Consider the following 71,591-nt stretch of genomic DNA (forward strand, 5'->3'; position numbering starts at 1 on the left):
TGGTAACCGGTCCGTTGCCATGGGTTACCTGACCGTTGCCATGGGTTAACTGTCCGTTGCCATGCGTTTACATGTGTTGTTATGGGTTAACTGTCCGTTGCCATGCGTTTACATGCGTTGTTATGGGTTAACTGTCCGTTGCCATGGGTTACTGGTCCGTTGCCATGGTAACCGGTCCGTTGCCATGGGTTACCGGTCCGTTGCCATGGTAACCGGTCCGTTGCCATGGGTTACCTGACCGTTACCATGGGTTAACTGTCCGTTGCCATGCGTTAACTGTCCGTTGCCATGCGTTTACATGCGTTGTTATGGGTTAACTGTCCGTTGCCATGCGTTAACTGTCCGTTGCCATGCGTTTACATGCGTTGTTATGGGTTAACTGTCCGTTGCCATGGGTTATCTGTCCGTTGCCATGCGTTTACATGCGTTGTTATGGGTTAACTGTCCGTTGCCATGCGTTTACATGCGTTGTTATGGGTTAACTGTCCGTTGCCATGCGTTTACATGCGTTGTTATGGGTTAACTGTCCGTTGCCATGGGCTATATGACCGTTGCCATGGGTTAACTGTCCGTTGCCATGCGTTAACTGTCCGTTGCCATGCGTTTACATGCGTTGTTATGGGTTAACTGTCCGTTGCCATGCGTTTACATGCGTTGTTATGGGTTAACTGTCCGTTGCCATGCGTTAACTGTCCGTTGCCATGCGTTTACATGTGTTGTTATGGGATAACTGTCCGTTGCCATGCGTTTACATGCGTTGTTATGGGTTAACTGTCCATTGCCATGGGTTAACTGTCCGTTGCCATGCGTTAACTGTCCGTTGCCATGCGTTTACATGCGTTGTTAAGGGTTAACTGTCCGTTGCCATGGGTTACCGGTCCATTGCCATGGTAACCGGTCCGTTGCCATGGTAACCGGTCCGTTGCCATGGGTTAACTGTCCGTTGCCATGCGTTAACTGTCCGTTGCCATGCGTTTACATGCGTTGTTATGGGTTAACTGTCCGTTGCCATGGGTTACCGGTCCGTTGCCATGGTAACCGGTCCGTTGCCATGGGTTACCGGTCCGTTGCCATGGTAACCGGTCCGTTGCCATGGGTTACCTGACCGTTGCCATGGGTTAACTGTCCGTTGCCATGCGTTAACTGTCCGTTGCCATGTGTTTACATGCGTTGTTATTGGTTAACTGTCCGATGCCATGCGTTTACATGCGTTGTTATGGGTTAACTGTCCGTTGCCATGGGCTATATGACCGTTGCCATGGGTTAACTGTCCGTTGCCATGCGTTAACTGTCCGTTGCCATGCGTTTACATGCGTTGTTATGGGTTAACTGTCCGTTGCCATGCGTTTACATGCGTTGTTATTGGTTAACTGTCCGTTGCCATGCGTTTACATGCGTTGTTATGGGTTAACTGTCCGTTGCCATGGGTTACCGGTCCGTTGCCATGGGTTAACTGTCCGTTGCCATGCCTTAACTGTCCGTTGCCATGCGTTTACATGTGTTGTTATGGGTTAACTGTCTGTTGCCATGCGTTTACATGCGTTGTTATGGGTTAACTGTCCATTGCCATGGGTTAACTGTCCGTTGCCATGCGTTAACTGTCCGTTGCCATGCGTTTACATGCGTTGTTATGGGTTAACTGTCCGTTGCCATGGGTTATCTGTCCGTTGCCATGCGTTTACATGCGTTGTTATGGGTTAACTGTCCGTTGCCATGCGTTTACATGCGTTGTTATGGGTTAACTGTCCGTTGCCATGCGTTTACATGCGTTGTTATGGGTTAACTGTCCGTTGCCATGCGTTTACATGCGTTGTTATGGGTTAACTGTCCATTGCCATGGGTTAACTGTCCGTTGCCATGCGTTAACTGTCCGTTGCCATGCGTTTACATGCGTTGTTATGGGTTAACTGTCCGTTGCCATGCGTTTACATGCGTTGTTATGGGTTAACTGTCCGTTGCCATGGGTTACTGGTCCGTTGCCATGGTAACCGGTCCGTTGCCATGGGTTACCGGTCCGTTGCCATGGTAACCGGTCCGTTGCCATGGTAACCGGTCCGTTGCCATGGGTTAACTGTCCGTTGCCATGCGTTAACTGTCCGTTGCCATGCGTTTACATGTGTTGTTATGGGTTAACTGTCCGTTGCCATGCGTTTACATGCGTTGTTATGGGTTAACTGTCCGTTGCCATGGGTTATATGACCGTTGCCATGGGTTAGCTGTCCGTTGCCATGCGTTAACTGTCCGTTGCCATGCGTTTACATGCGTTGTTATGGGTTAACTGTCCGTTGCCATGGGTTATCTGTCCGTTGCCATGCGTTTACATGCGTTGTTATGGGTTATCTGTCCGTTGCCATGCGTTTACATGCGTTGTTATGGGTTAACTGTCCGTTGCCATGCGTTTACATGCGTTGTTATGGGTTAACTGTCCGTTGCCATGCGTTTACATGCGTTGTTATGGGTTACCGGTCCGTTGCCACTCTTCTCTTTCTTTGCTGTCTTAAGGCTTCTGCGAGAATGGTGGAACCTGCTTACAGACCTCCAACGCATTGTCCTCGCTTGCCATCTTCTGTTTGGCTTCCATGGGGTTTCCCACCCAACAACACAGGGGGCCTACTCACTCTGGAATAGCTCTGGTGATGCACGAGTAGTTGAACTTTTGACGTCCTCCCATTGTCCTCCATGCCTTTCCCTGTTTACATTTGTAAATATTAGGCTCAGGCAATGTGCTTGCAGAGTAAAGTGTATAACTGTGCATCTCTGAAAAATGTTTATATGCTTGCAAACAGCCGAATATTTGCAATCTAATCCAGCATTCTCCGCAATGGACATGCTGCAGTATATTCGATAGGTTTGATCAAATGGCCTTTTGACACAAAAGCTCATTTGAAAACCTTTGATATATGTTGTCTTGTTCTTGTCAATTGTACATAGCCAGTGCTGAGTGAATTTATGATATGGGTTTATGATAAGACACCTTTTAGTCACTCTAGCTTTCTTCTGAGGTTAGCACATCAATTCTTTTAAACAAGGGTCTGAATCTGCTTCTAAGATAATTGTTGATCTGTTTCTCTGCAGTGCCAAGGGCTTCCAGCACCACCGAATGACCAACGGGGCCATGAATGTTGAGATTGGAAACCCTGCCTATAAGATCTATGAAGGAGATCCTGATGATGATGCTGGGGAACTTCTGGACTCCGACTTTGCTTTAGACCCAGACAAGGTAACAAAGCTTAAAAAAGCCGTTTCATTACAAAATATCTGAAAATGCCTGGTAGTGGCTAACCATGCAGATATTTCCACATTTATGAGTCCTTTTGTGAGTTTTTTTTTTTTTAATGAATTGGTTTTGGTTGTGGAGTCATTATAGACAGTAAATAGACCCTTCTTTGTGATCTAAAGAACACTGGATGAAAGTAGCTGGGTTTCTCAATATATTCCTGTCCTTTGGACGTCTAGTGAAAAACAGTTTTCTGTCTTGACTGATCTGTAATCACTTTTCTACATTTATATCCAGTTTTTTGCCATCGAGATCACCACAGTCCAAATGCAAAAGCTTTAAAGCAAGACTTAGGAAACCAGTGGGTGTCGTTATGGTATTTACTTCTGGCATCTGTAATGAATTTTGGAATGAATATTGTTAGAATTATGTGAATCATATACTTTAGTTCTGATGAGTGGCTCCATAGTCTCATGGTTTACACGTTGTGGCTCGAGTGGTTTGTATACAGATCAATGCTTGGGCAAGATACTGAACCCTGAGTTACCTCTGTGTGTGTGAATGCATTCAGCAGATAAAAGCACAAGGCACTATATAAATACCATTTCTTTTACATTCACCTAAGAAGTGAAAAAATCTCCAGTTTAATCCCAGCTGGAGACAAAAATCCCTTGGGGGTGTCAGGAACGGAAATCCACTGTGAATAAGGGGAGCAGCTGAATAAAGCTTTTATGCTGGAGCCCTCATGGTCACTATATTCAAACACTTTTCACCACAATCATAAAACATCAAATGAGGAATTGTCCATAAAGTCCTGAGTGCTTAAAAAGAAGTTGCAAGTTCTTCACTGGAAATACACCTACTGGTTTGTTGGGGGCAGATGATTAGTGCCCAGACTTTCAGAAACAAATAACCAAACACAGAAAACATAACAAACCACAAATGTCTGCCAGGGTTTCAGCACTGAGCTGGGAAACATCTTGTTATTTATGCGAGCTGAGCCTATTTGAATAAGAAAAATACTGCTTCTTTCACAATATACCAAATCTTTTCATTTCTTTTGCCTGAGTCACTGAGAAATTTTCTTCACTCCGCAGCCCACCAACTTCACGAACCCAGTGTATGCCACCCTGTACATGGGTGCCCACAACAGCCGCAATTCTCTGGCGAGCACTGATGAAAAGAAGGAGCTCCTCTCCCAGGTTGACGAGGACATGAGCGACCCCCTGGCATAGACCTCGGCATGGACTGAACTCTGCCAACATTGCCCTGCCTTGCCCAACCTAGAGCCAGCGAGCTCTCTCATTTTATGCCTTTACCAACTGAAAAGAAAAGCAACAAAAAAACATAAAAACGAGAACACTGTATAAAATGTATAAAATGAAGAACTACTTTTTTTAAGTGATTGCAGTATTATATTTTGTTCTTTGACAAAAAGGAAAACAAATCCTCTGGTGACGGAAAAGAAACCATTTTATAGACATTTTATCCAGTTCTTTTTCATTTTGCTCACTTCCTCACAACTTCTCTCTCTCTCTCACACACACACACACACACACACACACACACACACACACACACACGACCCTTCTGAAAGCAGCATAAGTAGAGCTTATCCTACTTGGAAAGCCTTGATCTGATCTGATCTGGCACCTACCTCTGATCTCTGTTCACCCTATGGGTCAATCACACACTCACACACACACTTACTCGCTCTTCACCAGGGCACTGTGTGGTTTCTTGGCCAGCATGTGAATCAAATGACAGGTGGAAAAGGTGCTGGGAGAGCAGGAGGTGCAGCCCTCTGATCAGGGTGTGGCTCTGGCAGGACTCATTGGCCCAGCAGTCCTCTAATTTAGAGACACCAACAGGACACCAAGAGCTTCAAAAGAACTGTAGGTACTATATGTGCAGTGATCATAATACTTATTCATTCTGAACCAAGTAGCATTTTTACACTCACACACATTTACTAGAACAAAAGCAGGTCAGAACTGAATTACTTTGATGCAATAGTATTAGAAACATCTAGAAAAGCTAAACGATTATTTGATTTTACTCAATTCACGTTTCTAGGCAGCAAATAAGAGGTTGGCTAGCTCAGTTTATGGGGGTCTCTGTCAAACAAGTTCTTCACAGGCTCAACCGTACTGTATGCCTAATGTGGACTAATCTCATACAATCTTGTCAGTGCTCTTAATGCTCCTTTAGCATAACGCCTGCTGTTGAGACATCAGAAGTCATAATATACAGTCATCTTCTTTATAGTGAAGTAAAACTGAGTGATAAACAGTCAAAACTCTCCACTGTAGTCACACTATATGTATTTGTGCAACTTTTTTTCATTGCACTTAGTCTGCTAGGCAGCTAGTTTCTGTGTTGGATGGATTCTTATTTATCATAGACTGCATATAAAACATGGTCATACTCGCTACATTTAGAAGCCTGAATTTAGGAATATAACCGCTGCTGTAGTTTTTGGTACTTTTTTGGAGTCAGAAGTTAGCCCTACTGTATTTGGATACGAGGTGCAGAGTGTGCTAATGCTTGCAAGCTTGGTTAGCTTGCAACTGTTAGCTTGCAAGCTTAGCTAGCAAACTGTTTAGGTGGCACCAGTGTTGCCAATTCCTCAGTAAGGAAAATCGCTATTGGCTGTCCTAAAAGTCGCTAGAAGTCGCTAAATGATGTCATCGCCTAATTTGCATAATTGGTCATGCCTATGTAATTGTAACAGACGCTGTAGGAGAGAGAAATAACATCACGGAAGAGACATAAAGTGAGTAAAAAACACCATAAAAGCATTTAAAATACATTTAGAACTACAAGTTATTTTGTGTGTGTGAATGTGTGTCTGTGTGTGTCTGTTTTATAGTTTTATACCTTGTGATCCATAAAAAGTAATGGCAAAAGAAGAACATTTTTAACCATTAAAATAAAAATGGACACAGCAAGCCTCACCAGACAGCTTCAGTCATATCGGATGTACAAGACGGACTTAAGGCTCATCAAGGGCATCTGATTTCTAGGTTTGCAATGATGGGAATGATATTTTTTAGTGCATTGATTTATTTTAGTCAAAAAAAAAAGTACATTTACTGCAGCTCCCACCCTGCATTACAGTGTGTGTGTGTGTGTGGGGGGGGGGGGGGGGGGGCTTTGCTCATGTGCTTTCATGTCAAAAAGTCATCATAAATAAGTCTCCAATAACACCAGAAAAAGTCGCCAGATTTGTCGCTAGTCGCTTTTTAGAAAAAAAGTTGCTAAGGGGGTCTGAAAACTCGCTAAATATAGCGACAAAGTCTTTAAGTTGGCAACACTGGGTGGCACCCATGTGGTGGAAAGGTCAGGTTCAGTGATTTTAAAGTATGGGGAGTGAGGGCTCCCCCTCCCCCTAAAGTAACCAGTCACACACATCTAAATGTATTTTCTTGTACCTATAAACATGATCATAATGTTTTTCTTGCTATTTTAACACTGGTGTGTATGTGACCGACTTACTTTTGGTGCCAGCCACTAGAGAAACTCCAGTTTTTGGCACTTGTGCTTCATTTTTCAGCCTCCGTAGTTTCTCCATGGATATGTCTCCAAGTCCCTGGTGGCTGGCTGCAGTATAGATCAAACCCTTGCCCTGCCCCCCAAAATAAAAGTCTGTCTCAAAAAAACCCACATGAAATATGTCTTCAGTTGTACAAAGTACTTTTTTATTTTTACTTCTGAAAATCAGTGTTCCTTTTGTATGTATTGTACTGTATGAAAACCTTCCCCTCACACCCCCCTGTTTGTCTTTGTAATTTATGCTTGTAGTTTCACAGAAAGATTACTACCCTTTGAAAATAGGACGTTTCAAACTGGATTGACACAATAAAAACATACAATGACTCGTGTCACGCACTAATGGCAGATGGGTTTTAAAGAGTATGGTCAACCAAATCCCCCCAAAACACATTTTGTCTCATTCTCGATGCCATTAAGTGAGAAAATATGCTCTTCTCTCTTTTTTGGTAATGTGGGTGCGGCGACCTTGTAAGCACTCCACAAAAACCACTTCAGCACGGCCTGTGGTGCTGAGAGATGTTAATACCAGGTCCTTATGTTTGAAATGGATGGTGAGGTCAGTTTGTTAGTTTGTGACTGTGACTGGCTTGCAGGTATGAGGCTCTCCACTGAGTGAGTTATGGCTGTAATTTAGCCCTGATTACATTTACCATTACTTTACCTCTAATTAGACTGTCAATCAGGGCAGGTGAAGATGAAAGATGCAGTCAGACTGACTGTATAGGAATTATACTAAATTCAGGGTTGGTGACAAATGCATTGATTCAAGACGAGCTCGTGTTGCACAAAACCACCTCTTAACCTTCTGAAATTAATTACACCGTCAAGTCAAAGAAACGTAAAACATCAACAAAAGTACAGAGTGGCTCGCGTTCATATATTTATGTTTTTTAAATAAACACTCCCCATTTTATACATTGGGATACAGAATGTATTAATCACCTTGCTCTGTTCCCATTTCGGATAATGAATCCCTGCCTAGGTTTCAGCCCTGACCTCAGGGTCACACTTTATAGACGACCACTTCATCACAGAACAATCTGCAGGGCGACTGCAGACAAAAGACACACAGCCTCACCTGATGACCTTGCATCTTGATCCATGGAGAAAGGCTGGAGAATAAAATAAACAGGAAATAATAGGATATACAAAGTATAGTTGATCATCTCTATGGAGCCTTAGTGTACGTGTTTTTTATGTGTAGTTAGAAAGAAAGGAACACTTAAGGGTGACTTTGGTATAAGTGTTATTGAGTAATTGGGGCATTTAATGACTCTCTTATTTCAGGGTCAATTGAGCAGTGGATGGAGTTTTTACTGAACTGACACTTAGGGGTTGGGTGGTTTTGGAAATTTATCAGAGTAGGGATATTTTTGATGGTCTCACCAAAAGGTTAAAGTAATTGATATTTTTCAATGTCCTGTTTCTTTTTATACATAAGAAAAGCGCATAAGAGGTGATAAGTAGTATCTCCAAAACCAATGTTGATGCGATTGTATTTGTTGGGCTCATTTGGGGCAGGTCTGGCTTTACTTGTGTCACCCTTGTTTCATTTTTTTTGCCATAGCTGCTGTGGCTGGAGAGGCCCATACAGGAGCCCAAGAATAAAATCAGTGTGAGTAATGTTGTCTGATTGCTGAAAGGGTCAGCCACACTTGATGTTTTCAAAATGAATCTAACATTTGTCCCAGTGATCTTTGGGAACACTCCCAAAAATAAGTGATAATAAGTAACAGTGGCTAGGATGTGCCTAAGGCTTTGACTTTATGTATATCAGGTACTTTCACATTGACAAGTACGAGATATCTGAAAACAACACAATCTAGGGAATGGAAACTACTTCATGTAAGTACTTTGCCCCAATCAAAAGCTGTTCAAACAAGTGATTGCATTCTCACTTGAACAGTTTGCTGCAGATTGCCCATAATTTTTATGGGTAGAGTAAGTCAGAGTAAGCTCTGACTTCTGGCAAAACTGGATCAGATGGAGTAGGGGATGCATGTCCTTGCCTAGACCATTTTGCACCATCCCAAAACAGGTGTGGCGCAAAATACTTGCTATTACTTCTTTTCCCACCAACACAGTGCCAGTTCCTCATCTAGAATCACTTCTATGGATTTACACAAAGACTAATTGGGGTGATCGTGGCGCAAGAGTTGGGAGTTCGCCTTGTAATCGGAAGGTTGCCGGTTTGAGCCCCGGCTCGGACAGTCTCGGTCGTTGTGTCCTTGGGCAAGACACTTCACCCGTTGCCTACTGGTGGTGGTCAGAGGGCCTGGTGGCGCCAGTGTCCGGCAGCCTCGCCTCTGTAAGTGCGCCCCAGGGTGGCTGTGGCTACAATGTAGCTTGCCATCACCAGTGTGTGAATGGGTGGATGACTGGATATGTAAAGCGCTATATAAATACAGGCCATTTACCATTTTGATTTGCATCAGTAGCTCAAGGAAGGGAAATGTAGCAATGATTTGCAGATACAGGCCACAGATTTTGTTTTCCATGGTTTTCTTTAAAACAAAATGATTCCAGAGTCAGTCATGTTTGATTCCCAAACTTCCACAGTGGCACCAAATCAGCGTAAAATTCAAATATGTGTCAAATGAAACAAAGACTGTGGCAATGGAGCCTAAAACACCACAGTTAGGAACGCAGACCTTTCTTCTCCAGTTGGACCTGATGGATGCTTATAAGCTCCACAAGATGATACAGGGCATGTTTGCGGAGACTCCATTGGCATCATGGAGTATTTGTAGTATGTTACAGCTGGTGGCTTTCATCATGACCCTGATTCAGGGCTCAAGACGTGGTTAAGCAATAAAGCTGCTCTGTACACCACAAACTGCAGCTATGACCCCTGCCCACCACCTCTCAGAGCTTTCCCAGATTTACCAGGGAACTGACAGGGACAAGAAGAGTCCATATGCCCTTCATGATGAAGAGAGTAAGGTTGGAAGAGTGGGGTAAGAGTGAGCATTTACAGAGCGAGATGTATAGGATGTATAGGATGTATAGGATAGGATACCATTCTCCACAGGTGTATTTAGGGAATAAATAGTGGTTGACAAAAGGAAGGAATGATTTTATTTTTTGGTTTTTGAACATCCACAGGTGCACTGTGTTTCCCACATTTGAACTCTTTTGACTCACTGGGGCATTGATTTAAGCAGTCTGATGGCAACTTGTCAATAAAGTGTTAGTGAGACAGGAAGGAGCAGAACAATAGAGTAGCTAAGAGTAGATTAAATTTTCTCTTTCATCATCACATGAAAAGCACATATAGTAAAGTATATATGCAGATCTATGAAAAAGCATCCCCCCCTTTCTGATTTAATTAAATATCAGACAAAAATCCAGTAAATACAAAATGCAGTTTTTAAATGACGATTAGACTCATTAAACGAAAAAAGCTATCTGGCCCTTTCTAAGTCTTTGGGACTCCAGTGAACCCCAGTAACAGTGATTATCCACACCTTAACAAAATTTGTAACACTAGAAACCTTCCCACAAGTTTATTCAACTCAATTCAATTCAATTCAATTCAATTCAATTCAATTTTATGTATACAGCACGAAATCACAACAACAGTCGCCTTTATATTGAAAGGTAGACCCTACAATAATACACACAGAGAAAAACCCAACAATCATATGACTCCCTTTGAGCAAGCACTCTGGCGACAGTAGGAAGGAAAAACTCCCTTTTAACAGGAAGAAACCTCCAGCAGAACCAGGCTCAGGGAGGGGCGGGGCCATCTGCTGTGACCAGTTGGGGTGAGAGAAGGAAGACAGGACAAAAGACAAAAAAAAGGCATTGATGATCTCAGTGAAATGTGGTGGTGATAGTGTAAAGGTCTGGAGCTGCTTTGCTTCTTCAGATCACTTGTTGGAATTGGTGGAACCATGATTTCTGCTCGCTAACAGAAAATCCAGATGACCTTCGATCCCCCCCCCCCCCCCCCCCCCAAAAAAAAAAAGACTGGAGTGGTCTAGTCAAAATCCAGACTTAAATCAGATTGAAATACTTTGACTTGACCTTAAACTGGTCATTCGTGCTTTTAAAACCCTCCAGTGTGGGTAAATTAAATCAATTCAACAAAAGCATGGACCAAAGATTCCTCCCCAGTGATGTCAGACACTCACTGCCAGTCACTGCAAATACTTCATTGTTTTTCGTAGCACAGCCAGTTAGGTTGGCATTTACTTTCTCACATAGGGCCAGGTGGGTTTGGACATTTTTTCCCCTAAATAAATGAAATGATCACTTAAAAAAAAACCCCAACATTTTATATTTGCTTGGGTTATCTTTGTCTAATATTAAAATTTGTTTTATGATCTGATACATTTAAATGAGGCAAATATGCAAAAACCACAAAAAAATCCTAAAAAATCACGAATGGGGCAATACTTTTTCATGGCACTTCAGCTTTTCACAATACTTTCTTATGAATAAATGTATCACTATAATAAATAGAAGTATGATTATGGCTAAATAACATAAAGTTTATCTTGCTGTAAATAGATGGTGGCTTTTATTAATCTATGCAGGACAATGCAGTGGTTTTATGGCATGGGTCACATCTGCTATGGGATAATGACAGGGGTAAGCCAAATGGAACATGAAGTATGTGCTTATTTGTGTGGGTAAGTGAACGTGTGCATGTATGTGTGTGTGTGCATGTGTGCACACGCGCTGTGCAAGTGTGGTTGGGAGGGGGAATAATGAGTCTCCTATGAGCTATTACCCCTACCTTAGCTCCGCACTCTGCAATAATAAAAGCCAACATTGCAGAGCTCCCTAACAGGAGACTGCAACTCAACACACTCCTGATGCCAGTGATAAAGCGTTCACTTTTGACATGCAAACCTTTTTCCTGGATCAAAAATAAGTACGCTTTTCGATTCATGTATCAATACCATTTGTCAATAGTTTGGGAGTTTATCATGTAAGGGATCAGAACAGAATCACTGCATCCTACACAGAAAACAAGGTTTCAAGGCATTTCTGAATGATTCACTGTGGGCTAACAGTCTGTCATTTGAGGTCAGTCAGCTAACTATTGGCGGCTGTACTACATCTAAAACTGTCTGACCCTTAAGCCAATTATGCCATAGGTTTTACAGAGCAGAGTTTCAGCTCTAAGTACGATAAATCCAGATCCAAATGACACCAATACTTCTTTGGGGATCCATCAGAAGAGTTTTCCATCTATACAAATATGCAATGGAGAGAGATGATAATGCTTGATGCGCTGATTTGTAGCATAAAGTCCCAGAAATTAATCATTTCTTTTGATAATAATGATTACTGAACATGTGAGGTGATCTTTTTCTTTAATAACTTCTATAAGTCTTCACCAAATAAATAATACTGTAATTAAAAGAGCCCCAAGCCATAACCCCGCAATCAAAGATATCTGAGGGAAAAGAGAGAGAGAGAGAAAACTGTGGACGTGAATCCCCTTAGGATAAGCCGTGGTAGAGAGACGCAGAGTAATCCAGTGAAGTGGGGAGAGAGCGAGAGAGAGAGAGAGAGAGACCCGCTGCAACGAGGCTCTGACATCAGAGCGTTATTAGTTCCCCTAGGTTGCCAGGGTGGGTGAGTAAGTGGGCGCATATCCTGGATGTCACGTAAACACTAGTTCCAGTGATTTACTGAGTTTGAGCGGCTTTATGGTTCGAAGAGTTCTCAATATGCTCCAAACACGCGACGTGAACGAGCAGGAGAGCAGCGGAGCGGACTGACAGAGACTCTCCAAGAGTTCACGGGATGTTCATGGCGTTAGGATGTGAGCTGAACTTGTGGTAGAATGGCCCATTATCACACATGGGCCTGTGAGGAATGGCAACTTTTTACCACCACCACCACTACAACCACCATCATCACCACCACCCTCCGAACACGGACCTGCGGCGGCTTTTCCACCGGCTCACCATCGCGTCCTCGCTGAGCATCCTCTGCTTTTCGTTGGTCTACTTTCTCACTGGATGCTGCGAGTCGGAACTGACAGAAAACTCTGAAATAAAGTCGCCCACGAGCGAATTCCTCGTGTCGGGGTCAGGATGGCCGTACGAGAGAAACGGAACCAGTTTTGCCAAAGAGAGTGTCACCGCAGCTGGAGAAGGCGCATTCGGCAGCGAGCATCCCGAGCTGGAGGCGAACAGCTCCGGGAAAGAGTGGACAGCCACTCGGAGGTTACCCCAGGCGCTGATTATAGGGGTTAAAAAAGGAGGCACCCGAGCACTGCTGGAGTTTCTGCGGCTCCATCCAGACATCCGCGCCCTGGGGTCTGAGCCGCACTTCTTCGACCGGCATTACGCACGGGGATTGGACTGGTACAGGTACGCGCACTTTACGCACAGAATCCAGCTCACCAGAAGTGCTGAAAGTACTTTAGTTTTTGCACGAGTTGCTCTTTGTTTTATTTTTCCTTTACAAAGTTTATCCTAAGAAGATGTGTCTTACAGAAATCTGTATTTTTTAAAAGAGAAAACCAAAATGCTACAGTGCCCTAATAATTCTTGTCATTTAAATGACACAAATGATTCCAGTATTAGGTTTCTGTATTACATTCGAGAGCCAATTAGTAACCGCCAGCTTCATCTTGTGTACCCAAACACATCTACTGCTATTCCGAAGAGGTTTAGGTGACAGTCAAAGAGAATTTGCCATCTGGCTATACCAATCTGTGCATGCGTACACGTGTGTACTTGCCATACTTGCTGTGTGCGTGCATACGTGCCTGTTTGTTTGTAGGGCTGCAGAGAAAGAGAGCAGAGGCCTCCCAGACTGACTTCTCACAGAGCAGCAAAGTAATCATCTCTGGAGCCAGAGCCAGATGTTACTGTTGTCATGTGGCTCAGTTCTTGGGCTGTTTCATGACAACTCGGAAACAAACACACACACACACACACACACACACACACACACACACACACACACACACAGTGCAAGGACTTTTTTAGTCTTAAGATGTTCACTGTTCATTGACCTGCAATTCACTTTTTCTTTAAATTGAAGTATCTGAGAGGAAACAACTTTGAGACAGCAAAAATCGCTTTAAAAAAATTCAATGAATGTAAATATCCTGAGTGACGCAAGCGTTGGACTTTAACACCTGTGGCAGACTTTAAATTCTGCCGCTGCTGCAGTTCACGAACAGAATTTCACTTTGCATTTGGATGCGTTTTTCATAACAGCTTGCCAGTTCATGAGAACGTGAGTACTAATTACATTTATTTAAGTTATCTATTAGCACACATAACCTCATTCTGAGTGGTTCTCTGGCAAGTGGAAGGATATTAACAAAATAAAGGGATTTTGCCTTCCAGTAGAACTGCTAACGAGCTGGATCTGGAATTTGGGTGCGTTTCAGGTTTGGTGGTGGGTTGTTGGATCCACTGCCAGTAGTCCAGTGGATCACTCCTCAGGCAAATCCTTCGCTCCACACTCAGCCGAGTCTACTACACTTGATCTGTCGGCCAGCACTGCAAATTGCAAATTTACCTCTCAGCCAATCATATGCCAACTTGGCCTGACCTGGCTCCATGTCTTTGGGCCAAGTGTTTTTGTTCTGGCACGCAATGTTAGGCTCACAACAGATAAAATTTTGTTATCTGTAGCTTTAGCTGAGAACAGTCTGAACCGATTACAACAGCGTGACTCTTAGTGAAAGACTCAGGGTTTCAAATGGACCTGCCAGGAGTCCAGACTTATCACCCTAAGCAATGCAAAAAATGGCTGAGGAGATGCCAAACTATCTGGCAGCAGAAACCCTTTCAGAAAATATGACAAAACCAACTAGTGAACAAAAAATATTTGGATTTCAAAACCCAAAAACAAAGAGTGCTATTGAAAGATGAGGTGATGCAACACATGCTGCATGTGCTGTCCATAATTTTTTAACACGTGTTTCTGGCATGAAAGTAAATTTTATATTTTTTTACATAAAACATGTCTCAGTCTTTTAAATATGGTACATTTACTATTTTCAGTTAAGCATAGAGTTTAAATGGTATTCACTCTGCTTTCATTAAATTGTACACAGCTTCCCAGCTGTTTTGGAAATGAATTTGAACTATTGTTACAAATACAGTGAAAAGATTAAAAGATTTTTTCATATACAGGATAATATGTTTAAATTGAGCTTAAGCTTAGTTTGGTTTCAGCACACCCTTTTTCATCTATAACAGCTTCAACTCTTCTAGGAAGACTTTCCACCAGGTTCGGAATGCTTTTATGGTAATTTATATCCAATCTTCCGGAAATGCATTTGTCAGACACTGACTTGCAGTATCTGCTCTAATTCAACCCAAAGATGTTTTATCAGAAAAATAATCCCACAAATTTCAACTTTAGTATATTTCATAGATATGCATTTTTGGGTACAAAACTAAAGTTACGAAATATGTGTTGCTGTCTAAAAGAAAATATGGAGCTAAATGAAAATCCTTCTCTCTCCCACCTTTCAGTCTGTGACTGAAGCCATGCTCTTCTTTTCAACCCCACCTCCTCTCTGCCTGATCCTCCTTCTGTCATACATCTCCCCTGTTCTCTCCTGTCAAACTGGGAACAACAGCGAGTGCGAGTCTGCTCCCTTTGTACCAGGTCACAACCTGGTGGGGGAGGGATTCGACTTGGTCACCCTGAGGCGAACATCAGCCTATGTGGTTGATGTGAGGACCTACATGACTCCAAACGGCCACTGTACTCTCTGTACCAACCCCCTTCAAGGCAACAGGCTGCAGAAAGTAAAATAAATAATTCTGTGCAGTGAGTTAAACATGGCTTACACATAGCTTGTACTTATTAATCATGGTATTCTGTCTTCTATTTTCAGGTGCCAGTCTCTGTAGTGGACTGGCGTGCATTCAGCCAGTGCAGCACTCCGGTTGACAGCAGTGTACACGACAATGTTGGGTATAGTATTATAACATGTTATAATTACTAAAGGACTAACAGCCTTCATGTCTTTTATGTAACACAGACTTGTGCCTCACCATAAAAGCTAGCATCAAATTTGCCATGGACAAATAAAATAATGTAACAATATTCTTCTGGATCCTAATTTGTCTTTAATATCTTTAATAAAGTGTAAAAGCTAAATGTCCCATTAACATCCTCTGTTGATTTATGAACAGAAAATTTGATAAACTGTTTGAAGAAATCAGTAGTGAAATTTAACAGAGATCCCTTCCTTTGCATTGTATCCACAGCTCACTGATGACGGTATGAAACATATTACACCTATTATTGACATACAATTAATACTTTAGTCAATTAAATAATAAAACACTGCTTGCTGATTTTTTTTAATCTCCAGCATGGCACTAAAGAAAACATGAAATCTTAAATAATTCATATCTCAACATATTTAATTTCACCCAATGCTAAAACGTATCTGTTGTTAAATGAAAAATATAATTTTCTTTTAATAATGTGATCAGGAATCCATGACAAATGAGATACAGCATCTGAACAAAGGAACCTAGAAAAAAAAGAAGTGATTATGTTACGTTCCCCTAATTGATGTAACTTATAATGTATGTAATGCAGGCTATGCTTGATCACGATGGCCTAAATTTGAATATAGTTCTGGGTGATCGCTTGTTTGTGGGAGGAACACGTTCCGAAGCATTTAAATTTGCTGTAGCCAGGGCTGAAGAGGATCGGTACACCTTCAGTGTACATGGCATCACCTGCAAATATTATAGGTAGGCTCTGAAAATAAGTTCCTGTCAGTTAGTTTGTTTCAGTTAAGATAATTACCTAATTAGTCTCTTTGTGTCTAGTTTCCGTGTAGCAAGCAGACCACCTTTAAGCCCAGAGTTCAAGAGGGATGTGGACAATCTGCCAAGTCACTACAATTCCTCCACCAGTGATCAGTATGACAGACTGATAAAAACCTATGGCACGCACTACATCCACAAGGTTAAGACACACACGCACGTGCGCACGCACGCACACACACACACACACACTTTTTTTAAAAGATAACAATATACCAAATTGCAGGTTTTCCTTGGGGGCCAACTAAGAAGAATCACAGCTGCACGAACCTGTTTGTCCACCCTGAACAAGTTCAACTCACATGAGGTACATGTACATGAAGCAGATGTGCCTGTCCACAGACTGCACACACTCCACTTACACACATTACGTTACCACTGCCATGAAAGACCCGGTGCGCACAGATTTACAGTGATGGCAGTCGTCTGTGTCTAGTCTGTGTCTAGTCGATGATTAAACTAAATTGTTTAAATTACATTCAATCATTGTGGAATTTCACATCCAACAAATCCAACTATGAATAGTGGTGCACATTGAAAACAATGCAAGCTCAATAATGATTTTAGTTCTGTATGTAATTGTTCTTTGCCCTCAGTAACCTTATTAAAAAATCTTATTCTAAATAAAGTATACGCAGATCAGTTAGACCTTCAGTTAGATGATCTTTTCCAGACAAAATCTAATGTATTCTGTCATATAACATGCTGAGTATGATGAAGGAAAAAACATCTTCTGCTATAAAACAAGATAAACTGGATCAGATCAAAACATAAATGTCTTTAATTTTCTGCATTGCTTCCTGACTGAAGAATTGTAAAATTTTATTATGTCTATAGTTAAATATCTACTATTTTACCAAAAATCTTCTTCTAGCTGCCAATGATAAGTGGTGGAGAAAACCATTATTTTAGGAAAAGCAGCAATAAAATACCAAAATATAGCTATTAAATATACATGGCATTTGTGTTTCTCTCTTTCAGGTTCACGCCTGTTTATCGAAGGGATTTTCGGTTGGCTTGGGGAAGGAAAAATTATATAGTGTTGAACAGTCTTGTATGAAGGTCCTACAAAACCAGGATTACACTACTAGGTATGGTGCTGGTCTCCATCAACACCACACTGAGGTGATAGGAGGCAATGATTGGTCAGGGGATTTTGCCCTCAATGTTGATGACTCCGTGGGCTTCAGAAACTGGCTGAACAGCTTGAAGAATCTCCCAGATACTCTTTCGTACTCCCTTCTGGCACTGTATGAGCTGATGCCAACTGAGGCAAAAAAGGAAGGGGTAAAGACTGCCTTGAATGAGTACTTATTTGATAACATCGCGCTTTCCTTAGAAAAAAACCCAACTTGTCAGGACCTTGATAACCTGGATACAAAGTGCTGTCCTATAAAGCATAAGAGGGGAGTACTGGTTGTGAACAAAATTCAAGCCTGGGATCTGTCGGGAGACACTTGGGGTACGTCTGACAGGTGAGTAAGCTGAGGTCAGGACCTGAAAGTTGATAGAATGTTTTTAAATTCTCAGAATACCAGGACATCTTGAGTTGTTTCCTTATCCAAAACCAGGATAATTAAATTCACAGTTTGTGTCCCTGCAGAAGGACTGGCCTGTATCCCACCTCAGTGGGCTCACATCTCATGTGCTACCCACTGCTTTGGCACGATGCTTTGCCCTAATAATATGCCCTAATAAATATAGGAAAGTACAAGGAGCATCATTTTGGTTCAGTTTCAAGAATTCAGCTACTTGAATCATTGTTAAAATCATCTGTAATATATATATGTACTGAGATTGTAGATTACATTTGTGTAACTATAGTCACCAGGGACAATCCTGTACTGTTTGTTAGGAACATTTGGGGCTAAAATACATAAATGATCTACACAGCTTGAATTGGTAGTTATATCCAGTCTATGTAAGCTTGGTCAGTTTAACAAACATTTTATGAGGAGATGGCAGTTACAGTGAATTTACAGTGGTTAGACAGTGATTAGTAAGCAACAGAGCCACTATGACTGAGCTTGTGAGAGTGAGTGGATTTAAGAAAGTAGGTGACTGTTGCTGTTTGTCATGTACCTGCACAAGGAAAGTCAATGCACACTGTGTGCTACCACTTTCCTCTTCCAGTCTGGAAAGAGATAACTTTCATTTTGTCAGCCGTTCATGTAAAGTCAGGTTGTTGAATGAAGCAATTAAAAATGTTTACATGTACAGTCACTGCAGATTTCTGTGCACAAGTCTTAGCTGTGGATCGCTGTATGTGTTCATGTGTCCTTCAAGTACGCCAGTGTCTTTAAAGTGCAAAGGCATGCAGGTTACCTGAACTATACGTTTTCTGTTGGTGCATCAAAATGGCATTTTACCCAGTGATGTTGAGGTTCCCCATTCAAGGTGATTCAGTCTTAGGTATTGATTTGGTCATCTTACCCACTCATCATTGTCTGCACCAAAGCTTCTATCGCCACATGCAAACCCACATGGAAAAGATGTATATAAATCTTCTAAAGTTTATATCTGTCTTGTGTGAAACTTGTATGAAAAGCATACAAGAGTGAAAACAGACATAAGATCCCTTAAAAAAATCATATAAATGAAACTTGTATACTTACTAGAACAATATATGAAAGTGGCCACTTTCATGAGTAAATCACATAAGCCTTATATGATGTGATTCTAATTACAGTGTTCTATCGCCCACCTAAAGATAATGACTTTCCTACTTAATACTAGCTGTGTATCAAAAGATTTATTAGAATCGAGAGCATACAGACAAGATGTGAACTTTCATTATACAGAACTTTATTTAATGTGATGGATGTTCTTGAGCACAGGCACACAGCTCTTAAATGTTTGGCTCAATTTGGGAAAGGTCTTAAATTGTTTTCCACAGAAAGTCTTCTTCTGTATTTTGTTTTCATGTTTGTTAAAGCAGAAAATCCACTTTTGCATAAGTATGTGGTGGCCAAAGGCATCAGTCTTGACAGCACGCTTAGCCAACGCAGGGTTTTCAGTGCACAGTACTATCCAGAAATCTGCCAGGGTCTTTTGAGCACATTCAACTTTTAGAAACCTATCTCAGGCGATCTCAATCAGGCTATCCTGGTCAGCCACTGATAATAAAGTAGGCATGGCCTTGAATACGTGACACATCCAGTCATTTGACCCTTCCGTTTCTGGAAAGTATTGGCATAACTGCGCCACCAGCTCCTCAAGGTGCATGTTACAGTTGTGCTTCACACTGTGTGAGTGTGAGATAATTTAAGCACAGAAAATCATGCAGCACGGGAAAGACTTCTGTGTTGTTTGTGTCCATGGAGTTCTTCCAAAGGTTTAACTCCTTTATCAGGGCCTCAACTTTATTCTGAACATTGAATATGGTTGCAGAAACACCTTGTAATCCGAGACGGAGCTTGTTCAGACAAGAAAATGTGTAAGCCACAGATAAGCCAGGCACGTAAGGTACTCTTCATTATGCAAATGTACAGGCAGCTCAGAGGGATAGTTACAGAAGAAAACTTTAAGTTCATCCCTCAGCTCAAAGAAATGGGTCAGCACTTTCTTGATAGCCAGTGAACCTCTCTGTGCAGTAATAAAGTCTCATGTTCCCTGCTTATTTGTTGCATTGGAGCCTGGCTTTCACAAAGTTAACCATTTTTACAGTGGTGTCCAAAACATGTTTCAGATGGACGGGTATTCAAGGACTGCCTTTTATCACCTAAGAAGCATCGCTAAAATCATACGAGTTTCATAACTTGACACTCCAGAGGTTCTTGTCCGTGCATTTGTGTCTTCACGCATTAATTATTGTAACGCTGTCCTTTCTGGGCTACCAAAGAAAAGTTTTTGACGTTTACAGATGGTACAAAATGCAGCTGCTCACATTTTAACCAAAACTGGGAAATATGAGCACATTACTCCGGTACTGAAATCTCTTACTGGGTGCCTTGTCAGGTTTAAGAAGATTTTAAGGTGCTGTTGCTCACCTACAAGGGTTTAAATGGTTTGGCACCCTCATATCTCTCTGAACTTGGCACCTCTATGTTCCTTCCCATGCTCTCCAATCTCAATACTCTGGCCTTCTAAAGTTTCCTAAAGCCAGGAGAAAAACTGTTGGGACCATGCTTTTTCTTTTTTCAAAGCTAAGTTAAAGACCCACTTGTTCACCCTATTCTACGTGTCATAATGCAGATGAATAATGGCTCAAACCCTACAGCCAAAGCAACCCAGCAGTTTATTAAAGCGAAAAAGTGGAATATTCTTGAACGGCTAAGTCGGTCAAGTAATCTCAACCTAAGTGAGCATTTCACTTCAGACAGACTAAACTTTGGACACAAAGACCCACAAACAAACAGCAACTGAAATCTGCTGCTGTAAAGGCCTGGAAGAGCATTAAAAAGAAGGAAATCCTGTATCTGGTGATGTCAACCAAGTATTAGAAACAAATATTTTATCTTGAGTTATTTAATTTGTCCACTTACTTTTGAGCCCCTGAAATGAAGGGATTGTGTTAACAACATGCTTTAGTTTCTCACATTTTCTGCAATCTTTTTATTCAGATACTGCATCTCAGTTGTTTCATTTAAAGTTTATTGTGGTAATGTACAGAACCAAAAATGGAAAAAAGCTGTCTTTTTCTAAATATTTATGGATCTAACTGTACCTTGTTACCTTGCTGCTTAGCTGCTTCTTGATTGCTTTGGCAGATTAAAATTTTTTTTAACCCAAATGGTTTGTTAGCTTTCTCTTTTCTTTATCGCCTGTTCTACTCTGCCCTCTTCATGCCTGTGAACTTCTTGCACAGGATGCTTCACAATGCTAAAAGCATTTCCTTCAAGCAGTAATATTTAATCAACTTGTCCTCTTTGTTTCTTTACTTCTTCACAGCTATGTTGTATTAAAGATTGATTCCGTCAGACGCAGGACTGAAATGATCGAGTCAAACTACCCTACTTGGACTGGTGACTATTTGCTCGGCACGGTCAGTAAACTTTTTTAAGGAAGATTAAAGCTGTTTTTCATATTTGTGTCTTTTTATCCTATAATTATTTCTTTCTGTATATTTAATTGTCAAAAATATCTTATTGTCAGATGTCTGGGTCTATGACCCAGATATTTTAGCTTATTTTCTATTTGATTCGTTCTTTGGGTTTTAATGATTTAAGTTTTATACATTTTAGTCTTGAGTTTACTTCTTGTTGTGTCTCCAAGTTTATATTCATATTCTGGTTTATTTTGTTCTTGTCAACTAGGCCCCTTTTGTGTCTTTGTCTCTCATGAGAGTCTGTCATGTCATCTGTCTTTACGTCTTCCTCTGTGTGTGTGTTCAGGTCTCTCACTTTCTCACTCTCAGTTTGGGATTTTCCAATTAAAATCAATTTTTAGCTTAAATAACACAATATTCATTAAATCCTGAATCAATTTTTAAATCTAAATGTATTTTGCCAGAAATGCCAGAATCTCAGGTTAAAACTCACAAAACTATTTCAACAACCACCAAACAGCTAAAACAGTGAGGTCTGGGCCCTATTTCAGGAAGCCGGTTTAGAGCAAAATCTGAGTAAGTATACCCTGAGTTAACGAAAACTCTGGGTTTTCGGTTTCACAAAGCGAGTTTAGATTAATTCTGAGCGAGTTACTATGACAACACACTCCGTGAAGCTAACCTGCCCCCTAGCAGGTTTACTTCAACTAACCCTAACTTTCTCCGCCTCTTTGTCAGAAACCTGACTGTAGGAAGTGTCAGACATGGCGTGTCTCTTCCTTGAAGAGCCAGTAGATGTTGAAGCCCAAATTCTCCGCAGAGCTCTCCGCCGGGAGAGAGTGATTAGAGCGCGTTTGGACATTTTATCATTTCCTGATGATTTCCTGTGTGAATGTTACCGTTTTTCAGCACAATCTATAATTTATTTGAATAACATCCTCAGGCCTAATATTGCTCATGTGACACATCGCGGACATTGTCTCAGTTCTGTACATATTATTTGTATTGCACTTCGGTTTTTTGCAAACGGGAGCTTTCTGTATAATATTGGTGACGCTGAGCACGTTTCCAAGGCTACCGTCTGTCGGGCAGTCAGGAATGTTACAGTTGCACTGAAATGTCTCCTGTACTCGTTTGTGGTGTTCCCCGGTCATAGACCCACAAGATTTATCAAAGAGGGATGCCACAAAATTGCAGGTATCAGGATGAACAAAACTTAATTCATGATGTGGTGATACTTGAACTACTACTTAAATTTTACATTTATTCCCATGGTTCCCAGGCGTGATTGGCTGTATAGATGGCACTCACATTCCAATCATTGCTCCTTCAGTAAATGAAGGAGACTATGTGAACAGGAAGTCTTTCCACAGCATTACAGTTTTTGCTCGTTGCTTGAACACTATAAACCCATGCTTAGACTAAAGTAACACAACTTGAAGCTTTTGTTACCATACCCCAAACACATGTACCCATACCTTAAACAAAAGTGCTGCTTTGCACTCTGGTTGCAATTATGCAACACACTTACTCCTTTATGCAACACACATGGTCCTGCATACTACACTCTATTTCATACATAAGACACTTCGTTCAAAAATGAAATTTCAGGGTGCCATTTGGAAAACACATGTATCCAAAATACAAAACACATCGGGTAATTGCAACCACTCAAATACACACCTGAAGGCACTTACTTGCAAAACTGAACACCAATTAGCCAACCACAAAAAGCCCTCAGTTTAGCCAATTCAAGAACTTTGCAAGCATGGATGGAGGGAGAGCAAGAGGAAGAGGAGGAGGAGGTCAAAGAGGCCATGCACGGACCCATATTTCTGATGATATAAGAGCAACTTTGGTGGACCATGTCATCAACCACGGCCTGACTATGAGGGAAGCTGGGCAGAGAGTCCACCCACATCTAAGCCGCTTCACAGTGGCATCTGTAATAAGAAAATTCCGACTAGAAAACAGGTCTGTCTTCATCTCACTGCCTTCTACTCTACTCAGATGGTTTTCATAGTACTGTTCTACAGTTACCATATCAAGTGTACAGGGTATTGCAGGGTGCTAATGCTCCTTTTGCAGCCAAAGTGGTAGTTTCTGTGAAACATAGCATGATTACTTATATTGAAGTACAGTGTTGTACAGTGGATGATACAGTATATACAGTGAAGTACTGTAAGAAAAATAAGCAAACCGATGACAATATGTGGTTGTATTTCTCTAGAATGACTCGAAGACCTTCTGGGGGAGGACGCCAACGCCTGTTCACACAACGGCAGGAACTTGCTGTTGTGGACCTAGTGAGGGCAGACAATGCCATCAGTCTCCACCAGCTACGACGGAAAATACTTGCAGACAGGCGAGTGTTCAGCAACATAGACCATGTGAGCATCACCACCATCAGACGCATCTTGGGTAAACACAGCATCACCATGAAGCAGCTCTACAGAGTCCCATTCGAGAGGAACAGTGACAGGGTCAAAGGACTTCGAGCTGAATATGTACGGGTACGTGTAACTGTCCCTTACATTTACAATAGAGTATTGGTGAAGTCCAGTAGCAGCTGAATATGTACCATATCAGTACCACATGGATCCATTCTGAGAGCTACACAGGTACCTGTGTGATGGGGTTCTGTATGTGTAGCACTGTAGTACAGTGATATGTTCCCCTTTTTTTCAGAGAATCTTGGCCATGGATGGAGCTGCACAGCCTCATGAATACATTTTCATTGATGAAGCTGGATTCGACCTGAGCAAAACAAGACGACGGGGTCGTAATGTAATTGGCCAAAGGGCAATTGTGCACGTCCCAGGGCAGCACGGGGGAAACATCACATTATGTGCCGCCATATGCCTTCGAGGGCTTCTGCACCATCATGCAATACTAGGTCCATACAATAGCCAACACATACTCACATTTCTAGATGCTCTCCATGATATAGTTGTACAGAACAGACCAGATCAGCCCAGGTTTGTGGTGATATGGGATAATGTCAGTTTCCATCGGGCTGCTCTGGTCCAGGCCTGGTTCTCCAACCAAAGTCAACTTGAAGTGGTATGCTTGCCCCCTTACTCACCATTTTTAAACCCTATAGAGGAATTTTTTTCGGCTTGGAGATGGCGTGTATATGACCGCCAACTACATGCCTGCATGCCTCTTCTGCAGGCAATGGAACAGGCCTGCGGCGACATTCAGGTGACAGCAATCCATGGATGGTTTTGACATGGAAGAAGATATTTTCCCCGGTGCCCAGCGGGAGAAGACATTGCTTGCGATGTTGATGAGGTCCTGTGGCCAGACCCCAACAGACGGCGGGATCCATGAGCCCACGTATGCACAATTGTCATGATTTTTTGTTTACAGTATAGTGTTTTTTCTATTACTGTATTATGGGGGTTTTTTTGTTTTGGTTTTTTTTGCTTTATCTGAATTCATGGTACTGCAATGTACAATATTGAGTAGGTCTATTTGCTTTTTTGGTTGTTTGCAAATGTGTCTCCTGAAAATATGCCTTCTGAATGAACAATGGAAATCAAAGACTGCAGTGCTTTATATAAAGTAGACTAGTGTGTTCCCCCTGCTCTGTAAGTGTTTGCATATGATGCAAGTATGTGTCATTTTGTCAACAGTTACATTTTGACAAAGGAATGTCAGGTTTTGACAGCAGAGTTTAGGTTTTGAGAGTAGAGTTTCAATTTGGTGCAGATGTGAATGGTATATTTCCCAGTGTTGTGTCATGTTTACTTGTGTTTAGGGTTTTGGCACAATGAGCAAAGTTTTGCAAAATGTGTTCAGGCAACGGGCAAAAACTGTAATGTACAGGTACATAGTTCCCTGTAGCATTTCAAACTAACAAATTATTTCATTATAGTAATGGATGCTAATTTGTGTTCTCTGCACTGTGAAGATCATATGTGATGCTGCCAACATTATCACAAATGTGGAAGCCAACTGCTCAGCCTCTGTGAGTGGTGGTGGTGGAGGACCCCCACCTGTTTTTCAGGCCTCCGCTTTTTTTCTGTTGGCTATAACGGGTCACATTTGAGCATACAGAGTAAGCAAATATGTACTTGTAATGTGCTCAGATAATTTCAATAAGTGCTTACAGAAAGAAAATTAATGTAGCCTCTAACTGCAATTGATTTATATAGGACAAACAGACCAAGCACTATGGCTCATAATACAATTACACCTTACCTGTTTGGACTATATTTTTATATTTCATTTTTACTTGCTGCCAGGAACGTTTGGGGCCTGTTGGGTTGCACCTGCACTCACATCACATCACAAAATAAAATGTATGAAATAAAAAATAAAATAAAATATAATAAAATAACGTGTTAAATGGGTGGAAATCCCTAGATCAATGTTTAAATTAACACTCATGCATTGACTCTGTCGGCCATGTTTTGCCATGCATGCTCCCTTTCTTTTGCAGCTGAGGCTGTGTTACTTTTTTTCCGCAAAATTTGCATGTTATCGCCCACCCCCGTGACATCACGGTCCAAAGCCCTACTGCCATCAGAATTTCGGCCTCAAGCGCTGTAAAATACATTGACCGCGCCTTCTTTCCCTCCGTCTCCATGGTGACTCGCTTAATCTGTGCTCCACTAATCAGGGCTTTATGTATCCTCGTGCGTGCGCTTAACTTGGGGTTAAAGCAACTCCGCGTTGATTGAACTAATTGTTATCAGCCTTTCTGAAACCGAATATTCCGAGTTGGACAGTTCGGGGTTACTCAACCCTGAGTATCGTTTTTCACTCTGTTTTCTAAACCGGCTTCCTGAAATAGGGCCCAGGTAAACGGATTCTGCACAAAGATGTAAACACAAAGCTTGGACGCGACACATCAGAATCTGTGAAATGTCTTTTTCTCAACCAACAGACTCCTGTTTTTTTTTGACAGTCACTCTTCCTGTGTTCAGTGTGAAGTGAGCTTTTGAGTCTTACAGTTTTTTCTGATTGCTTAAGCACATTTTTTGTAACTATTGGCTAATTTTGCAAAACTCTTCACACAAATAAGAAAACCTGTCACCCAATAATCAAAACATTGTAGTTCTCTTGCAAAAGCAAACACAGCTAGATTAACTCTTCACACCTTCGTAAAAATGGTGTTTCCGTATCAAACAGCCATAATGACTATATGGGTTACTTGGTCTGCAGTGAACATGCTTCCTCTGCCCCCAGCATCTGGTCATCTAGCAATTCTGTAAAGTAACAATTTCAGTATTTTTACATCAATGGTATTGGTGTGTTTCTCATTGGCATATGGCAGTGCTACAAATCTTTGTGCGAAGTGACTGTACTCAACGATTCTCATTTCAAGATGTCCTTATGGTACTTGCTACAGTGTAGCGGCTCGAGTTAGGCTGGACCTGTTGGCCAGCTACCCTCAGGGTCATTCCACGGTTGATTACATGGTCCACTATTGTAGCTCTGATGTCATCAGCAATTCTATTTCTTACTCTTCCTACCCTTCCTCTCCCCCCTCCTCATCTTCCTCTCCCCCCTCCTTGTCTTCCTCTTGCTCCTCCTTGTCCTTGTCGTCCTCTTCATCCTACTTCTTCACCTCCACGTCCTCTTCCTCGGCCTCCTCTACCTCTCACTCTTTCTGCTCCCTCCATTGTACTCCGCACACACAGCTTACCTGTATTATAGTGCTTAGGCTGATTGCAAAGTGAACTAATTATCTAAAAAAGTTTTCACATGTGAAAGTGTGCCAGACAGTTGGCAAATTAGTGTTAATGATAGCCATACATGTGTATACTTTTGCTAGGAGTGTGTTGGAAATTTGGTAATTGAGTGTTGTGCAGTGAATTGTGCCTACAGTTTTGCAAAGTGTGTGTTACAAAATTGCAAACTGAGTGCAAAGCAGTTTTTGTGCTTTTAGTTTTGCAAACTCAGTGAGTGGTTTTGCTATAAGTCTGAATAGTTTTAGAGATTGTGCTACAGGAATCACAGTTAGGGTTTAAGCATTCAGAAAAAACTGTAAGTATACTTGTATAGATAGCACATATATACATCATACTATTTCATTTACAGAACTAAAATTAGTTTGTTGTATAAAGAGAATCTTTGAGCTTGATTCAATGGTTAGGCCTCATGAATACAGCTTCGTGGATGAAGCTGTATTCAATCTAGCAAATAGCAGAAGAAGAGGTTGCAACATGGGTTTTCAATTTTGAGTGGTAGTGTGTAAATGATGAAAACAGTGTGTTAGTTGTGTTTAACTTCTGTAGCCTGTGTGCACCGTTCTGGGTACAAGTGCACCACACTGCTAAATGTGTTTTGTGTTTGAGAATGTGTTTAGAGTTTTGGTAAATGGGAGATTCAGAGTTACAAATGGTGTCCTAACCAGATGAATAATGTTTAAGATTTTGGCAACTGTGAGATTGATTTGATGAATGAGTTTTCATAGTTGACAGTTTAGTTTTCACAATGGGATTTAGTGTTTTAGCAATTCAGAAAAACTGTAAAGTCAGTGAGGAAGGGATTCTTCTGCTCACTTGATGACCTCAGTAAACCTTTTGGATAAGTTTTTTTCTCTCACTTCCCAGATTCAGTGTTTTTCAGTACAGCATATTCATTTTTACAATCATGGTTTAAACCCTAAAAAGTAACCCTTTTCAACAGAGCTTTGGCTATTTATACGATTTGAAACTACAGTTGTCCCTTGCTATAACGCGGTTCACCTTTCGCGGCCTCGCTGTTTTGTGGATTTTATTTCAGGACACAGTGCACTGCGTCCTGATTGGCTGTAGACCAATGTCAATCAATCTCGTGCCGTGTCTCCTGTACAGTACAGAATGCTTCCAGCTTGTCAAATTTCCATAAATCTTTGATCGCTAGCAGTATGACTCTGAAGTGCTGTACTGTATGTTTGTAACAAACACAATGTCGACGAAACGTTTTGCACCGCCAAAGGCACCTGGGGGTGCCTTTTTATTTATTCTAGTCTTGGTGTCTACAAAAAAAAGAAAGAAAAAAGTTATTTACGGCCATTCAAACACCACCAAAGGTTTAATGAGCCAAATATCAATTAATCAGAACTCACATTTATTTCTTTATAATCAGCATTATTATAAATGATACATTAAGTCCCTAAATATGACCCATGCAAGCATTGCTAAACTTAATGTTTTATATACTTGTTACAAATCAAAGAACTGAAAAATATACATAAAATATTTGCATGTTATGAAGGCTTTTGCAAGAATGACACACAAGAATGCATTTGTAATCATACTTATGAAGAGGCCTGACCATTTTTACACATAATTCAGAAAATAATCACAAGTGTCTTTAATGAATACACAAAGTGATTTGAATGTGGACCCACCACCAAAATCAAATGAGGATTAAACAAGATGACTGTCTGCCTCAGACTATATGACACATCAAATTAGCTGTAACTCTAAGTGCATGGTATGTGTTAATTTTGTGCCCAATTATTATTCTTTATATATTGCACATAAAGAATGTTATCACCCAACCTGACATGATACTTGATTAAAGATAAGCTACCAGCATTTCCATAGTGTGTGCCAGCCAGAATGCGTTTTCATTGTGAAGATGGTTGGTATTGGTTACAGGTGGATCCAGTCAGGTGTCTGTCACATGTCAGAGTATACTGGACCTCAACAGTGCCGCCTTTTTGAAGTGAGCATCTGATTGTGTTTGTACCTTGAGTCAGGTACTTCATACACGATCCCAGGTGGTCATCAAAGAACACATCCTCGTCCCAGACTTCAATCATCAGAGGCAAGCTTGTTTCCACCTTTTTAAAAAAAAGTCAGACAAAGTTAAACCAAAGTGAAATAAAATTATGTATGTTGTGCCCATTTAAAGTAATGTTTCATTTTATTACAATAATAATTTAAAAGAAAAAAAAACTCCAGAAGGAAAAAATAGCATTTCACCAGTGCTTCATTATTATTTGTCTTTAATATAAAGATATAACAGTGTGATTCTTTTCTTTATCTGAGAAGATAATTATGCAAAATCTTGAAAAAAAAGAGCTTTTTAAAATGTCCTTGGTTTTACTTGTTGTAGTGGATAAAAGTGAGATAGAAGTGCTTTGTACTGACATTTTCCAGAATGTAATTGGTGGTCCAGGAGGGGGAGTTAGATTCGATCACACTGGTCTGGAATTTTTGCGATTGAAACTGGATCTTAACATATCTGTGAAATGGCAAAATGTGGAAAAAGAACATTACTGTATTAGGAGGGATATTATACCCCTTATGTCAAACAGAGTGATTTGTGGCCCCAATAAATGATTTGTGACCCTAGGAAGTAATAAAGGAAGTAATAAAACATATGGTAGCCATAAAATTATTATATTCATAAAATTTATGATATTCATAAATTTGTGATATTCATCAAAATATGCTAGTTCATAGCTCATTAATTTTTTCCCCAAAAATAAATGATTTGATTTTTTTTTATATCAAATAGCATTCTTCATTTTTAAGCCATTAAATTTTTTTTTTTACTCTTTATGCTTAAAAACTGCCATCTGGTGGTGGGTCAGTGCGTGTGTGCGCACGCGCGCCCCGTGCGTGTGTGTCTGTGCGCGCTTGTGCGCGTGCCTGTGTCTGGGCCCGTGCTCGTCTGTGTGTGTGTGTTAAACCAGAGTAAAAGTGCTTAGTTAAACTTGTGTTTTTGTAACGTTCAGTATGGCGGGAGATACAGGCTGCATCCCTCATTGGAAAACTTTATTTCAATTTATTTGCATTTGTTTAATCTGAACAAGGAAAATGAGAATCCAAGTCCGATTCACAAATGCTGGAGACCCCCCCAAAAAAACCACCCCAAGCATAAGCGCACCGCGGCTCCCAGCAAAAACCTCCTGAAAAACCCTCCGTCTTTCTCCAAAAACGCACAACAACAGCAAACCCCCCCCCCTAGAATAACTCGATAAAACTCTCGCTATCCCCCCCAAGCATAAGCTCACCGCGGCTCCCACCCAACCCTTAGGCAAACAAGCAGGAAACCTCCAGAAAAAACCCTCCGTATTTTTATCGAAAACACGCGCAAAAAACCCCCCCAGGAATAACTTGTTAGGGGGAACCCTCTATTCCCAAAACTTATATTCGATAACAGGGTAAAAACTCCTGAAAAAATCCTTAGTCTTTTTTCTTCAAACCAGCCCTCTTACTAGCTCCATCTCAAATTCAGCGCACAGCCTAAGTTCTACCTCGCACTGAGCCGCAGCCAGCGCACAATTTTTTCCCTTGTTACTCTCGCTATATCTGCTCCTTATTAATGATTTCGGGCTCTCCGTTCGAAATTTGCGCTGGAGACCAACTCCGCCTTCGAGACGTGCCTAACTTCGCCCCGCTGCCAATGACATAAACAAAAGAGCGGCTCCCCTTGCACCCCGGTTAGCCAATCGCATACAGGTCCGATTTTTATGATCTCTCGCTGAGAGAAAAATATCCGTCTGTCAAATCGGGAGAGATCTGTTCTTAGCGCTAGGTCGTCCCGCTTCTGCCGGCCACAGCTCCATCCCCACCGGCGCTTCTTCTCTCCCGCGACCCTCGGGGAAAAATATTCGTCTGTCCGCCAAGATTTGCTCTCCGCGGTCGGTCCTCACGCTCCTGGCTCCCGGAGCACCATCCCCACCAACGCTTCTTCTCCCCCATCAGGCAGACGAAATTCACGGCGCCTGCTTTTGCGAGCTAAACACGGTCAGTCTCTCTATGTTCTCACTTTTTTTCTAATTTTATAAAAACTATCCTTTTGTATTTAACATAACTCGCTGGTTTTTTTTTTTTGGGGGGGGGGGGGGGGGGGTTATCCTCAAATTGTTAGGTCTACTTAAACATCTCAGGAGCAACAGAACAAGCAGCAGGACCAGAAGGATAAGGAGCACAAGGACAAAGCGCAGACGACACCAGCTCGCTTCTATCGCTCTTCGATCAGTATGTCTCATTGCTGAATTAATTCGCTCATCATATAAAAAGCTGTTTTTTTTTCTTTACTTTTTCAACAACTGTGCTTTTAGATATTCTTGTCACTCAATAAAAATGGATAACCAGGAACATGATATTACAGACCCATTTCTTGCTTCTAGCGTTAGCTAGGTTAAATCAAAATACTGTTCATTCACAGAATACACCTCCACAAAGCGGTGAGCAACCTGATGTGATCAATAATAATAATAATGACCCTTTAGAAATGCTTAATTTAGCTCTAGCCCGATTAGCGCCTAGTGAAAGTGTCTCGCAAAATAGCTCTCAATGTTTGAGTGTTGAGCATGGTGAGATCCAAACAGAGTCAGACGTGGCTCATTCTCAACTGAGTCTGACACAAAACATTTCCTCATCCGATCCGTTTATAGCGCTTAATCAGGCTTTAGCAGCCTTGGCAGAAATCTTTATCTATCTATCTTTATCGCTCATAATGCCAAGAGTTTTGATGCTTACATTATTCTCAGGGCTATGGTTAAGCAAAGCTTAAAACCAAAGTTAATCAGTCAAGGCTCGAAATTGATCAGCTTTACAGACACAGACTTAAACCAGCGCTATATGGACTCGTGCTGTTTCCTTCCGATGCCGTTGTCAGGTATCCCAAAAGGAATGGGGTTTTCAGACAGCATTAAAGGCTTTCCCCCCATTGTTTCAGTTCGAAACAAACATCACTTATCCTCCCCCTCCGCCTATAGTCTCGAGCGTATGACAACACAGGGCAGGAAAGAATTTTACAAATGGTATGATTCAGTCAGCTCCGGCACCTTCAATTTCATGAAAGAGGCCCTTTTATACTGTGAAAACGATGTTGAAATTCTAGCTCGGGGTTGCACATTGTTCAGAAACGGATTTATTGAAGAGACAGGAGTAGATCCTTTCAGCCGCAACACCCTTGCTAGCGCGTGCGTAAAACCTATTTAACAAACTTCATGCCAATGAATTCTTTAGCAATACCGTGCCCTCTAAATTACCATAATCAGGTCAAATCATTTTCCTCATCCTCAATTCAATGGCTCCAATATCTCTCTTACACACAAGGTGTTTTTATCAGACATGCACTCAATCAAGGGGAAAAACAGCTCACTAGTTATTATGTGGATGGGTATGGTCAGATTAACGGTAAAACATACCTGTGGGAATTTTTGGGTTGCTACTTCCATGGGTGTGTTACGTGTTTTTCAAATCAGGCCGATGTTAACCCTCTGTTAGGGGCCTCTTTTTCAGACAGTAACATGGCCGCTCAAGACAGGCTCGCTAGATTGAGAGCTGAACATAATGTGTGTCCTGTTATAATCTGGCAGCATGAGTGGACCAAGTTAAAACGTACTGATGAGAGTGTAATCAACTTCCTCAGACGTTATGATCCACCAGAGCCTTTGAATCCTCGCCATGCCCTCTTCGGAGGCCGTACAAGCCCAGCACAGTTGCGTTGCAGTGTAGCGCCTGGTGAGAAAATTAGTTATGTGGATGTCACCTCGTTGTATCCGTTTGTAAATAGCACCTGTCGTTACCCCTTAGGCCATCCTCAAGTAATTTTTCGAAATTTTCAGCACCCTAAAAACTACTTTGGGTTTATCAAAGCGGTTGTATACCCACCCAGAGGACTCTATAAAACAAAGTCAGGCAAGCTTCTCTTTACTCTCTGTCGCACTTGTGCTGAAATGAACAACCAAGAGGGGAAAGACCTTTTTCGTGAAATCTGTATTGGAAAACTGTGTACGTTTCGAACAAGTTTGTTGACAATGTTGTTTGGGTTTATACATCCTTTCAGCCTCTGTATTCTGAGCTTCAAGAGAAAAATAAAATCATTAAATTCATTGAAGGTCTCCCTGATTCTTTTGACGATGAGAGCTTGTTTCCCTCACACCAGAGTCATCTCATTGTACTGGATGATGTTATTTTTCAAGAAGCAAATCATCCAAAAGTGGTCCGGATTTTCACAAAGTACAGACACCATAAAAATATGAGTGTGATGATGTTGAGCCAAAATGTGTTTCTACAAGGTAAACACAGCAGGACGATCAGTCTGAACAGTGTTATTTAAAAACCTCACGATAAATTACAAGTTAATACACTAGCTAGACAAATATGTCCAGGACGTCTGCATTTCATCTTGGAGAGTTTTGAAGAAGCCACGAGAGAACCACACGGATATTTATTGATAGGTTTAACCCCCACCTCTCCAGAGCAACTCAGACTGAGATCCGGGATACTACCGTCAGAACAGCTGTGTGGAAATATTCCAATCACACAATGCCAACATAAGAAGTTGAAATGACATAAGAGAAAATCAGACAAATGGCCAACAGACGTGACGGTGTCAGGAAGAAAAAGAAGGTAATGACTCAAAAAGGCAGCTTCCTCTTACCACTACTCACAACAGTCTTACCCATCGTAGCTGATTTAGCTATGTATCTGATCTCGCCTGAGCAGATCAAATGCTTACATGAAACGCATGCAAATGCTTCTCGACCAAGCATCAGAGACAAAGCCGAGGATGAACTGGACAGTCAAATGAGACGTGTATTGGAGACTCAGGGTCTAAACCCCGATGAGAAAATAAAAAAAGTATAACATGCTTTTACAAAAGTATCTCATACTAGAGAGACAAAAAGTAGATGAAAGCAAGCAAATAACACTAAGGCTCCCCGCTGCGCGTGAAGAGGGACAGAGTGAGAGATCACATGATGAGCGCGACTACCAGCAGGAAGAAAGCGAGGAGGGGGAGCAGGTGGCAAGTGTGAATAAGGTTTTACATGCCGTTTTAACCCACATAAACCCTCGCTCAAAGAGAAACACTGAATATCTAATGCGTAGAATATTAGCATCAAAAGGTCACAGCGGATGGACTGAGGACGGAGAATTGATGCATAGAGAAAAGCCTATACCAGGAAGTCACGTGCTCGACTTGATGAAGTTTTTAGCAAGCTCTTGGACAAGTGTGAAGCCAACAGGCTGGCGTTCACTTGCACGAACTCTGGCGGACCTAAAGCTACCCCTGTCCACTATTGGAAACTTGTCAGCCAGAAGGGAAATAGCAGCGCTAAAAGATTCAAGAGAAACAGGAGAATACCACAGATCATCCGAGGAAGATGTTATTGTTAAGCCAAAAAAAGAAGAAAAGCAAGACAATTGCCTTATCACCCACATGGTTAAATTTCTGATGTAATCAAAAACCAAAAATAAAACATTATTATTATGTTTTTAAGTGAATTATCTCTCATGTTTTTTATTTAACAAAAAGCACATGTTACGACTGTTGTCGTAATTATCATATGTAAATTTGAGTGTGCAGGTGCTCCTCCGTGATTGGTGCATCCAGGGTGGCTGGATTGCACCGACTGGCTAAGGACCGGGAGGCAGCGATAAGAAGACACCGCCAGGGACTGCCAGGTCATTCATCCTCGGCCCAACCCAACCGGCAGACCGTTCACTGTGTCACTATGTTGGTTAATGTAAGAGCGTGTAGGGGTGGACCGCCTTTTTGTTTGATCAGTTTTCTCCTGTTTTTGAGAAAGTCCACACACACACTGACCCACCACCAGATGGCGTTTTTTAAGCATAAAAAGTAAAAACTTTTTATGCTTAAAAATAAAGGATGCTATTTGATATAAAAAACTTTTTTTAAATAATGAAATCATTTATTTTTGGGGAAAAATTAATGAACTATGAACTAGCATATTTTGATGAATATCACAAATTTATGAATATCATAATTTTCATGAATATAATAATTTTATGGGTACCATATGTTTTATTACTTCCTTTATTACTTCCTAGGGTCACAAATCATTTATTGGGGCCACAAATCACTCTGTTTGACATAAGGGGTATAATATCCCTCCTTGTGTTAATGTCTATGATTCATCTGTTATGTTTACAGTGGCTTTCCTTTGAAGCTTATCTTGTTCACTACTCACCCGTCAGTCTTGCCCCAAAAATCTCCTTCCAGACCAGAGGCTTGGATCATTGTTATCCTTAGTGTTCCTTTCTGAATCTCTTTAGGACAACAGTTGGAATCCAGGTTGGGACCACTGCTGCTACAGTACGACTGTGTGTTTGATCGACTGATGCTGTTGTCTTTTAAGTACTGCTCTATTGCAGCCTTTAGTCCTTTATTCCGTGCTGACGTTTGCACCAGTTCATACAGTGGTCTTAGAGAGTAGCAAACCACATCAGGTTGATCTATGAGGGTTTTTAGCCAATTCTGGTAGCCCAGTGAGTCATTTCTGGTGAGTGAAAACTCCCCAGTCCAGCCTCTGCCTCCTACCACTTCTGAATAATGACCGTGAAGACCAGAGGCGTACATAACAGAGACACCTTGGTTGTTTAGGACTGAGGCGCATAAGTTAAAAGAAGGACCCAGATTAACATTCCCCAGGCCTACCTTGACACCCAATGACAAGCAGTCGTGTACCTGTGTGAAAGGAGGTAACACTGGATATTGCTTTTGTTGGTACAAAGTGTATGTACATATGTTCACTGCTTTAACCAGATATATGTGCTACACATACCTGGGATGAAGTAAGATGATTCAGACTGGACAAGCAGGTACGTGTAGACGTGACTCGCCTGAACTGCCCTCCAAGATCAACCTGAAAAAACATTTATTAAACATTTTTAAAAAAGGGTTTAGTCCATGGGGCCCGGCCGGGCACAGCCCGAAGAGGAGACATGGGCCCATCCTCCCGCAGGCCCACCACCCGCAGGAGGCGCCATAGGGGTCGGGTGCATTGTGTGCCGGGTGGCGGCCAGGAGCGGAGGCCCTGGCGGACTGACCCCCGGCTGCCAAGACTGGCAATAGGGACATGGAATGTCACCTCTCTGGTGGGGAAGGAGCCTGAGTTAGTGCGTGAGGTTGAGAGGTACCGGCTAGATATAGTCGGGCTCACCTCTACGCATGGCTTGGGCTCTGGAACCAGTCTCCTGGAGAGGGGCTGGACTCTGTCTCAGTCTGGAGTTGCCCCTGGTGAGAGGCGGCGGGCTGGGGTGGGTATTCTAATATCCCCTCGGCTTGCTGCCGATATGTTGGGGTTTTTCCCGGTGGACGAGAGGGTTTGTTCCCTGCGCCTTAGGGTCAGGGAACGGGTCCTGACTGTCATCTGCGCTTATGCGCCGAGTGGCAGTTCAGAGTACCCAGCCTTCTTAGAGTCCCTGGGGGGGGGGTGCTGGAGGGTGCTCCGCCTGGAGACTCTGTTGTCCTGCTGGGAGACTTCAATGCTCACGTGGGTAACGACAGCGAGACCTGGAGGGGCGTGATTGGGAGGAACGGCCTCCCTGATCTGAACCCGAGCGGTGCTTTGTTATTGGACTTCTGTGCTAATCACAGTTTGGCCATAACTAACACCCTGTTCGAACATAAGAGTGTCCATAAGTGCACGTGGCACCAGGACGCTCTAGGCCGTAGGTCGATGATCGATTTTGTAATCGTATCAGCAGACCTCCGACCATATGTTCTGGACACTTGGGTAAAGAGAGGGGCTGAGCTGTCAACTGATCACCACCTGGTGGTGAGTTGGATCAGGTGGCGGGGGAGGACGCTGGACAGACCTGGTGCACCTAAACGCGTAGTGAGGGTGTGCTGGGAACGTCTAGCAGAGGCCCCAGTCCGCGAGATCTTCAACGCACACCTCCGGCAGAGCTTCAACAGCATTCCGAGGGAGACTGGGGACATTGAGTCCGAATGGACCATGTTCAGCGTCTCCATTGCCGAAGCTGCTGCATTGAGCTGCGGCCACAAGGTGGTTGGTGCCTGCCGTGGTGGTAATCCCCGAACCAAATGGTGGACACCAGAGGTGAAGGGAGCCACCAGGCTGAAGAAGGAGTCCTATCGGGCTTGGTTAGCCTGTGGGACTCCGGAGGCAGCCGACAGGTATCGACAGGCCAAGCGGAATGCGGCTCGGGCAGTGGCTGAAGCAAAAACTCGGGTGTGGGAGGAGTTCGGAGAGGCCATGGAAAAAGACTTTCGGACTGCCTCGAAGAGATTCTGGCAAACCGTCAGGCGTCTCAGGAGGGGAAAGCGGTGCTCTACCTGCACTGTGTATAGTGCTGGCGGAGCGCTGCTGACGTCGACTGAGAAAATTGTCAGGCGGTGGAAGGAATACTTCGAGGACCTCCTTAATCCCATTGACACGTCTTCCGAGGAGGAAGCAGAGTCTGGGGATGAGGGGAATGACCCGCCAATTTCCGGGGGCGAGGTCACTGAGGCAGTTAAACAACTCCTTGGTGGCAGAGCCCCTGGTGTTGATGAGGTCCGCCCCGAGTTCCTGAAGGCTCTGGACGTTGTAGGGCTGTCCTGGTTGACACGCCTCTGCAATGTTGCGTGGAGATCAGGGGCAGTACCTGTGGACTGGCAGACTGGGGTGGTGATCCCCATCTTTAAGAAAGGGGACCGGAGGGTGTGTTCCAACTACAGGGTGATCACACTCCTCAGCCTCCCTGGGAAAGTCTATGCCAGGGTGCTGGAAAGGAGAGTTCGTCCGCTAGTCGAACCTCGGATACAGGAGGAACAATGCGGTTTTCGTCCTGGTCGCGGAACACTGGACCAGCTCTTTATCCTCTCCAGGATACTTGAGGGTCCATGGGAGTTTGCCCAACCAGTCTACATGTGTTTTGTGGACTTGGAGAAGGCATTCGACCGTGTCCCTCGGGGTGTCCTGTGGGAGGTGTTGCGGGAGTATGGGGTGTCTGGCCCATTGCTACGGGCCATTTGATCCCTATACAACCGTTGCAAGAGCTTGGTTCGCATTGCCGGCAATAAGTCAGACTCGTTCCCGGTGGGTGATGGGCTCCGCCAGGGCTGCCCTTTGTCTCCGGTTCTGTTCATAATTTTTATGGACAGGATTTCTAGGCACAGCCAAGTGGCGGAGGGCTTTCGCTTTGGTGGCCTCAGAATCTCATCTCTGATTTTTGCAGATGATGTGGTTCTGTTGGCTTCATCGGGTGAGGGCCTCCAGCTCGCACTGGAAGGGTTCGCAGCCGAGTGTGAAGCAGCGGGAATGAGGATCAGCACCTCCAAATCTGAGGCCATGGTTCTCAGCCGGAAAAGGGTGGAGTGCCCACTCCGGGTCGGGGATGAGTTCCTGCCCCAAGTGGAGGAGTTCAAGTATCTCGGGGTCTTGTTCGCGAGTGATGGGAGAAGGGAGCCGGAGATCGACAGACGGATTGGGGCTGCAGCTGCAGTAATGCAGACGCTGCACCGGTCCATCGTGGTGAAGAGGGAGCTGAGTGTAAAAGCGAAGCTCTCAATTTACCGGTCGATCTACGTCCCTACCCTCACCTATGGCCACGAGCTGTGGGTAGTGACCGAAAGAACGAGATCGCAGATACAAGCAGCAGAAATGAGCTTCCTCCGAAGGGTGGCTGGCCTCTCCCTTAGAGATAGGGTGAGAAGTTCGGCAATCCGGGAGGGGCTCAGAGTAGAGCAGCTGCTGCTCCACATCGAAAGGAGCCAGCTGAGGTGGTTCGGGCATCTGACAAGGATGCCCCCTGGGCGCCTCCTGGGTGAGGTGTTCCAGGCATGTCCCACCGGGAGGAGGCCCCGGGGCAGACCCAGGATACGCTGGAGAGATTATATCTCTCGGCTGGCCTGGGAACGCCTTGGTATTCCCCCGGATAAGCTGGAGGAGGTGGCTGGGGAGAGGGAGGTCTGGGCCTCTTTGCTTAGGCTGCTGCCCTCGCGACCCGGCCCCGGATAAAGCGGATGAAGATGGATGGATGGATGGATGGATGGATGGATGGGTTTAATGACTTCTGAATGGTATAAAAAAAATTAAAGGGATGTGTATATTAATTTTATCACCTGGCGAATATAATGTGTGCCGTATGTGTCTATGAAGTGTCTGTACTGGGCTTTGGTTGCATTGCTGTAGGTAGCTGGGAGTCTGGCCACATCTTTACTGAACTCAGCACTGAGAGGAGGGCTGTTGGACACACGGTAACTAAACACACAAAAAAAATACAGATTAATAGACATCAAACTTAAATTTAAAAAATTAGATGTTGTAGTAGTCTTTAAACTCTACCTATAATGTTTACAGGTGATTATATGTGTGCTGAAGGTGTAGCGATCCTCTCTCTTCTTGGTTACAGCAAAGTTGTATGCTGTAGATCTTGTTCCTCCAAACTCCAGGTTGCCAAGCTTCTCAATATCCAGTCCAACCTAAGAGAAATGAAGGCATGAGCTACGTGATTTATATTTTGATTGAAGTGTGATTGTTAGTGAGTGAATTATAGGACCACATTGAATTAAGATGACAACTCACCTGTTGTTCAACTTTTATTTGCAATAGGCCTTAAAAGTACCTTTAATTGAAAGCAGCTAAAAAGCTTGTTACCATAGAGAGTATAAAAGATGCATGTAGCTATTGTGATGTCATATGTTGGTTTATGAAGTCTCATTTTGAAGTGTGCTGATTGTAAACCAGACACTCAGTGACTGACTTGTAATTAACAAGTTGTTGAGCAATGGGTGTGTAGTCCTTTATTGTCATTGTAGAATGTACAATGAAATTGTGTGTGCTCCACACCAACTGTGCACAAATAAAATATAAATACAGTTTTTCTCAAATGTTAAAACACAAAAGCCAATCCTGTAACCCAAATGACCAGTAGTCTAAACACATTTACTAAATGTAGCCACCATATTCCAGTACCATAAACACATGTCACATGAAGACACAATTCACAAAACACAACCCTCTGTACTCATAAATCTAAACACATTTGTCCTTGCTAAAACACATGTTGCAAAACAACTCTGCTCATATTCACAAATGAAAGCCCATGTGATGCAAAATGCTTGCCACAGTCACCAATCTTTGAACACAGGGAACACCCCTGGCGTCAGTCACTACACATAACGACTCAAAATTGAAGACACCTGTTGCTAATGATGTGACCCCACCTATAAAAGCATAGTTTGGTGAAGATGCCAAACAATCACAATGGATGAAGGCATTCGAGCGTGCGGAAGGAGAAGAGCTGCAGGCCAAAGAGGAAGAGGGGTTGAGATCAGAGGAGGAAGAGGTGAAGGCCTAAGAAGAAGAGGAGTTCGGAGTAGAGGAGGAAGAGAAGGAGGCCAACAAGAGAGAGGAGAAGGTCCAGGTGGGAGAAGAAGACAACCTCGCACCATCATAACAGATGATATGCGAGCAACAGTAATTGATCATGTCATTGTCCATGGCATGACAATGGCTGAAGCGGGACGAAGAGTACATCCAAACCTGAGTAGGTTCACTGTGGCCACCATTATCAAGGCATTTAGACAACACAACAGGTATAGTACGCTATTGCTTTCTTTGTCACACTACAGTTTTACAGGCCTGTGAAAGTGGTCTGTTACTTTACATGTACAGTAGTTTTACATATAAATCAGTCAATTGACAACACATGTTTCTTTCTTTAGAGCTGAAAGAATGCCACATAGAGGTGGGAGGGTTGCCATATTCACAGCGGCACAAGAAACCCTCATTGCAGATATGGTCCGTGAGAACAACTGCATTAGACTCCGAGAGATCAGAGACAAAGTCATTGCAGATAATGTAAACTTTGAGAACATTGATGCTGTCCACAATAGACCGAGTTCTCCGGCGCCAACAGATGAGGATGAAACAGGTCTACAGGGTTCCCTTTGAGCGCAACTCTGCGCGACACATAGAACAACGTTACGAGTATGTGCAAGTACGTATACATCCATGTCCACAGTACAGTTAGTGGACATACTGTGTTGCTTAGTGGCCTACATTACTTCTGGACAATACTGTGCTACCTGATTGACCGTTCTAAACACCTGTATGCTTTTCCATGTTCACAGAGGATAATGCAGTTGGACGCGATGGCCAGACCCCATGAGTACCTCTTCCTGGATGAGGCTGGCTTCAACCTCCAGAAACGAAGGCGAAGAGGCCGTAACATCATTGGCCAAAGAGCCATCACTGAGGTTCCTGGCCAACGGGGGGGGGTAATATTACTCTTTGTGCAGCTATGGGTACGGAGGGGCTTGTCCACCGGCATGCTGTCCTTGGGTCTTACAACAAACAACGTCTCCTCACCTTCCTAGATGAGCTAAAAGACATCCTCCTGGACCGTCAACAACACCATCCTAGGCTAGCACATCACATGTATGTGATCATTTGGGACAACGTCCGCTTCCACAAAACACACCAAATCAGAGAGTGGTTCACCACCAACAGTGACCACTTTTTAAACGTCTGTCTGCCACCCTACTCCCCTTTCCTGAACCCTATAGAGGAGTTCTTCTCATCATGGAGATGGAAGGTGTATGACAGACAGCCATACACAAGAGAGAACCTCGTACGGGCAATGGAGCTGGCCTGTGCTGACATCCCAGTGGAGGCCTTCCAGGGATGGATTCGCCATTCCAGGGCGTTTTTCCCAATTTGCGAGTTGATAATTTAACACTTGGTGTTAAGAGTTTATATATTAACTCTCAAAGAGTATTTTAGTTTAACTACGTAAGAGTTATCTTCTAATTCATTCTAAAAAGCGGGAATTTTACTGTTCTGAACTTCTAGAAATTTCTTTTGGAAATAAACATTTACTAAAAAGATGCAGTGGTTTTTGAAAAACATTTATTCTGAATTGTGCACCACAATTTCAAAACATTTTCTGAAAGATGTAACAGTATACATGTTCTCACTTTCATTAGAATTTTGTTTATCAAAAGGTCTGACATGGTAAATGCAAATAACAGCATTCTCATCACTTATTTCTTCGATACAATATGTATGTCCTTCATTCATCCCTTTGTGGAACTTCAACGCACTTCTGCTCTCCCCCATATTCCATCTTCACAAGCATATCCTGTGCGGAGATTGAATAAAAATTAGTTGACACTAATTAATGGCACAAATAATCCAGTAAACAATTGCAGCACAGTAAAAAGAAAAAAAGAAAAGGAATCCTTTTTGAGCCATTACTTGTGTAAAGTATTTTCCCAAAAGACAAGGACGCAGGCAACAGGTAATACTGAACTAAATGTAAAACCTCAACCTTTTTCATTTTTACCTAAACCGTGTGCACAAAACTCTGGAGGGATCTATGCTAACGTAGAACCCAGTCAGGACGCCTGCTACTGCTGTTTGCTCGTGTTTGGGTTTTTTTTTGTTTTTTTGTTTTTTATGGGCGATCGTTTTCAGGCTTCAAGTAGCACCATTATACCAACATTTCACATTCTACACATTGTTTTAGGTGTATTTGACCAAAAGTTTGACTGAAAATTCACATGCAAGCTTTTTTTCAAGGCTGTGGTATTTGCCTGCAAACAATACCTTTCAGCTAGCTAAAGCAGAATGTTATGCTATCACCGAGCAACATGACTAATGCCTTTCACACAGCTTTGTCTCAACTCCAAAGAGCCACAGAAGTAAAAGCTCATAATAATAATTGAAACAATCTTTGAAAAAATGACTTACCAAGCATGGCAAACAACTCAAATATGTAGTGCAAAATGTTCTGAAACGGCTTCACTTCAGCTTCGATTGGAGCCGTGCTGGGGGCGGAGTCTGTGAATTTACTCTATTGGTGTCATAGCCCCTCTAGGAGTTCAGAGTTAAGAGGTCAAGAGTTAATGTTTCCATTGTAACACCTCCAGATTTGACAGAGAAACACTCATTTTTAACACTCGATTTTAACTACTATCATTTTACACCTCAGAGTTACATTAAAAGAATGTGACTCTGCTTAGAGTAAAATTAACTCTACTTTTGCAAGAAGACTATTAACACCAACACATTTAACACTTTTGAATTTGCTGTGTGACATGTGTTTTAGCATTTGAGAAACACTGTAATAAGACAGCAGGAATAAATAACAAACAAGAGAAATATATACAGTCAAGAGGAATATTTACAAAAAGAAGAGAAAGGCTCACATTGGAGAACAAGTTGCAAAGTTCTTGGAAGTAGTGCCAGCTTAGACCAGCTTATTGTCCATGTCCAAACAATGCATGGTCATGTTGTTGTTGGCATGATGACATTGTTTATATCATTTGAATTATTTCTTTATCTTCTCAAGGTCCATGTCATCGTTGTAAATTGTTTAAGCTTTACATTATTTATGCTATGCTATTTTATGTAGTTAAACTTATTGTGCTTTTATTTTGAAAGTCAAGCTTGCTTACAAGTCGCGCTGTTTCCTTTTTGGGAGAAAAAAGGAGAAAACCACCTGTAAGCGCGGAGCAAGAATGAGGCCGTTCTTTAGTGAAAGTCACACTAAGTGGAATGGGCTTTAAATACACACTTATAAGGAAACTTCAGAAGAATGGTGACTAATTCCCTTTTTGCAGCATGCAGCCAACGAGGTATTTATTGATATATCTCGTTTTGTTGTACAGTGTTATTTTAGGTGCTGTGTCTTACATTGAGTTTTTATTTTGTTAATGGTGTGTAGTTTTCACGGTGACTTTGGAGAGAAGTCTTCAAATAAACCAGTGACGGAAAACCCCTTGCGTCTGCCTTGCTTCGAGGGAATTATAGTCATAGCATTTAAATTATTGATTGTTATAAAAAAAAAAAAAAAACTAGGAGAAGTACTAGTCTCACTCTAAGGACTCTTGAGAAACACCTGACAAGGAAATGGGATTTTTGGGAAAACGAAATGTTTCTTTTTTAAGATCCTTCTACAAGTTAGAACACCTTCTCGTTACTTTTATAGGTTATACATAGACACTGTTCTCACAACCTTCTGTTACTGTGTATTACTGTGCGTGGTGTGTGTGTATGTTATTGCAGGCAATTCTTTCTTACCTAGAGCTACATATTAAAGCAAAAGTGGGATGATTTTCCTCAATAAACAGAGGGGTTCCACACTGTATGATGTTTATATGCCTTGTTACTGTATTTCTCTTCTCTTTTTTTCTTTAAATAATGTCCTTACAATGCTCAGTCATAGGACTTTTTAAAACATGGAGCTAGGAATGATTACAGGACTAGATCAACAGTTTGCAGTAATAGTAACATTATATACATGTTTCACTCAACATGAATGTTTCCTACCTTCCAGTCGATGCTGCTCTGGTCGGTGTATGTGCTGACCAGTGAACTGTAGAGAAATTATTTTGCTTAATTCCCCAAAATATTCCAGTAGGAAAAAATGATTTGCAATTATTAAATGATTGTTTGATCAAATTAATTAATGTATGCCATGTGGGTGGGATGACATCTATGAATATGTAAAGTAATGTATGAAACCTGTCAGGGCACAATGAGTGATTATGTTTCTAAGTCCTAGAATACCTGATGGAGGTGTGTTCACTGTCCTCGAGACGAAAACTGCAGCGGTTGAATGTACGCCAGTCCAAAGTAGAGACTGGTAGCTGGAAATATAATTAATAACAGGTTTAGCATGTTAATGGTATGCCAAAGTAATTTTTGACATGTTTTTTATTAATTACTATAATATTTAGTTACTTTCTGCAGTTGGCCGCCTTTATGAGGGTTGGTGCAGAGTGTACAGGTTTTTCTTGGAGTGAGGTAGGTCTTCACATCAATCACATAAGCTCCTTTTCGCTTAAGTGTAACAACATCAAAGCCCTCCCCTGCCAGGTCATAACCAGGCACAAAGGGAGCAGACATACACTGGCTCTGAGTCCCAGTCTGACAAGAAAGAGCAGGGGAGAGGCACAACAGAAAGAGGAGGAGGAGGCTCAGGTAGAGAGTGGTGGGAGTTGAAAAGGAGAGCATGGCTGGGAGAAGGGAGAACAGTTGCTTTATTTTAAGCTGTAATATAATGTATCAAAAAGAAAATGCAAGAAATACTATTTTTGTTTTATTTGGGGTTTTTTTAATCATTCATCTCTCTTAAGTAGATATGACCCGGCTAAGATAAGATAAGATAAGATAGAACTTTATTAATCCCTCGGGTGGGTTCCTCTGGGAAATTCGGTTTCCAAAAGCACAGCACCGACAGAAGTTACAGTTACAGAATGTTATACACACACACACACACACACACACACACACACACACACACACACACACACACACACATATATAAATACAGAGACAAATATAAATAAAATATATGAAGGGGATAAATAGAATAAATAGGAATAAAAATAAAAATACAAGTGAATTGCACATTTCAAGTATTGAGGTCTATTTGCACCATTGACTATTTACAAAAGTATTGCACAAAGGTATTGCACAGTGAGGTGAAGAGGCTATTCACATTGTCATAATATATAGGATGGCTTCTAGTGATTATTTTAAATATTAATTAATATGCCGCTGGTTTTTTGTTTGTTTGTTTTTTAACAATCACTAACAACTGACAGACCACAGTACGTCAGGCTGAAGGACATCATGTCTGACACTGTGGTCAGCAGCACAGGAGCACCACCGGGAACTGTGCTGTCCCCTCTTCTCTTCACCCTGTACACCTCTGACTTCTGCTACAACTCTGAATTATGCCATATTCAGAAGTTTGCAGATGACACAGCCATCATGGGGTGTATCTGGGATAATCAGGAAGAGGAGTACAGAAGTCTGGTGAGGAACTTCGTCACATGGAGTCACACAAACCACCTGCAACTCAACACCTCAAAGACCAAGGAACTGGTTGTGGACTTAGGGAGGTCCAGAGAAGGTCCACTGCCGGTTCAGATAGAGGGGGAGGAGGTGGAGGTGGTCAACAAGTACAAGTACCTCGGGCTGTGGGTGGACAACAAACTGCACTGGTCATGCAACACAGAGCACCTGTATAAAAAAGCCCAAAGCTGACTGTACTTCCTCAGGAGGCTGAGGTCTTTTAACATCTGCAGGAAGCTCCTGAGGATGTTTTACCAGTCAGTGGTTGCTGGAGTACTTTTCTATGCTGTGGTGTGCTGGGGGAGCAGCACAGCAAAGAAGGACTCATGCAGGCTGGAGAAACTGATCAGGAAGGCTAGCTCTGTGGTCGGCATGAAGCTGGACACTCTGGTGACAGTGGCAGAGAAAAGGACACTAAAAAAACTGCTGGACATTATGGACAATGCTGGGCATCCTCTGCACACGGCCATAAACAACCAGAGGAGTCTGTTCAGTGACAGGTTGCTTTTCCCAAAGACAAGAACGAACAGACTTAAAATCTCCTTTGTCCCACACGCCATCAGACTGTTTAACTCCTCTCTGGAGGGGAGAGGGAGGGGAAACAGGGGGACAAAGGAGGGGGGAACAAGTGCCTCTTCGCTTCACTGTGCAATACGTTTTGTTAATAGTCAACGGTGCAATAGACTTCAATACTTGAAATGTGCAATTCCCTTGTATTCTTATTTCTATTTATTCTATTTATCCCTTTTATATATTTTATTTATATATGTCTCTGTATTGATATATGTGTATGTATATAATATTCTGCTCACGTTCTGTAACTTCTGTCGGTGCTGTGCAATTGGAAACCGAATTTCACAGAGGAACCCACCCGAGGGATTAATAAAGTTTTATCTTATCTTATCTTATCTTATATATACTCAGAATACTGCATTCCATGTTGAAAGGGTCCATCATTCCATTGAAAGGCTTGTTTCATTAGATCAACAGCTCAAAAAGCTACATTTGTGATATTTATTTATATTTATATTTATTTACCTGTGCTAACAAATCAAAATGATGTTTGGCATTGGTTGCGTAGTACCAACATTTAATGTGTTTCTGCTAGTTATGTTAGCATACTTCACACACAATCAGTAATTTAGATAAATTTATTAAATTAATTTGTTCAGCCTGAGGTGGCAAAAAATCAGCAGGATCATTCATAAGTTTACTGTAAATAATATAAGATTCATTCTTTGATTTGATTTAAAATATGTGTTAAATATTTTTTAAATAAAAAACATCAGATTACCTGTTTAAACCTCAGCAGTGAATGTGTCAAGAGATGGAGATGGTGAGGGTATCATCTGAGGATGTCCTGTGACTGTTCAGGCAACAGCACTTTTATTCTTTGTCCCAGGTCATGTGACCTTCCCGCGACAGTTTTTGTTTTGTTTTTTAACACATAAAGCATGGATGCTGAGAAACAGCATGCCATGAACACAAACATATTTGTGATTTTGGAGCTCTGAAAAATAATGCTTTATTACTTAAAAACAAGAAAATTAGCATTTTGATCACACATTATAAATACATGATAACATGATATGAGTTTTGATTCCCAATACTATATTTTTGTTAAAAAATATTTTTGTGATCTTTATGTGAAAATCAGAAGGTGCACAAGACATGGTGACAGTAAAAAAGAAAGAACTGTATTGTCACGGAGCTGGAAAGACTCTCTCATATAAGAAAAAGAAAATGACATTTCACATTCACCCGAGGCAATACATCAGCTAAATTCTTGGCATTCAAATGACTTACAGGAAATGAAACAATCCAACAGGTTAAACACTATTACTCTTGTCTGTGAAGGTTCTCAGTCATCCAGGTCATCGTAGTCTAAGGAGCTTGGAAAGAAAAGTGTCTGGACTTCTTTAAGTTTCTTGAATATGTTTCACCTCTCATCTGAGAAGCTTCTTCCGTTCTAGGGTCAAATGGTCCCAGATTTAAGCCCTGTGTGAGTGTCCCCCCCCCCCATGAGGGACAATGGACCCCCTAATGATCCTCTACCTAATCGCCTGAGCCAAGGTGTGAAAACAGGTGTTGGTCACAATCAGCCAAGGTTTCGGGTGAGCTCATTGTGAAACCTGGTACCACCCTATCATGTGATTTCCTGAGGTCAGATGGCCCAGGATGTGAGTGGGCGTTAAGGCGTCTGGGAAGGGATCTCAAAACTGGATTATAGATGGCAGACAGTTGGTGTCGTAAGCCACCGCCTCTGTTCAAAGATGGTCGCTCACAGTCGACATAAATGGCTTCTTTTACCCCTCTTTCAAACCATCTGTCTTCTTTGTCCAAAATGTGTACATTGGCATTCTCGAAAGAGTGACCTTTGTACTTTAGATGCAGATGGACAGCCGAGTCTTGTCCTGTGGAGGTGGCTCTTCTATGTTGTGCCATGCGTTTATGAAGTGGCTGTTTGGTCTCTCCAATGTAGATGTCTGGGCATTCCTCGCTACACTGTACAGTATACACTACATTATTAAGTTTGTGTTTAGGAGTTTTGTCTTTGGGATGAACCAGTTTCTGTCTGAGCCTGTTGCTGGGTCTGAAGTAAACTGGGATGTCGTGCTTGGAGAAAACCCTCCTGAGTTTTTCTGATACACCAGCTACATAGGGGATGACAATGTTGTTGCATTTGTTTTTCTTATCCTCCCTAGCTGGTGTCTGATCTTTATTTCTGTGCCTCTTTGCTGACTTGCTGAAAGCCCAATTAGGATGTTTTAAGTGCTTCCTTTACATGTGTGTGTTCCTTCTTTTCCCTTCAGCTTAGAGGAAACATTTTCTGCCCGGTTTTGTAGGGTCCTGATTACTCCAATTTTGTGTTCCAGAAGGTGGTGGGAGTCAAAGAGGAGGTACTGGTCCATGTGTGTGAGCTGCCGGTAAACTTCATTGTTGAGGTTTCCACTCTCTTCAATGCACACAAAACAGTCCAGGAAAGGCAACCAGTTGTCCTTTGTGTCTTCCCTGGTGAACTTGATGTTTTTATCCACAGTGTTAATGTGAGCAGTGAAGGATTTGACTTCTTCTGTTTTGATTTTGACCCAGGCGTTGTCTACATATCTGTACCAGTCGTTAGGTACTTTCCCTTTAAAAGAGCCAAGAGCCTTTCTTTCCACTTCCTCCATGTAAAGGTTGGCTACAATAGGTGACACCGGGGAGCCCATGGCACAGCCACTTTGCTATCAAAAACATTCACTCCTCAGAGAAGAACACACACCTGAGGACAGACAGGAAAAATGGGTGAAGAACTTTTCAGACCGGAATTTCACTAAACCTGAAGTAGACATACAAATACTTTGTTACTGTTTTTAAATTAGATGTTAGTGTTGTCAAAGTTAACATGTGATTAGGTAGAGGATCATTAGGGGGTCCATTGTCCCTCGTTGGGGGAATACTCCCACAGGGCTTAAATCTGGGACTCTTCTCCATTTGACCCTAGAACTGAAGAAACTTCTTGGATGAGAGGTGAAACGTCTTCAAGCAACTTAAAGAAGTATAGACGCTTTTCTTTCCAAGCTCCTTAGACCACCATTACGCTTGTTGACCTTCTGGCATCTCTCTCGCTCTCTCTTTTTTTTCCACATTATCATAGCTACAAAATTGAGAGGTAATTAATTTTATTGCATTCACCTTATCATGGTGAAGGGGTTTGAGTGTCCCAGGGATCCCAGGGGCTATGTATTTTGGGGCTTTTTATCCCCTAATATGGTCTCCCATGGTAAATTGGCCCTGGATGTAGGACCAGACAGAGAGATTCAAAAACCCCTGTGTGTGCAAGAACTAGGGAACAGCTACCCCTGCCAGGGTAATCCAGGGTTACTGGGGCCCCACCCTGGAGCCCACAAAGGGTGCCTGAGGGCAAGCATCTGGTGGCCAGGCCTTAGTCCATTGGGTCTGGCCGGGCACAGCCTGAAAAGGGGGCATGGGCCCATACTCCTCTAGGCCCACCATACACAGGGGAAACTGTAGGGGCCGGGTGCAATGTGTTTTGGGCGGTGGCCAGGGGTGGAGACCCTGGCATACCAATCCCCGGCTACCAAGACTAGCGAATTGGAATGTCACCTATCTGGTGGGGAAGGAGCCTGACTTGGTGTGTGAGGTTGAGAGGTATGGGCTAGATCTCTAATTCAATTCAATTCAATTCAATTCAATTTTATTTATATAGCACCAAATCACAACAATAGTCGCCTCAAGGTGCTTTATATTGTACAGTAGATCCTACAATAATAGATACAGAGGAAAAACCCAACAATCATATGACCTCCTATGAGCAAGCACTTTGGCATGGTAAATGGTAAATGGCCTGTATTTGTATAGCGCTTTACTTAGTCCCTAAGGACCCCAAAGCACTTTACACTACATTCAGTCATCCACACACTGGTGATGGCAAGCTACATTGTAGCCACAGCTGCCCTGGAGCGCACTGACAGAGACGAGGCTGCCGGACACTGGCGCGACCAGTAGGCAACGGGTGAAGTGTCTTGCCCAAGGACACAACGACTGTTGGAGCCGGGGCTTGAACCAGCAACCTTCCAATTGCAAGACGAACTGCCAACTCTTGAGCCACGATCAAGATCGTGGCGACAGTGGGAAGGAAAAACTCGCCTTTAACGGGAAGAGACCTCCGGCAGAACCAGGCTCAAGGAGAGGTGGCGACTGGTTAGGGTGAGAGAAGGAAAACAGGATAAAGACATGCTGTGGAAGAGAGACAGAGATTAATATCAGGTACGATTCAATGCAGAGAGGTGTATTAGCACATAGTGAGTGAGATAGGTGACTGGAAAGGAAAAACTCAATGCATCATGGGAGTCCCCCAGTAGCCTATGCCTATTGCAGCATACTCCCACCTCCGGTAAAGCTTTGGCAGCATTCCAAGGGAGACTGGGGGATATTAAGTCTGAATAGACCATGTTCAGCACCTCCATTGCTAAAGCTGCTGGATTGAGCTGCGGCTGCAAGGTGGTTGGTGCCTGCCATGGTGGTAATACCCGAACCAGATGTTGGACACCAGATTTTAAGGGAACCTTCAAGCTGAAGAAAGAGTCCTATCGGGCTTGGTTAGCCTGTGGGACTTCGGAGGCAGCCAATAATTACCAACAGGTCAAGTGGAACGCAGCTTGGGCAAAGGCTAAAGCAAAAACTCTGATATGGTCGGAGTTTGGAGAGTGTTGGGTTTGATTTTAATTTGGAATTAATAGAAACTTTAGTTTCTTACTGATTGAATAATTACATCAGAGTGCTCTGGATGTTGTAATGCTGGATGTTGTAATGCTGTATTGGTTGACACGCCTCTGCAATGTTGTGAGGAGATCAGAAACGGTACCTTTGGATTGGCAGACCAGGGTGATGGTTCCCATATTTGAGGAGGGGGATGTTATAACTATGGGGGAATTACACTCTTCAGCCTCCCCGGGAAAGTCTATGCCAGCATGCTGGAAAGGAGAGTCTGTCTGTTAGTCAAACCTCAGATACCTTGGTATCTCAGGGTCTTGCTCACGAGTGAGGTGAGTGGGAGATTGACTTTCCCTTAGAGATAGGGTGAGGAGTTTGGCCATCCAGGATGGGCTCAGAGTAGAGCTGCTGCTCCTCCACATCTAAAGAAGCCAGTTGAGGTGGTTCGGGCATCTGAACCACCTCAACTGGCGTGGGAGATTGACTTTCCCTTAGAGATAGGGTGAGGAGTTTGGCCATCCAGGATGGGCTCAGAGTAGAGCTGCTGCTCCTCCACATCTAAAGAAGCCAGTTGAGGTGGTTCGGGCATCTGACAAAGATGCCTCCTGGGCGCCTCCTGGGTGAGGTCTTCTGGGCATGTCCCACCGGGAGGAGGCCCCGGGGAAGACCCAGGACTGGAGAGATCATATCTCTCGGTTGGTCTCGGAATGCCTGGGTGTTCCCCTGGACAAGCTGGAGGAGGTGACCAGGGACTGAGAGGTCTGGGCTTCTCTGCTTAGGCTGCTGTCCCTGCTCCAGATAAGCAGAAGAAAATGGATGGATGGATGATCAACTTTAGCCTAAATACTACTTTAATACTTTAAATTATTTCAGCTTAAACCATTAAAATAATACATACACAAATAATAATAAGAATAATGTAATACTGAATATATATCAGTCTCTTTGTTTTAATAAATGCATCTGCTGAATAATAATAAAAACAGTATGTGTGTGTGGGCAGGTGTATACTCCATGTTTTCTTCTTATTTAGCATGAAAAGATTTACAATACATTCAAAAGCAGAAACCAACAGCAAAACAGAAAACGAAAGTTGTTTTAGGCAGGGAACAAACTTGCATTGACGCATTTTTTTCTCGAGCGCACATCAACCTATTATTTACATTTCAAGGTGTCCATCATCAAGAGCAGGTTCACAGTGATGTGTGACAGAAGAGAAGTTGTCAATCTTTTCTGCCATTTTACAGTCATCTTATTGTCAGGCATATTATTGGTTGTCTGATGAACCACTGGAAGTTTAGCCTTAAAGATTAACCTTGCTTCAGTTTTGCTGTATTTGGCTGAATCTCAGCTGACAGTATGGCGCTGCATGCTTCAGAGCCATCCTGGTACTTATATCAGCAGTAAAATCTCATTACACTGGCAGCCATATATGTCCATGGTAGAGCCAATGTCAAACATGGTCACACACTGATGTCTCTTTGGGCCTCATATTTAAAATTACAGTAAAAAGGTATAAAACTGTCATTTATCATTGAGTAACAAGGGAACAAGCCCCACCTGTCCATGAACCTGTTTTACTGTCCACTTATCCACATAATGTTGAGTCTGAAAATTGAGGAGTACGTATACAAATGGCCATAATTACTGAACTTTTAATGTAATACTTTTTTAAAAATCCTTTGAATTAAAGCTGAAAGTCTGCACTGCAGGCAAAACAAGAGAAACTGTTTTTTTGTCCAACAAATTATGACCCTAACTGTAGATGAAGGCATGAAAAGACAATTACAAAATACATTTTTTGGTGTGGAGTCCAAATACATTGCCCTCTGAAAATTATGATAAAATAAAGCAATGGCAAAGTTTATACTAAGATTTTGTCATAAGCAGTGATAGAGAGGCAAGCCTTTGAACTTACTATGCTTTAGATCTAGATTAGATTAAGCTTTAGCCTTCAATACACTAGCTAGGGGCTCAACATTTGTTCTTTGGGAAACTGAGAGTGGAAAAAGAATTTATAGTATCTCAATCGGCTGCCCACTGCTTCACTGAGTGAATGGAGAGGGGAAATTCCCCCACGGGGATCAATAAAGTATACATTAATCCATTACTTTTTGTTGAAAGCTACAATGCAACTATATATTTATGCAAATCACAACATAAGTTCTGTAGAAAACTGATAATAACTCCAGAGAACAGATAGCTACGAAGCAATCCTCTTAAATTAATAAACTTTGTGCTGTGGTTAAAACCCTCTCTCTGAATATACCAAAACAGTATCATTAGGACTGAAAGTCACATGATAAATGCAAATGGAATCTGGACAGGCAAGAACAGTGCTTCATTTATCTGAAATCTCAGGCATTCAAGATGTTGGGAGTTTGAAGAAAACAGGAAGTTACTGTAAAAGGTGATGAATGACATCCTTACACAACAATACGCACTGTACTGCTACTAGACCATTCAGAAAGAAAACGAGTTTACATGTCAGTCAAGAATCTTTCTAGTTGTCTAGTTATCCCTTTATTGTTTGAATTACAAGACAATGAACAAAATAATGCAGATAACCAGAACATTGTGTGCTTTTGGATGAGGCCACATGACTGAACTCATATGCTAGCAGCTTACCAAGTGTTGGGTCTGCGCTTCCACAGGCCCCGCTAGTTTAGAAACTTATTCCTCATGAAGAAAGCAAGACAATCAGTGATCGATTGTTTGTACTTGCACAAGGGAGGCCCCACTTCGAATCCTATCACAAAATGACCCCGACTTAGGCCTCCGCTCGTTGCCTTTTATTGAAAACACAGTTACAACACACACAACAGTTTACACAAGTTGGGAAATCGCCACAGAAGAAACCTCTTTGGACCTCAGGACGTCCTGTGTTCAGGTCCTGTTTTCCTGTAAACCTGACCAAACAATCCAGCCAGATACAGACCCAGCCCTAGCCCTGTTCAGTGCCTTCTGTCGCTGCAGGGGGACCAACTAGAGCGCCACAAAGGAATGCTCCAGCACATTTCCAAGGAACAGAGCTTGCTGCTTCATGGAAATGAAAGGTATGTTACAGGCCTGCACACCCTTAACAACAACAACCTTTATTTGTCACATACACAGAGTACAACATGTAGTGAAAGTGTGAGTGCCTGTGTCTGAGCTGCGGACAGGCAGTAGATGTAACCGCATTGGGCTTGTTGTGTTGTTGTTTTTTGTTTTTTTTAGCATCTAGCCACCCATATGGAAAAGATAATTATCAATCTTATAAAGTTTGTATCTGTCTTGTGTGAAACTTGTATGAAAAGCATATAAGAGTGAAAACAGATATAAGATCCCTTGAAAAATTATATGATGAAACTTGTATGTTTTGGATACTTACTAAAAGAATGTATGAAAGTGGCCACTTTCATGAGTAATCACATATAAGTTTTTACTATTTCTTTTCTATATGGGCAGGACCCTTACTGGACACCGAGTGGGAATCAAACTTGCGAATCCGGTTCCAAAGGTGTATAGTCTTACCACTACACTATCCAGCTCCTCCGTCTCTTAGTGCCGTCGTTGCTGCCAGCCGTCTTCCTCCATTGCCACCTACCCCAGAGAAGTTTGCAGGTGAGTTAGATCAGCGGTCCCCAACCCCCGGGCCTCGGACTGGTACCGGTCCGTGAGTCATTTGGTACCGGGCCGCGAGAGTTGAGGCTCAGGTGTGAAATGTATGGTTTTCAGGGTTTTTATCGGTTTTCGGCGTTATTTTGTTATCGTTTTTATTGTTAACTCGGTTTTCCTGGGTCTTTTCACGTGAATAAATCTTCTTTTTTTTTGGTACCGGTACTAGTTTTATTTTGTTGTATTTATCCGCGACACCGTAAAAATAATGTCGGGCATAAACCGGTCCGTGGCGCAAAAAAGGTTGGGGACCGCTGAGTTAGATACAAGTGGAGGATTTCTTACCCAATTTCCACTTGTTTTTCACCAGCACAGCAAGCACTATTCATCCAACAGTGAAAAGATTTCCTTCATGGTGGAGCTACTGACTGGATGCCAATAAAATGAGCACAAGCGGTATTAAAAGCTCACCCTGACTAGTCAAATGATGATTTTCTAACAAAATTCCACTGTTCTTGATAAAGCTTGTAACCCGACGCAGCAGCACACAAGATGTTTACTCTCAAGCAAGGTAAGAGGCGCATATCTGACTTCTCCATTGGTTTTTGGATTCGATTGGGAGACAGGGAAGGAGGAGAAAGCCCTTTGGGGGGCTTTTACTTCATAGCCTAACTCACGTCTTAAGTCGTGAGTTAACTGTCAAGAATTTACCTAGTTCTCTAATGTCCATGTGCATTAGAATGGATGACCACATGCATGAATATGGCAAACCAAACTACGGCTAACAGCAGCCTAGTGGGGGATTCTCATCGAGCGTTCGAGCCACTTCAAGGGAACGGAGTCCAGGAGGAAGCGAGCCAGCAGATGAAAAAGAGCCAGAGAGGGAGATTATGAAATGTTGCATTACAGACTCCCTGGCTGCTGGGATAATTTGTCCGTCCACTTCCCACTCAGTGTTGGCTTCCATATAGAGAAGAAAGACAAGCCTCTCAATCTCTGTATTGACTTTCAAGGGCTAAACAAGATCACTGTTAAAAACAAGTAGCCCCTGCTGCTGTTGTCTTCAGCCTTTGGTGAACACCGTGGGTCCTTGTAGTAACTCAAACTTGATTTACAGAACTCATAACATCTAGTCAGGATAAGGAAGGGGAATGGAAAATGGACTTTAACACTCACCTCAGATATTTTGAGTACCTGGTCATGCCATTTGGACTCACTAACGCCCCTGCATCGTTTCAGGCTCTGGTCATGATGTCACAACTTGTATAGTGGATTAGATTTTGTAGGAGATGTTCTGTTCATGCATGGTGTCTGTGAACGCAGCATGAACATTTACTCTTCCCTTAGCTGTCTAATCAGAAGCTGGTTCTAAGGAGCAGCTGTGGCCTACTCAGTGACTCCTGGCATTTGGCACTCATTCCTTCCGTAGCCATATTGCTTAACTATTTTATTGAAGTGCTTTTTTTCCCTTTTTTCTTTTTAACTAGAGCAACATAGTGGCAGTGAATCTCATTCTTTTAAGCAATGTTTGTTACTAAAGTGTTTTAATTAAAGGTTATGTACTGCAAGTCCTGCCCCCTAATTTTCTTTTCTTCAGCTCTATATTATTTGTAGTTATTTTAATAAACTTTTTTTTATGAAATTGATTTGCCATGCCTCTGCCTGTGTTTTCTTTTCAGACAAGAAACAAGGGTTTTGTTTGTTTGTGTGGTTGTTTTGTTTTGTTTTTGTTGTTGTTTTTTTTCTTGAAAATCCCTTTTTTGCAGTGCATCCGAGAAGCTTTTTGTATCTTATGACCAAGTGGGAGAAGAGTCACAGATTTTAAGCCCTATTGGGAGTGGTCCCTTAAGAGGGTCGTTGACCCACTGTTGATTGGGTGCCTAATCACACGAGCCAAGGTGTGAAAATGGGTGTGGGTTATTATCAGCAGAGGTTTCTGTCAAGGTCAGTGATACAGCAGGCAGAATGAAGGACCTAAATTGCATGACTCGTAAATGGAAAAGTAAACTCAAGGAGGCAGCTTTATTGCTGTACATGCAAGAACCAACCACTAAACACTACATACTGAAAACTAGAGACTGGGACCAAAACAAGACACTAGGAGGTAGGAATAGTGAGAGGGAAACGAGAAGCTCAGAGATAACAGTAACACTAACACCTGAACACACAGCAACATGGGGTAATACAAAGCGACAACAGACAGAGGAAAACACAGGGCTTAAATACAAAAGGGAGCAACGAGTGGATGGGGAAAAAGGAGGGAACCACAGCTGGGACTAATAAGACAAAACGACACAGGGAGGAAGCAAAACTGAAAACACTGTGCATGGGACACGAGACTTTCAAAGTAAAACAGGAACCAAGAGACCAAGAGAAAGAGGGAATATGGAGACAAGCATGATTAAACATAGTAACAGAAACCTAAAGACTAGGCACTAAGAATATAACACATGGATAACAATAAGGAGAGCCAAAACCATGAATAACATTAAATCAAAGAATATAAATTAATCAACAAGCAAAACACTGGGTCACAGACCCAGTACCGCAACAGCTTCAGCTGAAACCTACAAGACCTTGCCTCACTCTGTCATGTGACTTATTGAGATGAGCTGACACATGGTCTGAGTGGGCGTTGAGGCATCTGGGAAGGGATCTCAAAACTGGATTATAGGTGGTGGACAGTTGGTGTCGTACGCTACCCCCTCGTTTCAAGGATGGTTGTTCAGTGTGGACATAAATGGCTTCTTTTACTCCTCTTTCAAAACATATGTCTTCTCTGTCCAAAATGTGAACATTGGCATCCTCGAAAGAGAGACCTTTATCCTTTACATGCAGATGTGACCTGTATCACTTCAAAAGAACTTTATAAGAACGCTAATGTAAGTAGGTACCTGAAACTTTGTTAAATTTCTATTGAATGTATTTTTCCCCTAATTTTGTTTTTATTTTTTATTATTGAACTAATAAAACTGAACTAACAAAAATGTTCCTACTAAAACTGCTTCTATGAAGATACACTGAAACTGTCATGCTGAAAAGGTGTAAGCTGTTTTGTCACACAGAGTAATTATATAAGGAATTTGGGTCACGCAGTTTCACTTTCTTTTTCACTCTTGTGTGCCTGTAGGTCTGTTCAACTCATTAAATCTTCAACCTGTCCAACAAGATGCTTCACGTTGTTGTAGAATCAGTGAAACTGTCCCACTCAATATACAGGTTAATACACTGTGGGCTTGCAGTTGCACTGTTGAGTATTCTGTTAGTAATCTTCATGCTGGCTATGATATTTTCTTCATGTTTGTTTAACTGTTATGATGCTGCTCTGTTGGCCACGACTTTCCCTTGAGAAACTTTTGGGTTGCTTTTGAAATTCCACCAGTCCCAGGTTCACTGGCAGCCATACATGCCAATGTTATGTCAGTTTATTATTATTATTGCATTTGTTAAATTGACAATAACTGACACACATACAAGTGACAGTGGCACAAAGGCGATAACAAAGTAGGGAAAATAAAATGAGAAGTTGAGAAACAGGCAGAAATGGCCAGGGAAAGCAACTACAAATAAAAACCAGGAAGAGGACTCAACAAACACACTGATGACAAAGAAAGGCAACGGCAGGGAGTCACAGGGAAGACAAGAAAACTCAAAATAATCACAACAAATCTGGGACTATGACAGTGTGGTTTTATTTTTGCACAAATCAGGCAGTGCTTGTCAGCATGTCTGACTTATTAAAGTTTAAATTAATTTTAAATGTATTGACAATTATGCTAAAACACTTAAACCTGACATATGTCAAAACAGCAATGGTCCCAAATGTGAGTTTTTCACAGTAATATATATATTTCTTTCATTTTGTAAATGTCTCACATCCGACTTTCACAATTTATTGGCAAAAGAATTAAAAGCATAAAGCTTGGTGTGCAGATCTTTATTTGACATTGTAGCTATTAACAACAGTAATACCACCAAATATATTGCTTGGATATGTGTTTAAACTGTAGTTGAAAAAGCAAGAAGTGGATATTTGCAGGTAATTTTACTTGGATGAAAGCTTTGTTCCAGCTTAAAAGGGGCAGTAGATGACACATCAGCTACTATGATTAAAATTAGTAAAGCAGTGATAGTTAAATTAAGCACACTGCAGGGTGAGTTTTAACACAGTGTGAGAAGTGAGGTTATCCAGCACACCTAGATTAGTCTTCTTCCCAATTGAAACTGTTCAACTAACAAAACTGTTCCTGCTAAAACTAAAAAGATACACTGGAAACTGTCATCCTGACAAAGCGTACATTGTTTTGTCTCAAAGAGTAATTATATAAGACAAATTGAGTCACACAGTTTCACTTTCTTTTTCTCTCTTTTGTGCATAAGCCTGCAGGTCAATTAGAATGTCATTAAATCTTTAACCTGTTCAACAAGATGCTTCATGTTGTCGTAGAATCAGTGAACCAGTGCTACTCAACATACAAGTCACTACACCGTGGGCTTGCAGTTGTACAGTTCAGTATTCTGTTTGTAATCTTCATGCTAGCTATGATATATTCTTCAGGTTTGTTTAACTGTTATGATGCTCCTCTCTTCTGTTGGCCACATCTTTCCCTTGAGATACTCTTGGGTTGCTTTTGCAGTTTGCTTTATGGCATTATCCATTTGCACTGTGAAGCCCAGTCCAATCAGTTTTGCAGCATTTGGCTGAATCTGAGCAGAGAGTATAGCCCTGTACACCCTGCCGCCACACCATCAACAAGCAACCAGACACAGGTTTACTGGCAGCCATACATGCTCATGCTATATCATTGCCTCCACCACATCTAACAGTTGATGTGGTATGCTTCAGATCATGAGCTGTTTGTCACTTTTTCCATAATTGCCTCTTCCCATCATTCTAATTTTAGTTTAATCTGTCCAAAAAAGATTTCCAGAACAGCGCAGACTCTTTCAGATGTTTCTGGCAAATTCTAATTTGGCCTTCTTGTTCTTCAGTGGAACCAGTGGTTTGCACTTTCCAGTCAAATTTATGAATAATTATTTTGATTGTAGACCTTAACAATGATAGTCCCATTTCCTTGACAGGGTTCTTGACTTAATTTGTGAAGCTATGTTTTTAACCATAGAAGTGATTGCAGAAGTCAGGGGTTTAAATAGATAAGACAGTTACTGCTTGTAATTGCTTAAGAGCTTCTAATGATTAACCTTCAAGCTGTAAGACTGTGAAGGTGTGATAACTCTGACTCATCTTTTAAAACTTACTAAATTATGGAAAAAAAACAATTAAGTTGTTACAATTATGAAATAAAACATGTTTTAAAAAATTTGGCACCACTGAGCTTTCTCTATCTGTTGAGCGCTGCTATCTTAAGAAGAATCATTTAATCTGTTCTCCAATACAATAACATTATGCTTTGGCACACAAATAATATAAACAGAAAATCTTATAGGAAAACTTAAAGATAGTAGTCCTTTTGAAGAGATGCACATACCAACAAGATTTTTTTTTTAAATTAAACCTCAGTCATATGAAACTGTTTCATTGGCACAATTGCTTCAACGGTTAATAAGAGCTTATGGTCTTAAAGAATAATATGGAATACTTTTTCAATTTAAGTGTCAATTTATAAAATAATAATGCAATGCAGGCTTGAAGCTTTGTTTATTAGGGTGGTGGACACCAATAATGTAAATGGAATAAAGGACTTTCTTTGTGTGCGCTTGATGATGAAATAGAAAATTACAGCATGTGAAGTCTTCCTGTCAAGATGATGTGGACTCCAGAGTCAGTAAAGACAGGACCACTCATCTCTCCCACTTTGAGAGCAAAGAAGGGCGTCTTCAAAAGGCTTCTACATCTGACCTAAAACATAAACACACATGTATCTATAGCCATTTTTTGAAACCTTTTATATAATATAAAATCTTAGTTAGATCTTTGTTTGACATTTATTAGCTTTCAGCTAGTTTGGGTGGCCTCATGACTTTCACTTTTCAGAAATATATAATAAATATAATGTGGGACTGCTCAGTGGCTGGCAACTAAAATGCTTTGACATCCTGTGAAAATCCAAAATGGAGATACTGAAAACCATCTTAAAAGCTGTGGAATCCTAGGGTACATTTGTATCACAGAGGATGTTTGTTATGACATAAATGTCATTCCATGAAAAGGGCTCACATGATGACCGCCCTGTGATACTTTCAGTGAAAAAATAGAATTGTTTTTTGTTTACATGACATTTCAAAATCAACTATATCTATTTGACAAATACTTCTTCAGTGTGCTCTTAGTTTTTGTATATGATGCGTGAAATGTTGTCCATTGCAAGAATGGCAAATATTTTGCTGTTCCAATCATATTTTTTAGAGAAACACTGTAAAAGCCTGTGCTAACTTTTGCGTTAGAGTGTTTATCTCAGGTTGGTGATATTACTGTAGGCTAAGAGGAATATCCTATATGTGCACTGCAGGCTGCAAGCCTCCTTTGACAAAAAGTTGTGTTTACGAGTTGAGTAAGACAGTACATAGAATTAACAGAATTTAACGGATTGTCAGGTTAACAGTGAAAAGAGCCTAGGTCCCATTTAAGCAAAGATGTAACGTATGACTGAGCACACTCATGTTGTTATAATGTGTGTAATATTTGTAGGAGCTGGTCTCCTCAAAATGACTGTTGAATGAGGAATTCTACAAATGAATGTACCTGTTATAAAGTGACCCATCCAGTCAGTCTGTTAGGACCTGTGGTTAATGAGCTTCTGTTCCATGCTTACAGACATTAGTTGTCTTAATGTTACTTTAGCAAAGCTAAATTAGTTTTAGGGTTGTAGTAGCCTGGTTAAAGAAATGATTTCTATGTATTCTATCAAAGGCGTAGATTTAGCATGGACAGAAGGGACATGTCCCCACCAATATCCAGCGATTATTGAATTGTCCCCACCAATAATTTGGTCTCTTCGAGTAAAGAAAAACAAACCCGATAGAGAGAAAAAAAAACTATCTTTCAACGTCTCATTCACCCAGCGGTGCAGAAAGAGATAAATAAGTTCTCTACTGGAGTCCTACCTCATGTGACAAATATGGCCAATGTGATTGGCTGAGCCTTTCAGGGAGTTCTGTTTAGTTTTAGCAGCGGCAAGCCTGCGCTGGAGGATGGCAGCACAAAGGAAGAACCGGGATATAAGAAAGTATTTTTCAAAGAAACCTGCAAGTCACTTAAAGCCAAGTAAGCTCTGCCATGTTGTAGCTCGGACAGAGGTGAAGAGGCAAGGTCACAGGTGACTGACTCATGATTTGGTACTATTGATTAACTAGTATTTATTATCATGACAACTGTTGGGCTTCTGATGTAATTTGACAAAGAATCTGAATTGACATGTCTCACTTTTTATATGGAATATGGCTGAAGTAAACTAAAGTCTAAAACAGCGGTCTCCAACCTTTTTTGCGCCACGGACCGGTTTATGCCCGACAATATTTTCACAGACCGGCCTTTAATGTGTCGCGGATAAATACAACAAAATAAAACTAGTACCGGTACCGAAAAAAAGAAGATTTATTCATAACACACCTGAGCCTCAAGTCTCGCAGCCCGGTATCAAACAACTCAGGGACTGGTACTGGTCCGAGGCCCGGGGGTTGGGGACCGCTGGTCTAAAATACTTAGTCAGTCATTTGTTTAATAGTAATTTAATAGCATATGTAGGCAAGTATATTTCTCCTTTTTTTAATCAAGCAGCAAAGACAAAAGGGGAAAAAAAATAAGAAGCAGGGCAGGGTTCGTTGGTTGAATCATCCGTCCCCACCAATGTCAAAACCAAATCTACGCCCTTGTATTCTATTGTTAATTCTCTTTTGAATTAAATAACAAAGGAGTTACTAAGATTCTTGACTGGCAAGTTAAACCTTATCTAACCATTGAGACAGGTGTGTCTGCATGAAAAAGAGAAAGTGAAAATGTTTTACGCACAGTACAGTTTACAGTACACTACATACATACATAACAAGTTCTTGTTTGAATCCCTGAATTTTCAGATTAATAATGCACTGAGTTATTCCTTCCAGAAGTTATTGCATTTGTACAAGACAATTGCAGATGGGATGGCTGTAGTTCAGGAGGTAGAACAGGTAATCTACTAATCTGAGGGTTGCTGGTGTGATCCCTGCCCAGGGCAAATCTGTCCGATTTACAACTTAAAACACTCATAAATATTGTGTTTTACATCCGATTGCCCCAAGGCCTTAGGACATCCTCCACACTATGCACTTGAACATACAAAAGTGATGAGCACTTGTTTTCATTCAATTTTGAGTGTTTTAATCAACCTTGTGTTGTGTGTACCCTGTGGTGTTCTCGGTCAAAAGTGACCACCATAGGAAATGAATGGGAATCCACCCCCCCATACCACCCTTTGGCCTCTGACCCCCTGAATAATAATAATAATGGATTGCATTTATATAGCGCTTTTCGGGACCCCTCAAAGCACTTTACAATACCACTATTCATTCACTCTCACATTCATACACTGGTGGAGGCAGCTACAGTTGTAGCCACAGCTGCCCTGGGGCAGACTGACAGAGGCGAGGCTGCCATATCGCGCCATCGGCCCCTCTGGCCAACATCAGTAGGCGGTAGGTGAAGTGTCTTGCCCAAGGACACAACAACTGAGACTGTCCGAGCCGAGGCTCGAACCAGCAACCTTCCGATTACAAGACGAGCACCCAACTCTTGAGCCATGATTGCCCAAATGTCGCCAAAATGACATCTTTCATTTGGTAATTTGAATGACCAAATGAAAGACCCACTTTACCACCTACTGAACGACACACTGAATGGCCCACTGAAAGACCACTGAACGACCCACTGAACTGAATTTGGTTGTGAAAAATGTTTGTTATGCTAATTTAAGAGCTGTTAAAACAGACCAGTCAATTTTGACCAGGAACTGCAGGCGGTCTATCCTTCAAGCTTGGGTCCTCCAGCAGAGGCCTGGGCGCTTGAGGGTCCTGCGCAGTATCTTAGCTGTTCCTAGGAGTGCGGTCTTGCTCTTCTGGACAGAAATCTCGGATATTGTTCCTGGGATCTGCTGGAGCCACTCGGCTATCTTGGGAGTCACTGCACCGAGTGCTCGCATTACCACTGGGACCACTGTTACCTTCACCCTCCACATCTTCTCAGGATCTTCTCTGAGCCTTTGGTACTTCTCCAGCTTCTTGTGTTCCTTCTTCCTGATGTTGCTGTCATTCGGCATCGCTACGTCTATCACTACGGTTATCGTCCTCTTCTTGTCTACCACTGCTATGTCCGGTTGGTTAGCCACCACCATTTTGTCCATCTGTATCTGGAAGTCGCACAGGATCTTAGCTCGGTCATTCTCGACAACCCTTGGGGGCGTCTCCTGTTTGTACCTCGGGACTTCCAGGCCATACTCGGCACAGATGTTTCTGAATACTATGTCGGCCACTTGGTTATGGCGTTCCATGTATGCCCTGCCTGCTAGCATCTTGCACCCGACTGTTATGAGCTAGATTGTCTCAGGGGCATCTTTACACAGCCTGCACCTCGGGTCTTGCCTAGTGGGAAGGACCCCAGCTTCTATGGATAATAATAATAATGATAATAATAAATTCCCAGAAAGCTGGATAGAAGAAGAAGATCAAAGTGGGTGGGCAGAAAAGGTAGTGCTTAACAGGTCAGAAAGGTAAGGAGGTGCGAGGTTATGAATGTGATCTTGTGCTCAGAGCTTGTTCCTGTGCTGCCATGATTAGTGCGTCTGTGCTGTCTTTCAGTCCAGCTTTGTCCAGCCACTGGTAGAATTTCTGGATGTCAGCCACTTCCTCTATCTGCCGGTGGTACATACTGTGCAGGGTATGTTACTACTACTTTACTACTCATACAGCTGAGAAAAGTTTGGACAATGACTCAGTTTTCATAATTTTAGCTCGTAGAGTAGCTGAGGTGCAGCTGTAATTTGACAGGCTGTATATTTTAATAAGTGTTGATGAATTACAGCCATTTTTATGCACTATTTTAAACAGAATTTTTTTAGGGTGGTCAATACACCTATTGACACCACTATGTTTTGTTTCCAGCTTTGAACCTGTATTTAGGCCTCCAATTCACCGCTTATGGAGTTTTGCAGTTGTTGTAATTGTGTAAAAATTTTTACAATTTCTGTTCTAAAAGTTTTTGAGTTTGAAATGGTCAACTGAAAATGCTCTGTAGTTATTTTAATTTAAAGTCAAGCCAGTCATAAATCAGCACACCCACCAGTGCAGAGAAGAAATAAAAGCTGTAGGTAAACTGGTAAACTGCATTTTCAAAAAGTCAACACATCCTCAAGATTGATGTGTAGCATAGATCAACTCTTTCATACTGACTTTTTAAAATTTCTTCATAAAAAATAACTATACAAATGGAAATATTTCATTATTTCCAAATGAAAACATTTTATTATGAACTCTTATGAACTCTAATCCTCTGTAGATTAATATACAATATAAATCAACTAGTCTGTTTATGATAGGGTGACCAACCGTCCTCTTTTTTTGCACTTGTTGACTTGTAAAAGCCTATATGACATTTTTTATTTCACAATTCATGAATGAATGAATGAATTCATGAAGCGCACAGAGAAGGCATTGTTTAAATATGGTAAAGTTTTCTTTAAGTAAACAGTATTATTAAAGTTCTTCATGACTGGACCAAGTGTCCTCTTTTTTGGAAATCAAAATATGGTCACCCTACTTTATGAGCACTATTAAGATTTGTAAATAAATGAATAATAAACTTATCAAACAAAAAAGTAAAAGAATTTCAAGAAAACATTGACAACAGACAGCAGATACAGTGGGGCAAAAAAGTATTTAGTCAGCCACCAATTGTGCAAGTTCCCCCACCTAAAATGATGACAGAGGTCAGTAATTTGCACCAGAGGTACACTTCAACTGTGAGAGACAGAATGTGAAAAAAAAATCCATGAATCCACATGGTAGGATTTGTAAAGAATTGATTCGTAAATCAGGGTGGAAAATAAGTATTTGGTCAATAACAAAAATACAACTCAATACTTTGTAACATAACCTTTGTTGGCAATAACAGAGGTCAAACGTTTACTATAGGTCTTTACCAGGTTTGCACACACAGTAGCTGGTATTTTGGCCCATTCCTCCATGCAGATCTTCTCGAGAGCAGTGATGTTTTGGGGCTGTCGCCGAGCAACACGGACTTTCAACTCCCGCCACAGATTTTCTATGGGGTTGAGGTCTGGAGACTGGCTAGGCCACTCCAGGACTTTCAAATGCTTCTTACGGAGCCACTCCTTTGTTGCCCGGGCGGTGTGTTTTGGATCATTGTCATGTTGGAAGACCCAGCCTCGTTTCATCTTCAAAGTTCTCACTGATGGAAGGAGGTTTTGGCTCAAAATCTCACGATACATGGCCCCATTCATTCTGTCCTTAACACGGATCAGTCGTCCTGTCCCCTTGGCAGAAAAACAGCCCCATAGCATGATGTTTCCACCCCCATGCTTCACAGTAGGTATGGTGTTCTTGGGATGCAACTCAGTATTCTTCTTCCTCCAAACATGACGAGTTGAGTTTATACCAAAAAGTTCTACTTTGGTTTCATCTGACCACATGACATTCTCCCAATCCTCTGCTGTATCATCCATGTGCTCTCTGGCAAACTTCAGACGGGCCTGGACATGCACTGGCTTCAGCAGCGGAACACGTCTGGCACTGCGGGATTTGATTCCCTGCCGTTGTAGTGTGTTACTGATGGTGACCTTTGTTACTTTGGTCCCAGCTCTCTGCAGGTCATTCACCAGGTCCCCCCGTGTGGTTCTGGGATCTTTGCTCACCGTTCTCATGATCATTTTGACCCCACGAGATGAGATCTTGCGTGGAGCCCCAGATCGAGGGAGATTATCAGTGGTCTTGTATGTCTTCCATTTTCTGATGATTGCTCCCACAGTTGATTCTTTCACACCAAGCTGCTTGCCTATTGTAGATTCACTCTTCCCAGTCTGGTGCAGGTCTACAATACTTTTCCTGGTGTCCTTCGAAAGCTCTTTGGTCTTGGCCATGGCGGAGTTTGGAGTCTGACTGTTTGAGGCTGTGGACAGGTGTCTTTTATACAGATGATGAGTTCAAACAGGTGCCATTCATACAGGTAACGAGTGGGGGACAGAAAAGCTTCTTACAGAAGACGTTACAGGTCTGTGAGAGCCAGAGATTTTCCTTGTTTGTGGTGACCAAATACTTATTTTCCACCCTAATTTACGAATAAATTCTTTACAAATCCTACCATGTGAATTCATGGATTTTTTTTTCACATTCTGTCTCTCACAGTTGAAGTGTACCTCTGGTGCAAATTACTGACCTCTGTCATCATTTTAGGTGGGGGAACTTGCACAATCGGTGGCTGACTAAATACTTTTTTGCCCCACTGTAGATGTGTGTTTTTTCCCTGTGGTCTGCAGGTTCGGGGCTGGAGAGCTGAGTGATGGATCAACAACAGACATAACAAAAGTTAATCCACTAGTTAGCTGCACAGAGGAACCACAAAGCATAAAAACTTAGCACACTCAGCACACTGCAGCTACAAGCATGGTGGGCAATATAGTTATAAGACTCTTTTAGATTTACACTGCATGATAGCAGCAACCTAAACTGTTAGTACTTCCATTGCTGTACAGCAAACAATAACTGTTTATAATTAATTCGACAAACTTTATTTTTCAAATTGTGAACAAATATGGTTTAAAGCAGCTGTCACTGCCACAGTGTAACTCTCAGTACGCATTAACCTGAAGTTGCCATCAAACTGACCAATCACATTAGGACTCCGTCCTTTATTGGGCTCCGCCTCCAGACCAATGACTGCTCCAGACAGTCAAAAGTGAGTTGATTCTGCAAGCAGGATTTCTCTCCGAGTGCAGAGAGCTACCTGTGAGAACATGAAACAGCAGCAATGCATGCGATAGCTTCTTTGTGCTTGGGGCTGCTGAGTTCTAACCGCAAGGAAATGTGTAGGAATAATGTAAATCCTCCACCTACATCCAGAGGACGCCCTTGTAGGAAGCAAAATGCAGATTTAAGACATTTTCAGTGGTTTCGTGTTTCAGATCTGAAATGTGTGCTTTAATTCTATCTTTTATATACAGTCTGATACAACAAACCATTTCAGCCTCTAAGCCTCTGTATGTAATGGTTTTCAATGGCCTGATCAGTTAGAAAAAAATACTATCTTTGGACCTCATTTTAAATTTTAGGCCTATGCTAGTTAAAAGTAGTAAAGAAGATTACATGTTGTAATGCATGCTTAAATATGTAAAGGGAACAGTTATAATTTGTTATTTTCAAGGGAGAAAACAGCTTGTGAAAGAGGTCAAGCCTGTTTAATTTGAATTTATATTCAATATTTACTGCAGAACCATCAGTACATGTACATAAAACACACACGCACACACACACACACACACACACACACACACACACACACACACATAGTTTGAGTAGAAAATACTATGACACCTAACATTAGAGACAACATTTAAAAAAAAAGCATTATATTCTACTGATGGACACTTGAAACTAGTATTTGAGACCATAAACACATCAACAACAGTAAGTTTCCTTACTTACTGTTGTCACTATTTCAAGTGGTCATTTTCTGATAAATTTCCATACAGTCAGAATTCATATTCAATCCAGAGCATCCTTCTTATTGCACGAGGCTGTAACCATCGAAAACCTTGAATCTGTCCATTACCATCCATGTTGGGAAGCCTAACAGTGACACCTTGTGGACAGAAGGTTAATCAACATCATATGGCTGGTTGCTCTTTAAGCTACAGCAGCACAGAGGCCGGTTAAGCTTGAAATTCACGCAGTCGAATTGCATTATTTAGTTATAAGTACACACACACACACACCTATGTTTTCAGTAAATGTTTTCAAGCAGTACCATGGAGAAATTATTTTTCATTGTCCCCTTACTGAGACAAGTATACTTTTTACCTGTTTTCTTCTCTGAAGGTCCAGATTATAGTAGCCACGGAGAACCTGCTTAGGTTTGGTTGCATACGTTGCCCTGCCTCCCTTATAGTCATACCATGCACCAGAACATGATCTCTGACAGTTGAATTTGCATTTTACTAGGCTTATATACTGTTTACTAATTGAGTTCACTGATTGGACACGTGTTTTCAATTTTGAGTGGTAGTGTGTAAATGATGAAAACAGTGTGTTAGTTGTGTTAAACTTCTGTAGCCTGTGTGCACCATTCTGGGTACAAGTGCACCACACTGCTAAATGTGTTTTGTGTTTGAGAATGTCTTTAGAGTTTTGGTAAACGGGAGATTCAGATTTGCAAATTGTGTCCTAACCAGATGAATAGTGTTTAAAATTTTAACAACTGTGGGATTGATTTGATGAACGAGTTTTGGTAGTTTACAGTTTAGTTTTTACAATGGGATTTAGTGTTTTATCATTTCAGAAAAACTGTAGATTGATGCAATTCCTTAGCAGGTTTGTAGTGAAGGAATTCCATGCTAGCGATATAGCCTTAAATCTTTATTCACGATCTAAGTGTTTCCTGTTCTTGATCACAGAAACCACACCACCCCATCACATCCTTCTACACTATGCCATACCTCCTTGTACCATCAATCTGAATGTAAATAAACCACACCTCTTACAATCTTCTCCCTGGATGTCAGCCTCTCCTTCTGACCGAGGATAACTATTTTAGCACAGCCCAGCATTGAATTGACAAACACCAATCTGTACAGTCAGAGTAAAACAAAATTTCAGTGCTACAAGATAAAGTTCAGGGAAAGTTTTTTCATGGTTCAGAGGCTGCTCAGCAGAGGATCATTCAAAGATGAAATGAACTGTTATAGTTTCTAACTTTGCTAGATAGTGTGTGGAACAAACCTCCTGACAAAAACTGCCAGAAATCTTAAAAGTCAACCAAACACACACAAAGTGTCAGGGCTGTAAGCAAAAAACAAATCAGACTGTGCCCCCCAAAAAGCTATTAACCCGTGTGGTTATTACAGTAAACACTGCATTCTTTTCTCTGTATGTTTTACTTTATAAACTGATTTATTGTGAGAAACAAAATAAATGTTAGACTCAAGGTGTGAAAGAGAACTGTGAAAGCTTTTGTACTGCAACGGTTTTAAAAGAGTACTTGAACTGTTCATTGACTGAGACGACTCTCAGTGCCCCCTGACTGAAGTCTCTCCTCATGCATGGGAAATAAAGGTGTTGTTTTTTTTAATGGCTCATCATGTCTGGAGGCTTTGTTAGTGAACTTCCACAACAGTTCAGTGACATCACGAACAGGATGGTCCAGTGTTCTCACTGAAGGACGGCTCTGGGACGGCTGATCACCCCGAGATAGCTAAACGCTTCGGTCCTGCCGGCTGGTTAAAGCAAAGAAAAAGGCGGAGTTGCAGGGCCGTGTTTCAGAGACCACCAAGATCATCTTGACAAATCGAGGGGAAACTCCTGCAGAACAGTGAGCTGTATCTACCCTATATACAAGTCACGAGAGTTTTGTGCCTGGCCGAGGGGGAAGCAGCTGCTGACTCCAGAGTTCGAGTCTCCGAAGGGAAAATCCTGGGGTTCAAGTCCCCAGGCCTGTGTTTGGTTCTGGTCCATCACAGGGGACAGTGGTTTGAGTCCACTGTTGATAATTATTTCTGCATACTACAGTGCGTGAAGTGATGGTTTTTTATTACTTTTCTGCTGGGAAGGGAAGAAGCCCATTGGAGGGGACGCTCTGAATGTAAATATGGGATCTAGATCCAGTAAGGCGGCAGACATTCCACCGGGCGGCCAGGGACAAAACTTAATACTTGACAGTATGGTTTAGAAATGTGGGTTTGGGTGTATGAAATATGTTGTTAAGTGGCAAAAAGAAAACGGGTTTCCTGAAAAAGAATCGCTGTGTCAGGGCTCTGTGTGCGGGCAGGCAGAGATGAGGATCCAAATGCAGGACTCGAACACAGAATTGAAACTCAAAAACCTCAGCTTTATTGCTGGCAGGAAAACAAACATGAAGTGATGATGGACCACTGAGACCAAGGACACACAGGCATAATCTGATGGTACGACGCGACACCGAGCATGGGAAAACACAGGGCTTATATACACAGGGTAGTAACGGGGGAATCGGCAACAGGAGGGAGACACAGCTGGGAGAGATCAGGGCTAACGAGACAGGGGGAACAAAGCTGCACACACTAACATCAGACAGGAACAAGAACCCTCAAAGTAAAACAGGAAACAAAACACACTTTACTAAGACACAGACTAGACAGAGACAGACTTGACACTGACCAAAGGCTACTAAATGATAATCATAATCACAACAGTATCAGATCATAAATCATAATATAGAAAAACACCAAGATAACTGAAACACCAAGTACCAGAGAAACATAAAGGAAAATCCATGATGCAAAAGTACCAAAACATAATGAACTCAAAATACTGGGTCCAACGGACCCAGAACCGTGACACGCTGAGTTTTAACCAGTTAAAGAAAGTAGAGGAACAGTTGCGGGAAGAGGAAGAAAAGCTGTTAAAGAAAGGGAAAGTTAAGACGGTAGATTTGTGTAGGGTAAGCAAGGAGAAAGAATGTTTGAAAATGTGGATGATAGAAGCAGAAAGGAGGGAAACGAA

The 71,591-nt window shown here is 41.9% G+C and overlaps 3 protein-coding genes across 7 annotated transcripts; 2 read left to right on the forward strand and 1 right to left on the reverse strand.

Moving 5' to 3' along the window:
* The first annotated feature begins 2,496 nt into the window (after positions 1–2,496).
* On the forward strand, positions 2,497–4,792 carry LOC147327479 (low-density lipoprotein receptor-related protein 1-like). Of its 2 annotated transcripts, XM_086297549.1 has the most exons (3): positions 2,497–2,633; positions 3,076–3,220; positions 4,315–4,792. In XM_086297549.1, exons 2-3 carry the CDS (start codon positions 3,101–3,103, stop codon positions 4,450–4,452), a joined length of 258 nt encoding a protein of 85 aa, XP_086153675.1. In that variant the 5' UTR covers positions 2,497–2,633; positions 3,076–3,100; the 3' UTR covers positions 4,453–4,792. The 2 variants fall into 2 exon arrangements, with proteins under 2 accessions (XP_086153675.1, XP_086153674.1); XM_086297548.1 differs by lacking the exon at positions 2,497–2,633 and having other exon boundaries at positions 2,764–3,220.
* Positions 4,793–13,870: 9,078 nt separating this feature from the next.
* Positions 13,871–25,761, forward strand: LOC147327480 (perforin-1-like). 4 transcript variants are annotated; one of them, XM_086295138.1, is made up of 12 exons: positions 13,871–13,984; positions 15,238–15,516; positions 15,606–15,685; positions 15,982–15,994; positions 16,322–16,479; positions 16,558–16,696; positions 16,781–16,861; positions 17,536–18,029; positions 21,445–21,538; positions 21,810–24,054; positions 24,230–24,604; positions 24,716–25,761. In XM_086295138.1, exons 2-10 carry the CDS (start codon positions 15,253–15,255, stop codon positions 21,927–21,929), a joined length of 1,443 nt encoding a protein of 480 aa, XP_086151264.1. In that variant the 5' UTR covers positions 13,871–13,984; positions 15,238–15,252; the 3' UTR covers positions 21,930–24,054; positions 24,230–24,604; positions 24,716–25,761. The 4 variants fall into 4 exon arrangements, with proteins under 4 accessions (XP_086151264.1, XP_086151263.1, XP_086151265.1 ...); XM_086295137.1 differs by having other exon boundaries at positions 21,810–23,515; positions 23,772–24,054; positions 24,230–25,761; XM_086295139.1 differs by having other exon boundaries at positions 21,888–24,054; positions 24,230–25,761.
* A 2,822-nt stretch (positions 25,762–28,583) lies between these two features.
* On the reverse strand, positions 28,584–47,423 carry LOC147327481 (perforin-1-like). The gene is made up of 10 exons (XM_086295135.1): positions 47,368–47,423; positions 44,955–45,229; positions 44,781–44,860; positions 44,541–44,586; positions 39,549–39,685; positions 39,326–39,464; positions 36,039–36,119; positions 35,445–35,941; positions 29,638–29,731; positions 28,584–29,327 (listed from the first exon to the last, which is right to left on the reverse strand). The coding sequence occupies exons 2-10, from the start codon at positions 45,225–45,227 to the stop codon at positions 29,112–29,114; spliced, it is 1,563 nt and encodes a 520-aa protein (XP_086151261.1). The 5' UTR covers positions 45,228–45,229; positions 47,368–47,423; the 3' UTR covers positions 28,584–29,111.
* Between the last annotated feature and the right edge of the window lie 24,168 nt (positions 47,424–71,591).

Source organism: Aulonocara sp. 'chitande type north' Nkhata Bay, linkage group LG6, assembly GCF_057382095.1.
Source record: "Aulonocara sp. 'chitande type north' Nkhata Bay isolate Kocher_YH1m ecotype deep benthic linkage group LG6, A_spYH_male_GT1.1, whole genome shotgun sequence".
Lineage (NCBI taxonomy): Eukaryota > Metazoa > Chordata > Actinopteri > Cichliformes > Cichlidae > Aulonocara > Aulonocara sp. 'chitande type north' Nkhata Bay.

What these genes read in the sequence shown, in the direction of transcription:
- LOC147327479 (XM_086297549.1), top strand. Translation starts at nt 3,101, where the DNA reads ATGACCAACGGGGCCATGAATGTTGAGATTGGAAACCCTGCCTATAAG. An exon ending in TTGCTTTAGACCCAGACAAG is followed by an intron (nt 3,221 to 4,314) that starts GTAACAAAGCTT and finishes TTCACTCCGCAG; the next exon opens with CCCACCAACTTCACGAACCC.
- LOC147327480 (XM_086295138.1), top strand. Translation starts at nt 15,253, where the DNA reads ATGCTCTTCTTTTCAACCCCACCTCCTCTCTGCCTGATCCTCCTTCTG. An exon ending in ACAAGTTCAACTCACATGAG is followed by an intron (nt 16,862 to 17,535) that starts GTACATGTACAT and finishes TCTCTCTTTCAG; the next exon opens with GTTCACGCCTGTTTATCGAA. An exon ending in GTGACTATTTGCTCGGCACG is followed by an intron (nt 21,539 to 21,809) that starts GTCAGTAAACTT and finishes CTTGTCAACTAG; the next exon opens with GCCCCTTTTGTGTCTTTGTC.
- LOC147327481 (XM_086295135.1), bottom strand. Translation starts at nt 45,227, where the DNA reads ATGCTCTCCTTTTCAACTCCCACCACTCTCTACCTGAGCCTCCTCCTC. An exon ending in AGAGCAGCATCGACTGGAAG is followed by an intron (nt 39,686 to 44,540) that starts GTAGGAAACATT and finishes CATTTCTCTTAG; the next exon opens with GTTGGACTGGATATTGAGAA. An exon ending in TTTTGGGGCAAGACTGACGG is followed by an intron (nt 29,732 to 35,444) that starts GTGAGTAGTGAA and finishes GCCATTTCACAG; the next exon opens with ATATGTTAAGATCCAGTTTC.